At 52.1% G+C, this 70342-nt stretch overlaps 4 protein-coding genes across 4 annotated transcripts; 2 read left to right on the plus strand and 2 right to left on the minus strand.

Moving 5' to 3' along the window:
- Positions 1-25355: 25355 nt before the first annotated feature.
- LOC134154625 (olfactory receptor 14A16-like) lies at positions 25356-26288 on the plus strand. Its single transcript, XM_062601300.1, has one exon. The coding sequence runs from the start codon at positions 25356-25358 to the stop codon at positions 26286-26288; it is 933 nt and encodes a 310-aa protein (XP_062457284.1).
- Positions 26289-30199: 3911 nt separating this feature from the next.
- LOC134154560 (olfactory receptor 14J1-like) lies at positions 30200-35458 on the plus strand. Its single transcript, XM_062601234.1, has 2 exons — positions 30200-31108; positions 35387-35458. Exons 1-2 carry the CDS (start codon positions 30200-30202, stop codon positions 35456-35458), a joined length of 981 nt encoding a protein of 326 aa, XP_062457218.1.
- A 668-nt stretch (positions 35459-36126) lies between these two features.
- On the minus strand, positions 36127-37062 carry LOC134154561 (olfactory receptor 14A16-like). The gene has a single exon (XM_062601235.1). The coding sequence runs from the start codon at positions 37060-37062 to the stop codon at positions 36127-36129; it is 936 nt and encodes a 311-aa protein (XP_062457219.1).
- A 16659-nt stretch (positions 37063-53721) lies between these two features.
- Positions 53722-54657, minus strand: LOC134154562 (olfactory receptor 14A16-like). The gene has a single exon (XM_062601236.1). The coding sequence runs from the start codon at positions 54655-54657 to the stop codon at positions 53722-53724; it is 936 nt and encodes a 311-aa protein (XP_062457220.1).
- Between the last annotated feature and the right edge of the window lie 15685 nt (positions 54658-70342).

Raw genomic sequence — 70342 nt, forward strand, 5'->3', positions numbered from 1 at the left:
GGAGGACTAGAAGGGAATGGGAGGGCAGGAGAGTTGGGTTTCATGTGGTTTGGGGCCCCTGGTGGGTTGTCTGCCTGCTGACATGCCTGGTCCTGTCCCTGGTATGTCCCTGCTACAGAGGCACATGTTTGATGGCCACCCTCCTTGATGCCTCTGGGGGGGGAGGATGCAGCATTTCACAGCGGCTTCATTGCCTGTGGTGGAAATGAGGGTGTCCCCAGTGCTGTGCTGCTCTGACGGGGAGCAGGTGTCTGGAGAGACCCGGGCTGTGCATGGGGAGCCCTGCCAAGATGGGGAGGAAAGGGTTAGACAGGGGGATTGGTGCTGGGGCAGTGGCAGTGGGCACAGGAGGCAGCGGTAGGCAGTGTTCGAGAGCAGAGCAGCAGGCACAGGCCCTTGATGAGCAGGCACAGCACTGCAGGAAGTGGTCTCAGCACCAAGGCAGGACAGAGGAGGTGCAAAGCAAGGTCAGCAAGTAAGGCCAGAGGAAGGCCAGGAAGAGAGCTGCGTACCAAATGGAGGTGTAGCTGCTGAGTGCTTCCGTCAGTGGGTGTCCTGAGATGTAGACTCCACTGCCCCCGGATGTCCTGCAATAACGTCCTGCTCGATAGCCATCGACAGTCCTGCTGCCCACGCAGGGGTGTGTTTGTGGCCAAGGATGGCCTCCAGGGAGCCTGCAGAGAGCTCTTGGCTGCAGCCATCTGTGAAGCCTGGCAGACTGGCACGGGCCCGGGAGCCTCTGCCTCTTCTGCTGCCTTTGGGCATTGTGACTGCATTGTTGGGTGACAGCATGGTGATATCAGGAACCTGGGGCCACACCGAAGCCTCTCTGGCCAGGGGTCTGCTGGCCCAGCATCAGCAGGAGATACAAGGCCCCTGGGGTGCCAGCCCTCATGCAGCCCCTGTCACCAGGACACCAGGGCAGTGGAGTCTCTCCATGTGTGGCTGTGCATCTCCTGTGGGTGGCCAGCAAAGCCTGCTGGGCTCCTTCCTGTGTGTTCCTGTGCACCAGGGTGGCCCTGTAACCACAGAAAGGGCAGGAGTCCAGCCACATCCTGGCATGGTGAAGTGCCTTCTCCCACAGCTCCACAAGCAGCCACGTAGATGAGCAGAGCTGGATAGTGTACCAGCAAATGGGCAGGTGGAATCTGCTGGCAGAGGTGGGTGTGCTGGAGGTAAAGGGCAAGCTAAGTTCTTCTAGGCACCACAGCATGGCCTCAGGTGCCATGGGTGCGGGTTCCTCTGCCTACCTGCCTGCCTCACAGCAGCAGTGCCAGGGCCCGAGCCAGCACGGTTCTCTGTCTTCAGGACAGAAGAGCAGCAGGTCCAGGAAAGCAGTGCTCCCTCTTCTAAACACGTGTTTCTGATGGGCTCAACCTCTCGAAGATTGCACGGTGGTTACTGTAGCTGTCAGCACAAATACCATGCCCTGAGATTGCTGCTGCCAGGCCTCCCAGCTACTGCTGTATGTGTTATGAATCGCTGGTGCATAGGATTCTCCAAAATATCGGGACCTAAGCCACATCTCTGCAGTAGACTCATGAAGCAAGCACTTTCTGACTGACCAGCTGCCATCAAGTCTGTTGAAGACAGTCAACTCATGGAGCTAGGGAAGAGTCACAGGTGTGCTTAGCTGTCTGGGTGAGGTGGAACTCAAGTCAGTTTTCACATTAAACTCTCTTACATTGATGTAGGTGACCAGAGATTGAGAAGCTTCTGCCCCAGCCAAGCTGGCCAAGCACACATGAAGAGATTTATCTGGTTAATGGATAAAGCCTTTTGTGAACAACATTGTCCTGGCTTCTCTCTTCCCTTGATAGTATCAATGAAAGGAAATGGCAGTGAGCAAGGCTCTGGAGGCACAGAAGATTGAGCCCTTTCTGGAGTTGGAGCCTGCAGGAAAGTTCTGATTTTCCAAGTATCGTGGGCAGTGCTGGGAGTGGTTGGCATAGGAGGTATTTACTGCAGTCAGCCTCTCTACTAAAGCTACCACTCAGCCCCCTCACAGCTCGGCAGGAGGTTCCTGGGGCCTTGCACGTGCACCACTGCCTTCTTGTGTGCATGCCACTGTGTTGCGGAGCTAGTTGCACAACTCTCCAAGAGCTGGCCAAGACCTCTTTTGGGGCATGCCTGGTCTTTTTGGAGGAGACTCATCTGGATATGTGCGGGCCCATTTTCTCATTGTAGCTCTGCTATTGTCCAAGCGCAGCAAGGGCCCGCTTCTCCCTCTGAGACTGGGAGGTGGGAGCCAAAGACAGACACATGACTGGCATGGGAAGGACATCAGCAGCCAGGGCCCCAACCCACAGTACCCACCTGAGGCGAGCGAGGCCAGCCCAGAGACGAAAGTCAGGTTCAAGCATGTATCCAGATCATCTGTCATGGTCATGGTGATGGGACAGGCAGTGAGACACAGAGTACCTTTTTTGGTACCTTACCACCTGGCCTGTAGTGCCTGACCACCTCACCTAGCCCTTGCCCAGCCCAGGCTGTGCCCTACGCAGGCTTCTGCAGACACCATGCTCTGGGATCTGCCGGAGGTATCGTGTAGAAGAGAAGCCATGCAAGGCTGGCCTTTTCCCCTCCACCAGGATATGGAGACATGCGGAAGGATGGAGCTGGCCATGGACCACCCCACAGGTGGGGTGTGCTATCAACCCTGGAAGGGCTAGTCTGGAAGAATGGCCTTGGGGAACTTCCCCACTGTGTGTATATGCAGGGAGAAGATCTGTGGGAGATCTGGCAGTGAGTCCGGGGACTGGCAGAGTGCGTGATCGCAACCCCAGAGTGTGTTCTCTGCACACTGACCAAACTCCTGTCAAGGTCAGACGTGCATATTCCCTCTTGTCAACAATGTTGAGCTGCTTCACAGCCAGTGGCTGCTCAAGCTGAGCACAGCTGAGATAAGGAAACAGTTCTGGTAGATTTAAGGGGTCCCTAGGGCACATGCTATTAGTACATGTCCCTAGGTGATGCTATTGGACCAGCATCTCTGCATCCGACAACCTCCCACCCAGAATCTCCAGCTGTGGAGGATGGATGGAGCAATCATGGGGCATGGCACATTGCTCAGGATGTATTCAGAGCTGTCATTAGACCGAGCCCATTTCCTCTCCTGAGGGAAATGTGGGGCATTCCTTGTTTTGGCCCTTTACATTTACTCTCCTTGGTTTTGAGAATCTCCACTAACCGCCCATTCCAGGCACAGGCTGCCCCTGGAGATGCCTTGTGCTCTCTGGGTGGCTCCATATTCCCTTCCAGAAGGATGTCCATCTGTCACCAGCCCTCCAATATGTGGGACAGTCCCCAGCACACAACTCTTGACCACTCACCCTCTCCAGGCACCCTGGGCACTCACAAGCGACAGCTAAATCCAGCCCTCATTCCCACACACATCACCCAAAAGAGATGATGCCCCTTAGCCCATGGAAAATGTAAGCACAACAACAGGGCCTTTTAGGGTGTAACTCCCTGATCAGATTCTTGGCTCCAGCTTTGGAAAAAGAGCCCAGCAATCAGGCACAGTAGTAAGGAGATCTGCTTTTATTACAGAGATGCTACTAGGGAGGCCAGCTCTGACACAGTGATAGGAAGATTTACAGAAGGCCTCTGGGTGAGAAAGACAAGGTTTCTGCCTCCAGAAATGTGGGAAGAATTCAGACATTTCTGCACAAACATGACTATCAGACAGAACTCCAAAAACACAAGAGCTGTTGGAAGTAAACTGAGAATCAGTTATGAGGAGAGATGGGCAGCTCATTGCTGCTGAACTAGTACCAGCTGAAACAGTTTCCTCAGTGCCTGCTGGAGCTCCTTGTTCCTCATGCTGTAGATGAGAGGATTCAGTGTTGGAGGCACCACTGCGTACAGAACAGCCAGCACCAGATCCAGAACTGGGGAGGAGATGGAGGAGGGCTTCAGGCAGGCAAAGATGACAGTGCTGACAGAGAGACCACAGCAAGGTGTGGGAGGCACATAGAAAAGGTTTTGCGTCAGACCTGCTCAGAGGGGATCCTCAGCACAGCAGTGAAGATCTGTATGTAGGACAGCACAATGAAAACAAAGCACCCAAAGACTAAACAAAGATTAACCACAAGAGCCATAGCTTCCCTAAAGTAGGAGTCTGCGCAGGAGAGCTGGAGGATCTGGGAAATTTCACAGAAGAACTGGTCCAATGTGTTGCCTTGGCAGAGCGGTATTGAGAATGTGTTCCCAGTGTGCAGCACAGCATGGAGAAACCCACTGGCCCAGGAAGCTGCTGCCATTCTGAAACAAGCTCTGCTGTCCATTATTGTGCCATAGTGCAGGGGTTTGCAGATGGCAACGTAGCGGTCATAGGCCATGACAGTGAGGAGAGAATAGTCTGCTGAAAGCAGCAAGACAAGCAGGAAGACCTGGGCAGCACATCCCGAGTAGGAAATGGCCCTGGTGTTCCACAGGGAATTGGCCATGGATTTGGGGACAGTGGTGGAGATGGAGCCAAGGTCGAGGAAGGCGAGGTTGAGGAGGAAGAAGTATATGGGGGTGTGGAGGTTGGGCACACAGGCTACAGCTGTGATGATGAGGCCGTTGCCCAGGAGAGCAGCCAGGTAGATGCCCAGGAAGAGGGAGAAGTGCAAGAGCTGCAGCTCCCGTGTGTCAGCGTTCAGCAGGAGGAGGAAATCACTGAGGGAGCTGCTGTTGGACATTTTATTCCTTCTGATCTTAGGGCACTGTCCAAGAAGAACAGATAGACACAAATTAGGACACACTTCTCTGAGCAAAGCTGTCTCATAACCCCCCCCCCACCCCGATCACACACACACATTAGCACTCCCCATCTCAGCAGCACCATCACTGAGCTCCATGGCTTAAAATCTGGTTGTGCTGGCTGAGTTTGTCATGAGGAGCAATCGACTCTGCCCGTGGGCTCCTGAGGAGTCAGCTGTGACCTACAGCACTGCGTACGTGGGAACAGATGTGACTAAGATTTATATTCCCAGTTCCATTCAGATTTAATCCACTCATAACATTGAAAGGATTTCAGCTTCTTCACTCCCAGTTCCCAATAATGTGGGTTCGTGCATAGTTTTAACACTTTTTTGGGGTTTTCTTCTGCTCACCCTCTCACACCGGAGGAAGCTTCTTGGAGGTAGAAATCCTCAGCATTGCTGCTGCACTCAGCGTGACCAGCTGTCATTCCAGAGAGGCCAAGAGATTCACTCTGGCTCTGGAGAGGAGCGCTGTCCTGTCGATCTGCCTTGTTCCCAGGTGCCGCGTGCTCCCATCTCAGAGGTGGACAGTTGCAAAAAGTTTCTTTTTCATGTTACCAAAAAAGGAATGGCACTGTGGAGAGTGGAGGAACCCACTTCCAAAGTGCCCATCAGCACTCTTTCTGAGGGTATGTGAGGGGGATCTCAGCCCTCCCCTTCTGTCCAGGAACACACTGGGCTCCTTCCAGCTGCGCACATCCAGCCATAAAATAGCATTGCCATGTTCTTAGTATCTAGATGGCTTCTCCCTGGGGCACCTAGGTTATACCCAGCTGCAGTGGGAGAGCTCTGCCCTTCAGGAGCGGCACACGTTGCAGCCCAGCCATACACCCCAGGAAAATGGCTGAATGTCCTAAGGATGTTAAGGGTGCTTTGAAAATTGAGTTGGCTCATTTCTGGCCCCTTCCACTGCACTGTCCACAGCCCCACAGGTTAGAGGGGCACTTGGGTACCTCAGTGTCAAAGACACATCTTCATGACAGGACCCACATGGTTGGTGTCTGAACTGCATCAGAAACCCCTCTGTCCAGAGCACCCAAGGGGAAGGACAAGGGAAGCATGGGCAGGTAGAAAAGAAACATTGAGCAATGTCATGGTGTTTGTGCCAAGGGAAGCAGGGACAGGGAGGAACAGAGACACACTCCAGAGTGTCTCCTCTCCTGGATGTCTGGCTGCTGAGGAAATGACTCCTGTCCTGTACCCCACAGACTTGAGAGAATAGTTCTGTATTGGGCGGGAGAGGAGAGGCGGCATTGGAGTGGACAGTTTCCTCTCACACTTTGACCATGGCTCCGCTGCCTAATGCCGTCCCTGCAGGGAGCTGTGTCTCTGTCCCCACGTCTCTCCCCGCTCAGTGATCACAGACCCCATCCCACCTGCTGAGCATTCAGGTCTGCCCTGCAGAAATCTCCCAGAGGCAGGACACTGTCCAGGGGCACCTCCAGGTCTGTAGGTGCTAAAGTGCAGGTGAGACAAACCAGGCTGAGGCTCGAAAGGTGATGCTGACTCTATCTGTAGGCTGAGGGCGGATGAAGGCATTTGCATTGACTCATGAAGCAGCTTCTCCATGTAAGAAAGTACCTGCCCTGCCAGGGGTCTCTCCTTCCTCCCAGAGCTTCCACCCTGCAGCATTGTCTGCATCTCCCCAGGCAGGCTGAATGCTCTGGGGTTCAGAGACTCTGCTCTGGAGTACAGTCCATACCCACTTGGGTACACAACCCAGGTTGCTTCACACCCCTGCACCATCCCTCCAAGAAAGGAGCAGGATGACATGTCCCTCTGACCATTTTGCACAGAATCCTTGCTCTGAAGTTTCTTACTATTCTCCACAGTCATGGGATGGGATGGGCTTAGAAGACTCCTCCAGGAAACACAGCAGCATTGCCCTGGAGCCAGAGACTTACCATGCAAAAGGCTGTGAAGATTTCTCCCACATGATCTCCTCTGGCCTCTCACTCTACACTGCCTTTCACTCCTGTCTTCTCTCATCTCATCTCCTCCTCAGCAGCAGGCAGTGCCCAGAGTCCTGCTGCTCTTTGCAGAGGAGCTGCCTCGGGACATAGCCATCTCTCAGCAGTGCTGCCAGGTTGCCATGAGCAACCTCTGTCCCCAAAACTGGCCTCAGCTCAGGAGCACAGGACCAGCTGAAGGAGTCAGTTGTTCTGTCCCTTGTGCTCCCTCCTCCTGGGAGATGTTCCCTCAAGTAGGCTAAAATAATCACCTGTTTTCCCTTTCTAAAGAGGGCAGAGAGACTGATTCCAACATTGCCATCTATTTCGTCAGAGGATGGCAGTCTATGATAAGTGGAAATGTCCTCAGCTGGAAGCTCCTAGTCCCATCTCTTAACTAGGCAGGACACCCAGAGAGGACAAGAAGGGAGTTCACTGACATGTGGTTCAGTCAATCTTGGCATCATGTCCTGGTTTAGAAGACCCTGGGTTGCATTTAGATTCAGATCCCCCTATTCCTCCTGTGATATCCGCAAGCACACAGGAGGTAGGATTCCCCCTGTCAAAACTGAAGGGAGCACAGCACAGAGGTCTGCATGCCAGCTCCTCGTCTAAGCTCCCGTTCTAATCACTGGAGATGGAGGCCGGGAGTCAGTTGCTCACACACAAATACTTGGTGACAGTGGAGGAGACAGAGGTCATCCCAGGCATGTACCAGTGTCTGCTTGCTCTGATGGAGTGACTGGGAGCCCTGAATCCTCCTAGAACATCAGGTGGGGGCCAGGTGGTGAATTTTCTTGGTCATCTGCAATGATGCTATGAAGCTGAGACTAATGATAATTCCCGTGTTACAAACAGCAGTTCTAGTTCAGTGCAGACATGTGATTTAATGACACAGAAATAGGCTGGCAGGGCTATTTCAGATGGCAGGGGTGTCCAGCACAACCACCTGTCTCTAGCAGATATACCTGGGACCTAAAGGAAACCCATGCCCCTTTGGAGTGATTGCTGGGCAAGTGCCCCAGGGCATCTCGGGTTTCCTACATGTGCCCAAACAAATGAATTCCAACACTGCCTTTAGGCAAAGCCCCTCCTGTCTCCACCCATGTGCTGTATACATGGGAGGCACATCACACGAGGGCCTCTGCTCTAGGCCCTGTACTCACAAACCCTTCCAGCTCTCTGCCCACTGAACACTTTTTCACCCTGCTATATAAAGTGAGCAGGGATTGGGCTAATGAGGACCTTAGAGTGGTGGTATCACAAGTTGCCCAGGCCCACAGACTTCTTCAGTGACACTTTTCCTACCTGGAGATTGGTTCAAGCATGTCACCGGCCCCAAGGTGTCACAGAGTCAGCTCGGGCAGCCCATCCCACACCTACGATTCCTGCATAGCCCATCTGATTTTCTCCCTGGCCTTGGGCACTGCAGGGTTTGCTCTCTTAATGGGAACCTCCTTTCACCATTACATTGCCACCTGCTATCCATGCCAGTAAGCCACCACTTGCACTCAAAGCCTTTGCATACACAATGTCTTTGGTAATATGTGACAAATCTTTGGTCACCTACTGAGGTGCTGAATCCAGAATGTATGCAAACACACACAGCCTGGGGTGCAGCCAGGAGCAATGCACAAGCTGTCACAAGATCATCACCTGGCTGGAATAACAGAGATGTGGTGGGATCGCTCACATGACTGGAGTCCTTCAATGGCAGGTACAAGTTCTTCAGGAGGGACCACCAGGGAAGATGAGGAGGGGGATGCCCTACGTGTGAAGGGGTAGCTTGGATGTAGGGAGCTCTTCCATGGGATGGACCAAGGGAGGCAATTCTGAAGGGCAGAGGAGCTCAGGAAAACCAGCAGATCATTAGGGAACACATCTGTCAAGAACAGGAATGCTCCTTAAAGAAGAGTTTGTAAAATTGGTGGACATCTCTGGACCCCAGTTTGGCAAAAGAGGGAGCTCACACGTGAGCTCCAGGGATATAGGGCAGCATATGGAAAGGGGAAGAAGGCAGAGGCTGCAAAGGAGGAATTTAGAAACAATGTCCAGCAAAGGACACTTCCTGGGCACTAAGGAAGCCAAAGCTCCTCCGGGATAGAGACATCCGCAGGGGACGTGAAGGACAGGAAGAAGAGCTGCTACTGCTGCAATCATAGCAAAAAAAATATAAAAGGAAATGTTGGCCCATTGCTGAATGGGGCAGAGATTTCCAGTAAAAGCAGATGTAGATTGGTCTAGGGAAGTCAGGTCCTTCCTGGCTTCAGCCTTCACCAACAAGACCTTCTGAGCTGTTGTGCCCAGAGTCAGGACTCCTGAGGAGAAAACCAACCCACAGGGCCTAAGTCTCTAGAACTCAGCATACAGAGATCTGTGGCATTGGATGGTTGGCATGGAGAGAGTCGACTGCGAGGACAGCAAGGCTGCTCTCTATCCTCTTGTAAAGGTCGTGGGGATCAGGGGAGGTCCCAATGAGCAGAGAAAGGAGTGTGTTGTGCCCATCTTCAAAAAAAAGGCCACAAGGACAAACCAGGGAGCTGCTGGCCATTCAACCTCACTCTGAAGAGGGTGTCATAGAGCCAGCCTCTCCAGTCACACTTCTGGGCAGGAGGAGAAGGTGCCTGGGAAGAGTCTGCATGGATTTACTGAATGTAAATCATTCCCGATCAACCTGATTGCCTTCTGTGATAAAAGACTCGTACATGTGGAGAAGAGGAGAGTAGTGGATATCTAGAAGACATTCAGATGGGCAAAAGGCTGTTTGGATTATCGAGCTCCGAGCATTTTCAGGAATGAGTTATGCTTTACCAGGATGACAGTTAAAGGTGGGTTATGCAGGGGTATACCCTGCACCCTGTCCTGTTTGAAAGGCTCATCAGTCAGGCAGAACAACACATGCATCAGGACAGGCAGAGACCTCACTGGCAGAGGACTGATCCTGAGGAGAAGGGCGTGGACATTAAAAAGGATGCCATATGAGCCTATGGTGTATACTCACCACCAATGAGGCCGGATGCACACAGGACTGCGTTAGGAAGAGCATGGCCACCCAGAGAAGGGCAGGTCTTATCCCCCTTGACTCAGCATTGGTGTGGCCATGTCTGGAACAGTGTGTCCCAGTGAGGGCTACCCAGGGCTGGAGGAATGGGGAGCAAATGGAAAGGGTCCAGAAGAGGTCTTTCCAGATAGGATTGGGGTCCTCAAGCACACGGCCTTTATGGAACGTCTGAGGGACCTGGGATGCTTTAGCTTACTGAAATAGAGGCTAAGATCAGTAGAGTACTGCACTGCCCTTAGTATAGCTCGCCTGACTGGAATGTCATCATAGACAGCTATGTGCTTTTTAGGAGAGACAGGCCAGGAAGGCTATGTGGTGGATTTGCTCTTTATGTGAGAGAGCAACTGGAATGTATAGGACTCCGCCTAGTGGTGGAGGAGGAGGCAGTTGAGAACTTTCGGGTGAGGATTAAATAACAGGCTAATGTGGGGGACACTGTTGTGGGTGTCTACTAAAAGCCACTTGATCAGGAAGAGGAAGTCGATGAGGTCCTCCACAGACAGCTGGAAGTAACCTCATGATTGCAGGCCCTGGCACAAACAATCCAGAAGGCTCCTGTACAGCATCGATGATACAGCACCTTGACACAGGTGGTGGAGGAGCCACCAAGGAGGAGAGTCCTGCTGGACCTTGTCCTAACCAGCAAAGAAGTACTGGTTGCAGACATGAAGGCTGGGGGCAGCCTTGGCTGCAGTGACCACGAGATGGTGGAGTTCAGGATCCTGCATGGGGGAAGCAAGGCAATAAGCAGGATTGGAACCTTGGACTTCAGGAGAGCAGAACTGGCCTCTTCAGAGACCTACTTGGAGGAATCCCGTGGGTTAGTGCTCTAGAAGGAAGGGGAGTCCAAGACAGCTGGCTAGTATTCAAGCATCACTCCCTCCTAGCTCAAGAGCGGTGCATCCCAAGGAGAAAGAGGTAGAGGAAAGGAAATGAAAGGCAGGAGACCTGCATGGATGAGCAAGGAGCTCCTGGCAAGCTGGGCATACCAAGCTGGGAGTTGTGGCTGATACACCAGAGGGCTGTGCTGCCATTCAGGGAGATCTGAACAGGCTGGAGAGCTGGTCAGAGAGGAACCTCACGAGGTTCAATATGGACAAGTACAGAGCCCTGCACTTAGGGAGGAATAACCCCACGCACCAGCACAGGCTGGGAGCTAAGCTACTGGAAAGCAGCTCTGCAGAGAAGGACCTGGGAGCTTTAGTGGAAAAAAGGTTGAGCATGAGCCAGCAATGTGCTTTTGTGGCCAAGAAGGCCAGTTGACTCCTGAGGTGTATTAGGAAGAGTGTTGCCAGTAGCTCAGGGTGTTGTCCGAAAATTGGATTCTTTTACCCAGTGTGCAAGCAAGCAATAGACACACTGGGTCGAGATATTTATTTCATTTCTGCACAGAGATGGGTGCTAACTGGCAGATCCACAAAGCTAGCACACCTTCTCCTTTTCTCATTCTTTAATTACACACACTCACTGTATAAATAAATGCATACAAGTATAAATAAATGTATATATAAGGGATCTCATGGCACATAGTGCAGGCATTGGTCTAGCATTGGCCGATCAGTCAAGGCCATGTAAGTAACTATACAACAAAGAAGAGCAGCCACATGACTACCATGGACCTGTCAAGCCCTGAGGCACAACTGACCCCACCAGCACAGCCCGCAGCAACGGCCATAGCACTGCCCTGGGAGAAACTGAGGCAGAAGTGACCTCACAACCACACACATCAACCACATGACCAGCACTGTCCCATCAGGCACTGGGGCACAAGTCACCTCACAAGCAGAAGCAGCAGCCATGTGACCAGCGCTGGCCTATGAGGCCCTCGTGCATGACTGACCTCACAGTCACAGGCACCAGCCCCATGACCAGCACTGGCCGATCAGGCAGTGAGGCACAAGTGAGCTCACAACCACTAAGAGCAGCCATGTGCCCGGCACTGGCCTATCAGACCCTGAGGCTCAAGTGACCTCACAAGCACAGGCAGAAGCCATGTGACAGTGCTGGCATATCAGACACTGATGCACAAGTGATGTCATAATACCCAAACAGCAACGACATGACCACCACTGGCCTATCAGGCACTGAGGCACACATGACCTCTCAACCACAAAGAGCAGCCACAACACCAACACCAGCGTATCAGGCACTGAGGCACAAGAGACCTCCAACCACCAACAGGAAACACATGACCAGCACTGGCCAATCAGGCAATAAGGCACAAGTGACTTCACAACAACTAACAGCAGTCACATGATAGCACTGCCCTATCAGGCAGTGGGGTACAAGGACCTCACAACCACAAGTAGCAGCAATGTCCATAACAGTGGCAACAAGGGCCACAGGCACAAGCGACCTCACAGCCACAGATACCAGCCAGGGGCTTAGCATGGTCCGAGTAAGGACGGAGGCAGAAGTGACCTCACCACCACAAAAAGCAGACAGGTGCCTGGCACTGGCTCATCAGGTGCTGGTGCAGAAGCCACCTCACAACCAGAGACACCATCCAGGGGCCTACCACTGGCCTCTGAGGGCCTCAGGCAGCAGTGACCTCGCAAACACAAACAGCACCTGTAGGCCTGGCATTGCCCTGTCAGGGACTGAGGCAAAAGTGACCTCACAAGCACAAACGCAGCCACGGGCCTAGTGCATGCCTGTAAGTCCCTGGTGCACAAGTGACCTCACAACCACAGCGAGCAGCCAGGGGCCGAGCATTGCCCCGTCGGGGACTGAGGCAGAACCGACCTCAGAAATGCAAACACAACCCATGGGCCTAGCATAATCCTGCAAGTCACCAGTGCACCAGTGACCTCACTACAGTTAACATCAACCACGTGACCAGCACTGTCCTACCTAGCACTGGTGCAGGCCTGACCTCACAAACAACAGCCATATAACCATAGCTGGCCTGTGAGGCACTGAGGCACAAGTGACCTCACATCCACTAACAGTAGCCATGGCCATGACACTGGCCTATCAGAGACTCAGAGAGAACTGACCTCACAAACACAGAAAAGCCACACCAGCAAACAGCATCCATGGGCCTGCTGCTGGCCTATCTGCTCCTCAGGCAGAAGGGACCTCCCAAGTACAAACAGCAGCTGCCTGCCTGGGAGCAGCCTATCAGGCCTTGAGGCACAAGTGGCCTTACAACCACAAACAGCAGCCAGAGGCCCAGCATTGCCCTGTCAGGCACTGGGGCACAAGGGACCTCAGAAGCACAAACAAAAGACATGTGGCTGGCATTGGGCTGTCAGGCACTGGTGCATAAGTGGTCTCAAAATCACAAACATCTACCTCATGCCTACAGCTGGCCTACCAGGCACTGCTGTACAAGTGACCTCGCAAACACAACAGCAGTAACAGTCGTAACCCTGGCAATTAGGGCCTCAGGAAGAAGTAATCTCACAACTACAACCAACAACCACATGACCAGCACTGGCCTATCAAACACTGAGGCACTAGTTAACCTCCTAGTCACAAACAGAAGCCATGGGCCTAGCAGTGTCCTCCAGTGTAAGTGGCCTCACAAGGACAAACAACAGCTGTGGGCCTGGCAGTGGCCTGACAGACACTGAGGCACAAGTGACCTCACAGCCACTAACAGCACCTGTGTACCTAGCACAGGTCTATCAAGCTCTGATGCACAAGTAACCTCACAACCATAAACAGCTGCTTTGGGCCTAGCACTGCCGCGATTGGCACCTACCAGGTTCAGAAGCACAACTCACCTCACAAGGGCGAGTGGCATCGATATGCCTTCTGCTGGCCTTTGTGGTACCGAGTCACAACTGATGTGAGAAGAACACAGCACACACAGGAGAAGCTCACTTTGGCCACTGTCATGGCCCTTGATTTTGTTGTTATCATGCCATACAAACCAGTCCTCCATAAACAGCTTTCATCTCCTGACAAGACTCTCTCCAGGTCATGGCACATCTCTACTCTGTCACCCTGGGGAAGCATCACAAAAGACACTCTAGGCTCACAAGGCATGTGCAAATGATCAGCACAAGAGCAGGCACAGAGCTGGCTCTTTGGCCAACACTCCTGTTTTCAGAGGGAAAGATCCTGTTTTCTTTTGGCAGAGCAGACTGCTGCTTTCCACCTCCATCCCCTCAGGAACCTCCACCTCAGGATGGAGGGATGAGGATTTTGTTTAGGAATAAAAAAGTTATAGAAACAAAGTAGAAACATTGGAGTGTCCTGAAGGCCTCCTGAGCTCAAAGTAACCTCGCTTCCTTTCCTTTAGTAACTTGGACAAGGAACCCCCATGAAGCCGAAAAGGGGGGCAGAGGCTTTGAAATGAGGCCCAAGTAATGAGACAGCCTCAGGCTGGAGGTCTGCTGAAATGCCAGCTGTCTTGGCTGCACAGACTCTGCAGTATGAGATGAGGCTCCACACCTGGGTTCAGAGAGCACTGAGGGCTCAACATTGAGGAGGAATGCAAGGCCCGCCTGGATGCAACCCTGTCTAACAAGCTCTAGGTGACGCTGCTTGAGCGGGGGGGATGGGGGGGTGGACTAGATGATCTCCAGAGGTCCCTTCCAACCTTACCTATTCTATGATTCTATGACCATCACAGGCACAAACAGCAGTCACGTGTCTCCTTGCTGCCTGCCATTTACAGGTGCACAGGTGGCTTTACACTGTGTATCAAAGGACTTCGCTTGCTGCTTGCAGATCCTGTTCTGAGGAAGTAGTGACGTCAGAGTCTTCATCAAAGCCACGTGCCCCCGTTGGCCTATCAGACCGTAAGACAAGTGTGACCACACAAGCAAGAACAGAAGCCACATTCCTACCACTGGCCGCTCACATATGGAACAAGGGTGACCTCACACTCCACATTGAACTCATGGGCTTGCTGCTGAGGCACACCAACGTCAGAAGCACAAACAGCGCTAATCTCCACACCGCTGCTCTATCAGGTGCTCGTGCAGAAGTGAGCTCTGAACCAGAAACAGCAGCAAGGGCTCAGTTTCTTCAGCAACAATGAGCTCAGATTCTGCATTGAAGCCATGTCCTTGCTGCCGCAGCCCATTCTTGGCAAGCCTGGGAAGGAACACACACATCAATATGATCCAAGTTCAATCCAACTTTATTCGTTTGTCTATCTAACTTATATATCTTTTCTAACAAGCTCATGCATCCACACGCCTCGCAAAGCATTTCTATTGGTTGTCTAGTATTGTCCTATGCGCATCTGCTCAGTTTCTAGTTGGCTGTTGTGTTGACTCCCCTTCTGGATGCATATCCTGTGAGTAATTACAGGCGCCTGCTTATCTTATCTTCTTTATCCTCTTGCCTTCAAGGAATTCCTTCTTGGTGACCTTTGAACGGCTTGTTGCTTACTTCAGCTCTTTTTAATCCTGCAAGATAGCCAAGGCCCCGACACCTCCCCCTCTTTTTTCAAAAACAGAGTCAGCTATCCTCTGCATGGACTGCTGCAGACATTGCAATATACAAGGTAGGCGTACAAGTAACATCAGGACTACCAATCCCATAAGCATAAATTGATGAACGAGAGAAGCAAGCCAAGAGCTTAAACCTAGCGATTTTAACCAACTTTCCAAGACCCAACTCTCCTCCTTCAGTTTACTCATCCCATCCTTTAAATCCTTTATTCTGTTATGGATCGATTCCGAATGATCAGAGAAATTCATACAACACATTCCCTCAATCTCTTCACACCCATGCCCATGCACTAATAATAAAAAATCTATAGCTGCTCTATTTTGCAATACTGCATGATTTACGCTGGCTACGTCTTGAGATAATCTAGAATGTCGGAAGTCATGTTAAGTTCATTTTTCGTCCAACAAGCTAACTGCTTCAACGTTTTCATTGCCCGCACGGCTGTAGCCCCGGGGAAAACCATGCTCATTAAAAGAGTTCTCAGGTCACTCCAAAATTTTGGGTCTCCCACCTCACTACAGTCTAATTGGTGCAATTCTCTTTTCTTCTGACCACTCCTTTGGCTATCCGCCCACTGTACCACTGTCGACACGTTTGGGTGAAATAATGTTAATTTCCCCAAATAGCATGGTCCCCCTTTTGGTCCTGCTGGTACTCTATTCCATGCCCTATCTCCACAGATCAAAAAGATCCCAGGCAGCAATCGCCGCGCTGGCTTATCAGTTAGATTGCATTTGGAGTATGTTTGTCCCATTACTTTGTCTGACTTCAGTCCCGACTCGACAGACGCCCACGTTCTACTGGGCATGTCAAGTTCTGTATTTAGGGGCTCAAATTGCACCCATCCGTTTCTCGTGCCATTTGTGGCATTTACGCATCCTAATAAATCTAATTCTTCTGGGGGTGACAGCAATGTGTAGTTTAGTTGTTTTATAATCTCACACTGCCACCCACCATCTCTTTGTGCATCAGTCAAACCTGGAGTTTTCAACGTCTGGTTGACCGTAGTAAAGTTTAGACATGTTTCATTTCCAATAAACCCTTGAAATTCCCCCGGTTGCCACACGGGCACTCCCACTAGACAAGTTCGAAATGGATCTCCTGGTCTCTGTGGGCTCTAGCAAAATGATTTCTGACCTGTTGTATTAGCTACGGTTACCCATATGTTTTCTCTCTCATTAATATTCGTTAATGACCATACATGAATCACGCCAGTTAATCCCAGCCACCAAGCCCACTGCGCCTTCATGTTTCTGTAGGCAACTGGGTTTGCCTCAGCACCCTGTAATGCCTTTGCTGTTTTGGCTTTCTCCTTTGTCAGCCACAGCTGCACCCACTTGGCTGGTATCCACATAGTTCTAGCCCCTGTAACAACACAAGCATATCCCCTTCCCCAGGTTACTAATTCCCTGGGACCTTCCCATTGTTGCGTCTGCGGATTGAAAACATTGAAAACCCCCGCCGGAACCTGTTTTCACGAAAAATCAGCGGTATTTTTGGAAAAATGTGCAAAAATGGGTATTTTGTCATCTGTACGGGGGTTCAGCCAATTTAAGACATAACATGCTTTACAGGTTACATCATAGGGGCTGAGCTCCCCCTCTTTTTTCAAAACAGCCAAAAGGTGTTTTAAGTTCTGATGATGTCGGTCGATTATTGCTTGTCCGCCTGAATTGTACGGAGACGCTTCCTGGCCTTAAGCAAGATAGTTCCTATAGCTTCAAATCTTTGTGTAATGTTGTTTTTCAGATGGCTTGCTAAAAACACCCATTCTAAAATCTGTAAGCAATTCTGATTATTCACCTGCGCTATCACAGCTGCGACCTCTTTATGCTTGTTGTAAACGACTATACTCACTGGCAAATTTTCTTGGTACCGATAAGCCATAGTGCCGGCTATCTTTTCTTCTATCTTTTATATTTATTTTTATATATATATATATATATATATATATAAAATAAATTATAAATATATTTATAATATTATAAATATTTTCATAATAAATTATAAATTATTTATTTTTATATTTATTTATATATTATTATAAATTATAAATATATTTATAATCACAATTATAATATTATAATTATGAATATATTTATAATAAATTGTAAATTATAAATACATATTTATATATATTTATTTTTATTATTGTTATTTATCTATTGGTTCCTATGTTGGTCCATCTGCTCTTTGTGTAACTGGCATGGCCATAGGAGTAAACAGAAACTCTCCTTCCAACTTGGTATTCTCTATAAGGACCCTGTAACGTGTAGCGGGGTTAAAATTCGGGTCATGAGGTGGCACCGCCTCATCTTTGCCTTCCTTCCCCGCAGAGCCGAACATTTCCCTCTCCTTGCCATGCACCACCAATTGCAACCATGACAACACCCCTTTACCATTGAATTATGGGCAGCTGCCTGTATGTCCCTTTGTCCTGATCCCCGGTCGAGGCGCTTCACCTGATCCAACAAGGCAGTCATCCTGTCGGCTTGGCCGCGGAGCTCTTGACGAATCTCTCAGCTGCTCTTGGTCCCCTGGCTCATCATCCAGCAGTGGGACCTTTACTGGATAAGAGTCCATATTGGCCGGGGGAGCGGTAGACGCTGGACGGTCCTCCCCTTCCCAGGGTGGCAAATCGTTGTCTATCTCCCCCCAAGCCTCCTTTTCGGCTACGGACACAGGACAGGCATGCAGGGGACACCCGAGGTCGTCATCGTCAGGTACCTCCTCGTACTGAGGTCCTGAGCCACTCACAGCTGTCCATTCTGAATCTCCTGAGCCCTCCTGCTCCTCGTTAGTACTTCGTACGGCGCTGCGAATACCAGCGGCAACAGCCGCTTCCCCGTGCAACTGTTCCAGTATCTGTCGGACTGGTCAATATATCTTTGCCAACGACCGCGCCTCCTTGGATCCCACTTGCACGCTTTCCCACAGTTCCTTTCCGACTCGTTCCCATGCTTCCCACTTGTATACTTGTGGAGCTTCTACTATAAGCCCCTTTCTTCGACACCACAGTAATAAATCAGTTAAGTTCGACTTCATTATCTGCGTGTCCGTTTTCTGAGCCAATTTCAACAGGCTCCCTATTGCTGCTTGCTCTGTCACTGATGCAGCGAACCCCATCCTGCTTCCCTGACTCACCGGTCAGTTGTGGCCACAATCTGCCTTTCTTCGGGCACCCGGCTACTGTTGCTGGCTATGCAGGATCCTTGCCCGCTTATGGCTCCACTCCTACCCCAGTTGGTCTCTGAGGATCACCTCAGGGTCACCAGATGCCGTAGCCCATTATTGGCAAGACGGGAAGGAACACACACATCAATATGATGCAAGTTCAATCCAACTTTATTCCTTTGTCTATCTAGCTTATATATCTTTTCCAGCAAGCTCACGCATCCACGCGCCTCACAAAGCATTTCTATTGGTTGTCTAGCATTGTCCACACGCATCTGCTCAGTTTCTAATTGGCTGCTGTGCTGACTCCCTTTCTGGATGCACGTCCTGTAAATGATCACAGGCGTCTGCTTATCTTATCTTCTTAATCCTCTTGCCCTAAAGGAATTCCTCCTTGGTGACCTTTGAACGGCTTGTTGCTTACTTCAGTTCTTCATAATCCTGCAAGATAGCCAAGGCCCAACAGTATTCAAATTCCTAAACAAAATCCCCATCCCGAGGTGGAGGTTCCTGAGGGGATGGAGGTGGAAAGCAGCAGCCTGCTCTGCCCAAAGGAAACAGGATCTTTCCCTCTGAAAGTAGCAACATTGTCCAAGGAGCCAGCTCTGTTCCTGCTCTTGTGCTGATCATTTGCACATGCCTTGTGAGCCTAGAGTGCCTTGGCCACCCTTGGGTGTGAGTGCAAGAGCTTCCCTGTGTGGGCTGAGGTGGCAAGAGGAGGCAGCAAGCACAGCAGTGGCTGGGGAGTGTGCAGGTGGTGAGTGTCTTGCACGCAATTCTCCTTGCTGGCACATGGTTGTATCTAGCCGACCAGCCAGCTGTGTGGGGCAGAGACAGTGTGTTTGTAGACTGGCTGGCATAGCAGAGGTCTGGTATGAGGTTGATGGCTGATGCAGTGCTGAGTTGATCTGTCAGTGTCAGACACCCTTTCCAGTGAAGCTGCTCCCTCAGCCAATCTCTCTAGCCAGGCACAAGACATGGAAGTGGCATCCTGCTGTCCTTGTGTAGGTGCTCCAGGGCAAAGGCTCACGGCTCTGACTTGATGGTACTAAAAGAAAGGCCGGACCAATTGTTTCTTTTTGTGGTATGTGCCCTGTGTGAGAGAGTGGAGATGTCCATGACTTGGAGAGAGTCTTGCAGGAGATGAAGGCTGTTTGCAGAAGACTGTTATGTTTGGAGTGCTAACAGCGTAATCAAGGGCCATGAGAGTTGCCCAGGTGAGCTTCTGCTCTGTGAAGGTCTGCACTTCTCAGGTCACTTGTGCCTCAGTCCCAGGAAGACCAGCAGCAGGCACGTAGATGCCCCTTGTGCTTGTGAGGTGAGCTGTGCCTCTGAACCTGTTAGACCAACCTGACTTGGGGAAGGTGGTGAGGTCCCTTGTATCGCAGTGTCTTGTAAACGGGGAGCAGGTCCATTGCTGCTGTTTGTGCTTTTGTGGTCAGTTGTGCATCAGTATGTGATTGGTGATCAGCATGGACGTGGCTGCTCTCTGTGACTGGTTAGGTCAATTGTGCCTGAGTCCCAAACAGGCCAGGAGCAGCTCTATGGCTTCATGGCTGCCTGTGAGGTCACTTCAGCCTCAGAAGGTGACACTCCAGCTCAATGCATATTGCTGATGGTTGTGTTTGTGAAGTTATTGGGCCTCAGTATTGGCTAGGCCACCAGCAGCCACCTTGTTGTTTTTGTTTTGGAGAGGTGACTTTTGCTTCAAGGAACAGCATCAAGCACATTTCTGCTTTCATGCTTGAGAGGTCCCTTGTGCCTCAGTGCCTGATCGGCCAGCAGCAAGCACATGGCTTCAATGCAGAATCTGAGCTCATTGTTACTGAAAAAACTGAGCCCTTGCTGCTGTTTCTGGTTCAGAGCTCACTTCTGCGTGAACACCTGATGGAGCAGTAGTGTGGAGATTAGCACTGTTTGGGTTTCTGACGTTGGTGTGCCTCAGCAGCAAGCCCATGCCTTCAATGTGGAGTGTGAGGTCACCCTTGTTCCAGTATGTGAGAGGCCAATGGTAGGAACGTGGCTTCTGTTTCTGCTTGTGAGGTCACACTTGCCTTACGGTCTGATAGGCCAGCGGGTGGCACATGGCTTTTATGAAGACTGTGAAGTCACTACTTCCTCAGAACAGGATCTGCAAGCAGCAAGCGAAGTCCTTTGATACACAGTGTAAAGCCACCTGTGCACCTGTAAATGGCAGGCAGCAAGGAGACACGTGACTGCTGTTTGTGCCTGTGATGGTCATGCTGTTGCTGTTTCTTATACAAGGTCGCTTGTGCCTCGGTGCCTGATCACCAAGTGCTGGCGACAGGGCTGTTGTTAGTAGTTTTGAGGTCCCTTGTGCCTCAGTGCCTGATGGGGCAGTGCTGGTGACATGGCTGCTGTTACTTGTTGTAAGTTGACTTCTGCCTCTGTACCTATTGGCAGGCAGTGCTAGGCCCAAGGCTGTTGTTAGTGGTTGTGAGGTCCCTTGTGCCTCAGTGCCGGACAGGACAATGCTGGTCATGTGGCTTTTTTGAGCTTGTGGGGTTGGTTCTTCATGAGTCCCTGATAGGCCAGAGTCATGGCCGTGGCTACTGTTATTGGATGTGAGGTCACTTGTGCCTCAGTGCCTCATAGACATAGACCAGCTATGGTTATGTGGCTGTTGTTTGTGAGGTCAGGCCTGCACCAGTGCTGGATAGGACAGTGCTGGTCATGTGGCTGATGTTAACTGTTGTGAGGTCACTGGTGCACCAGTGACTTGCAGGATTATGCATTATGCTATGGTTGTGAGGTGACTTGTACACCACGGACTTACAGGCATGTACTAGGCCCGTGGCTGCATTTGTGCTTGTGAGGTCGCTTCTGCCTCAGTCCCTGACAGGGCAGTGCCAGGCCTACAGGCGCTGTTTGTGTTTGCGAGGTCACTGCTGCCTGAGGCCCTCAGAGGCCAGTGGTAGGCCCCTGGCTGGTGTCTCTGGTTGAGAGGTGGCTTCTGCACCATCGCCTGATGAGCCAGTGCCCGGCACCTGTCTGCTTTTTGTGGTGGTGAGGTCACTTCTGCCTCCGTCCTTCCTCGGACCATGCTAAGCCCCTGGCTGGTATCTGTGGCTGTGAGGTCACTTGTGCCTGCGGCCCTTGTTGCCACTGATATGGACATTGCTGCTGCTTGTGGTTGTGAGGTCCTTGTACCTCACTGCCTGATAGGGCAGTGCTATCATGTGACTGCTGTCAGTTGTTGTGAAGTCACTTGTGCCTCATTGCCTGATTGGCCAGTGCTGGTCATGTGGTTACTGTTTGGGTATTATGACATCACTTGTGCAGCAGTGTCTGATAGGCCAACACTGGTCACATGGCTTCTGCCTGTGCTTGTGAGGTCACTTGAGCCTCAGGACCTCATAGGCCAGTGCTGTGCACATGGCTGCTCTTAGTGGTTGTGAGCTCACTTGTGCCTCATGGCTGATGGGACAGTGCTGGTCATGGGGCTGGTGCCTGTGACTGTGAGGTCACTCATGCATGAGGGCCTCATAGGCCAGCACTGGTCACATGGCTGCTGCTTCTGCTTGTGAGGTGTCTGTGCCCCAGTGCCTGATGGGACAGTGCTGGTCACGTGGTTGATGTGTGTGGTTGTGAGGTCACTTCTGCCTCAGTTTCTCCCAGGGCAGTGCTATGGCCATTGGTGCAGGCTGTGCTGGTGGGGTCAGTTGTGCCTCAGGGCTTGACAGGTCCACGGTAGTCATGTGGCTGCTCTTCTTTCTTGTATGGTCACTTGTGCAACCTTGACTGATTGGCCAGTGCTAGACCAATGGCTGCGCTTTGTGCTATGAGATCAATTGTATAGCAGAGTGAAAAAGTGTTCAGGGGGCAGAGAGCTAGACGGGTTTGTGAGTACAGAGCCTAGAGCGGAGGCCCTGGTGTGATGTGCCGCCCATGTATACAGCACACTTGAATGGAGACAGGAGGGGCTTTCCCTAAAGGCAGTGTTGGAATTCATTTGTTTGGGCACATGTAGGAAACCCGAGATGCCCTGGGGCACTTGCCCAGCAATCACTCCAAAGGAGCATGGGTTTCCTTTAGGTCCCAGGATGGATCTGGTAGAGACAGGTGGTTGTGCTGGACACCCCTGGCATTTGAAACAGCCCTGCCAGCCTATTTCTGTGTCATTAAATCAAGAGTCTGAACTGGACTAGAACTGCTGTTTGTAACACTGGAATTTCATTAGTCTCAGCTTCATAGCATCATTGCAGATGACGAAGGTATTCTGCAACCTGGCGCCCACCTGATGCCCTAGGAGGATTCAGGGCTCCCAGTCACTCCATCAGAGCAAGCAGAAACTGGTCCTGCCTGGGATGACCTCTGTCTCTTCCACAGTCACCAAGTAGTTGTGTGTGAGCAACTGAGTCCCAGCCTCCATCTCCAGTGATTAGAATGGGAGCTTAGACAAGGAGCTCGCATGCAGACCTCTGTGCTGTGCTCCCTTCAGTTTTGGCAGGGGGAATCCTACCTCCTGTGTGCTTATGGAGTTCACAGGGGGAATAGGGCGATCTGAATCTAAATGCAACCCAGGGTCTTCAAAACCAGGACGTGATGCCGAGATTGACAGAACCATGTGTAAATGAACTCCCTTCTTGTCCCTGTCTGGATGTCCTGCCTGGGTAAGAGATGGGACTAGGAGCTTCCAGCTGAGGACATTTCCACTTATCATAGACAGCCATCTTCTGATGAAATAAATGGCAATGTTGGAATCAGTCTCTCTGCACTCTTTGGAAAGGGAAAACAGGTGACTATTTTAGTCTGCTTGAGGGAACATCTCCCAGGAGGAGGGAGCACAAGGGACAGAACAACTGCTTCCTTCAGCTTGTCCTGTGCTCCTGAGCTGAGGCCAGTTTTGGGGACAGAGGTTGCTCATGGCAACCTGGCAGCCCTGCAGAGAGATGGCTGTGTCCCAAGGCACCTCCTCTGCAAAGAGCAGCAGGACTCTGGGCACTGCCTGCTGTTGCTGCGGAGACGAGATGAGAGAAGACAGAAGTGAAATGCAGTGTGGAGTGAGAGTCCAGAGGAGAGCTCCTTGTGGGAGAAATCTTCACAGCCTTTTGCATGGTAAGTCTCTGGCTCCAGGGCAATGCTGCTGTTTCCTGGAGGAGTCTTCTAAGCCCATCCCATCCCGTGAGTGTGGAGGATGGGGAGATGCTTCAGTGCAAAGATTCCCTGCCACATGATCAGAGGGACATGTCATCCTGCTCCTTTCTTGCAGGGATGGCTGTAGGGGTGTGAAGCCTGGTTGTGCACCCAGGTGGGCATGGACTACTCCAGAGCAGAGTCTCTGTGCCCCAGGGTGCTGTGTGCCTGGGGCAGTGACTCTGCTGCCTGTGAGGGTCAGCACTCAGTCTGCCTGGGGAGCTCCACACAATGCTGCAAGGTGAAAGCTCTGAGTTGAAGGAGAGACCCCTGGCAGGGCAGGTACTTTGTCCCATGGAGAGGCTGCTGCATGTGTCAGGGCTGGGGGACATATCCAGAGGTGACCTTTCACCAGGAATGCCAAGGCAGGGGAGAGCTGAAAGAGAAGGTGCTTTCATGAGTTGGTGCTTTCAGTTATTTTCTGTTTGGGTGGGGTGAAATGGGACTGGATGTGTCAGGTTTAAAAGAGTACTGAGGCTCCAGGACAGTGACACTGAGAGAGGGATGCCATTGCCAAACTGTGAGAGGAAACTATCAGCTCCAATGACTCCTCTCCTCTCCCACCCAATACAGCCCTCTTCTCTCAAGGTTGTGGAGTCCAGGGCATGAGTCATTTCCTCAGCAGCCAGACATTGAGGACAGGAAACACTCCTGAGTGTGTCTCTATCCCTCCCTGTCCCTGCCTCCCTTGGCACAAATATCATGACATTGTTCTATTTCCTACCTGCCCATGCTGCCCTTGTCCTTCCCCTTGGGCTCACTAGGCATGGTGGGGGGGGGGAGGGGGAGGCAGGAGGGGGCTGATGCATGGCTGACACCAGCCATGTGGTCCTACCATGCAGACGTGTCTTTGAGAATGAGGTACCCAAGTCTCCCTCTAACCTGTGGGGCTCTGGACAATGCAGTTGCCCAGGAATGAGCCAACTCTCTCTTCCGAACACCCTCAGCATCTGTAGGACATTGAGCCATTTCCCTGGGGTGTCTGGCTGGGCTGCAAACTGCCCTCCAGAAGGGCACAGCTCTCTCTTTGCAGCTGGGTGTAACCCAGGTGCCCCAGGGAGAAGTCACCTAGATACTGAATACATGGAAATGCTGCTGGGAGGCTGGCTGTGGGCAGCTGGAAGGAGCCCAATGTGTTGCTGGCCAGAAGGGGAGGGCTGGGACCCCCCCCACACACATACCCTCCTAAGGAGTGCTGATGGGCACTTTGGAAGTGGATTTCTCTGCTCTCCGCAGTGCCATTTCTTTTTTGGTGACATGAAATAGAAACTTTTTTGCAACTGTGCTTCACCTCGGAGAGGGGAGCACAGCGCATCTGAGAATAAGGCAGGTGGACAGGCCAGTGCTCCTCCCTCTGCACTAACACCAGAGTGAGTGCTTTTTCCCCTCTGGAATCACAGCTGGTCACTCTGAGTGCAGTAGTAATGTTGAGGCTTTCTATCTCCATGAAGCTTCCTCCGGTGTCACAGGGTCAGCAGAAGGAAATCAGAAAAGCCTTAAAACTATTCATGAACCCATATTGTTTAGACCTGGGAGTGAAGATGTTGAAATCCCTTCAAAATTATCATTGAATTAAATCTGACCAGATCTGGGCATATAAATCGTAGTCACATTTGTTCCATGTACACAGTGCTGTAGGTTAGGACTGATTCCTCGAGAACCCACGGGCAGAGGCCACTTCTTTTCACAGCAAAATCAACCGGAGCTGAGTGATGGTGCTGCTGAGATGGGGAAAGGTAATGTGTGTTCGTGTTTGTGAGGTTTTATGAGAAAGCTTTGCTCAGAGAAGTCTGTCCTAAATTCTGTTTGTCTGTTCTTCCTTGGAGTCTCAATGCTCAGAGGAAGCAAATGCACAACAGCAGCTCCCTCAACGAGTTCCTCCTCCTGGCATTTGCGGACACCCAGGAGCTGCAGCTCTTGCACTTCTCGCTCTTCCTGGGTATCTACCTGGCTGCCCTCCTGGGCAACGGCCTCATCATCACAGCCATAGCCTGTGACCACCGTCTCCACACCCCCATGTACTTCTTCCTCCTTAATCTCTCATTCCTCGACCTTGGCTCCATTTCCACCTCTGTCCCTAAATCCATGGCCAATTCCCTGAGGAACACCAGGGCCATTTCCTACTCAGGATGTACTGCACAGGTCTTTCTGGTTGTCTTCTTGCTTTCCGCAGAGTATTCTCTCCTCACTGTCATGGCCTATGATCGCTACGTTGCCATCTGCAAACCCCTGCACTATGGGATCCTCATGAACAGCAGAGCTTGTGTCAGAATGGCAGCAGCTGCCTGGGCCAGTGGGTTTCTCAATGCTCTCCTGCACACTGGAAACACATTTTCCATACCACTCTGCCAAGGCAACAGAGTGGACCAGTTCTTCTGTGAAATCCCCCAGATCCTCAAGCTTTCCTGTGCAGACTCCTACCTCAGGGAAGTTTGGCTTATTGTGGTTACTGCCTGCTTAGTCTTTGGGTGCTTTGTTTTCATTGTGCTATCGTATGTGCAGATCTTCACTGTTGTGCTGAGGATCCCCTCTGAGCAGGGCCAGCGCAAAGCCTTTTCCATGTGCCTCCCGCACCTGGCTGTGGTCTCCCTCTTTGTCAGCACTGTCATCTTTGCCTACCTGAGGCCCTCCTCCATCTCCTCCCCAGTTCTAGATTTGGTGGTGGCTGTTCTGTACTCAGTGGTGCCTCCAACAGTGAACCCTCTCATCTACAGCATGAGGAACAAGGAGCTTCAGGAGGCAGTGAGGAAACTGGTTCAGATGGTACTACTTCAGCAGTAATCATAAAATGGTAAGGTTGGAAGGGACCTCTGGAGAACATCCAGTCTAATCCTCAGCATCGCCCCATACAGGGATTGGACCCACGACCTTGGCATTAGCAGCACCACACTCTAACCAACTGAGCTAAACCTGCCCCCATCTCTCCTCACAACTGATTCTCAGTTTATCTCCAACAGCTCTTGTGCACTGGGAGTTCTGTTTGTGATAGTCATGTTGTGCAGAAATGTCTGAATTCCTCCCACATTTCTGGAGGCACAAACCTCGTCTTTCTCACCCAGAGGCCTTCTGCAAACCTGCCTATCACTATGTCAGAGCTGGCCTCCCTAAGTAGCATCTCTGTAATAAAAGAGGGTCTTCTTAGTACTGTGCTGATTGCTGGGGTCTTTTTTCAAAGCTGGAGCCAAGAATCTGGTCAGGGAATTACACCCAAAAAGGCCCTGTTGTTGTGCTTACATTTTCCTTGGGCTAAGGGGCATCATCTCTTTTGGGTGATGTGTCTGGGAATGAGGGCTGGATTTAGCTGTCGCTTGTGAGTGCCCAGGGTCCCTGGAGAGGGTGAGTGGTCAAGAGGTGTCTGCTGGGGACTGTCCCACATATTGGAGGGCTGGTGACAGATGGCCATCCTTCTGAAGGGAATATGGAGTCACCCAGAGAGCAGAGGACATCTCCAGGGGTACTGTGTGCCTGGAATGGGCAGTGAGAAGAGATTCTCAAAACCAGGCAGAGTAAAGCAAATGTGAAGGGCCAAAGCAAGGAATGCCCCACATGTCCCTGAGGAGAGGGAGCGGGCTGGGTCTAATGACGTCTCTGAACACATCCTGAGCAATGTGCGATGCCCTGTGATTGCTCCATCCATCCTGCACAGCCATGGACCGTGGGTGGGAGATTTTCAGATGCAGTGATTCTTGTCCAATAGCTGCCTCCCTGATCAGCATGGCCAGAGTAGAGTCCCCCTGGGGCCCCCCAGCCCGCTTGCCCTGCAGAGCAGCACTGCCTGACCACCGCCCTATGCAGAGCCTAGGGGAGGGGTGCAAGAATGTTGGCTGTCATTGATGAAGAAGTTGAACTGGATGGGACCCAGTACTGAGCCCTGGGGAACTCCATGAGCCACAGGCCTCCAACTAGACTCTGTGCCACTGATGATAACCCTCTGAGCTCTGCCTTTCAGCCAGTTCTCAATCCAACTCACAGTCCACTCACCCAGTCTGCAATTTGCATATTTGTTGGCTTCAGCACCTCAGCTGTGTCACTAACCAAAGATTTGTCATGAGGAAACATTTTACCAAGGACCTCATTTACGCAAAGGCTTTGGTTTCAAGTGCTGACACACTGGCATGGATAGCAGGTGGCAATGGAATGGTGAAAGGAGGTTCCCACTAAGACAGCAAACCCTGCAGTGCCCAAGGCAACAGAGAAAAAGCTGGGCTGTGCCGGAATGCCAGGAAGGGGACTGACTGCGTGAGCTGGCTCTGTGACACTGTTGGGCATTTGACAGATTTCTTGAACCAATCTCCAGGAAGGACAAGGTGCCACTGAAGAAATCCCTGGGCCTGGGCAGCCTGCGATCCAGCTATCTTGAGATCCTCATTAGTGCAGTCCCTGTTTGTATCATCTAGTGAGGTGAGAAGAGGTTCAGGAGAGGAGAGCAAGAAGTGTTTGAGACATGGTTTCCCTTTAAGTGCCATGCTGTATGTGCTAGAGACAGGTGGCTGTGCTGGACACCCCAGGCATCTGACGGGACCCTGCCAGCCCATTTCTGTGTCATTAAATGAAGTATCTGCCCTGAACTGGCAGTAGCTGTTTGTAACATTGGACTCTGTCTGTGTCTCAGCCTCACAGTGAGTGGAGCTCTAGTTGTAGCAGGCATCTAGTGTCATTTCAGATGGCCAAAGAAATTCCTCACCTGGCCCCATCCGATGCTCCAGGAGAATGTGGGTCTCTTTTAGTTGCTTCACCAAAGCAAGTAGTCATTGGCACATGCCTTGCACCAATTTTTTGTCTTCAACTGTCACCAAGTGTTTGTGTATGAGCAGCTGATTCCCCCCTCCATCTCCACTTCTTGCAAAGGGAGCATAGACAAGGAGCTCTCATGGAGATACCTAGGTGGTGCACACTTCAGCATGGGGAAGGGGAATTCCCCATCATATGTATTTGTGGAGTTCATGGAAGTTTGTTGAATCCCACTGCAGCCCAGGGGCTTCTCAACAGGCATGTGAGGCCCAGATTGACTCATCAGAATCAATACCTGAACCATGGCTAAACAGGCTCCCTTCTTGTTCCCATCTAGGTGTCCTGCCAAGTTAAGAGATAACAGTAGGGGCTTCCACAGTGGAACATTTCCACTTATCATAGATAGTCATGCTCTGAGAAACTAAACTGCAATGTTGTAATCAGTTTCTCTCTGCTCTTTAGAAAAGGACAGTAGGTGATTATTTTAGACTACTTTGGGGAACATTTCCCAGGAGGAGGGAGCACAAGGGACAGAGAAAGTCATGCCTTCAGCTGGGCCCCTACTTTTGAGCAGGGGCTCAGCTCCAGCTTCTGGGACAGAGGGAGCTCATGGCAACCTGGAGGCACTGCTGAGAGACAGCTGTGTGCAGGAGCAGCTCTGCAAAGAGTAGCAGGGCTCTGGGCACTGCCTGCTGCGGCTGACATGAGATGAGAGAAGGCAGAGCGAAGTGAAAGGCAGTGTGGAGTGGGAGGCCAGAGGAGAGCTCACTGTGGGAGAAACCTTCACAGCCTTTGACATGGTAAGTCCCTGGCTGCAGGGCAATGCTGCTGAGGTTCCTAGGAGTGTCTTCTGAACCCAGCCCAGCCCTTGAATCTCTCTCCTGGTTCTTCCAGCGCATAGGTGGAGGGGAAGATGCTTCAGGGCAGGGACTCCCTGCCACAGCCTCAGAGGGACAGGGTGCCCTGCTACCTTCTCCCATGGATGGCTACAGGGGTGTGAAGGCAGTGTGTGCACACATGTCTCCATGGACTGTAATTCAGAGCAGTGTCCCTGCATCTTAGGGTCCTGCATGCCTGGGGTAGCGGCTCTGCCGCCTGCAAGGGTCAGCACTCAGCCTGCCTGGGGAGCTCCCCGCAGTGCTGTGGGGAAAAGCTATGGGTGAGAAGCATGACCTCTGGCAGAGCAGGCTCATTCTCCTGCTGAGAGGGTGCTGCATGGGTCAAGACTGCTCACAGCTCTAGCTCACCATGAGGACATTCTGACAGTGGAGTTTTCAAGAGGACTTGTCTCTGCATGGTGGGAATGGTAATGCAGCAGTCAGGTTTAAACAAGGGGCTAAGCCCCTTCACTGCCACTGAACGATGAATAGGCTTGCACACGCCTTCACCACTCCTCAGCCTACAGGCAGCACTAACATCAACTTGTCAGTCTCGTTGGAGATTTTCTCATCTGCTCTTTAGCCTCTACAAACAGAGAGATGCCCCTGGGGAATTTCCTGTTGCTTGGAGGTTTCTGTAGGGCAGAGCTGAGATCACAGTGGGGGGGATGGGGTCCATCGCTCTTGGATCAGCAGAGTTGGGAAAGGGAGGGGTGTTCGGAGATTTCCGCTTCGCAAGTGGACACCACTGTCAGCACAGGCCAGTTTCCTGTAGGGTAACTTGCAGTCAAGACTGTCCCTTAGCTGAGAGAGCTGCATGCCCAAGGCAGCTGGGAATGGGACTGATGTGGAGATGTGGAGGTCCCTGCTCCTCCTGGCACACTCAGCCAGCACAAACGGGAGCTCCAGACAGGGAGCTGAATGAAGGTCCTGCTGCAAAGGAGTAAAGCAGTGTGTGTGTGTGTGTGTGTTTGTGTTGGTGTGGGTGGCTGTGAGAAAGGCAAAGAGTTTTGATCAGAAAGATCTCCTGACATCTACTGTCTTTTCTTGCTTTTGCAGCCTGCCACATCCAGAGGGAGCAAGATGTCCAACAGTAGCTCCCTCAACGAGTTCCTGCTCCTGGCATTTGCCGATACATGGCAGTTGCAACTCTGGCACTTTGTGCTGTTCCTGGGCATCTACCTGGCTGCTCTCCTGGGCAACCGCCTCATCATCACAGCCATAGCCTGTGAACACCGTCTCCACACCCCCATGTACTTCTTCCTCCTCAATCTCTCCATCCTTGACCTTGGTTTCATCTCCACCACTGTCCCCAAATCCATGGCCAATTCCCTCTGGAACACCAGGGCCATTTCCTATTCAGGATGTGCTGCCCAGATCTTCTTCTTTATCATCTTCATTTCAGCTGAGTATTCTCTCCTCACTGTCATGGCCTATGATCGCTATGTTGCCATCTGCAGACCCCTGCACTACAGGACCCTCATGGACAGCAAAGCTTGTGTCAAAAAGGCAGCAGCTGCCTGGGCCAGTGGCTTTCTCTGTGCAGTGCTGCACACTGGAAACACATTCTCAATACAATTCTGCCAAGGCAATGTCCTAGACCAGTTCTTCTGTGAAATCCCCCAGATCCTCAAGCTCTCCTGTGCAGACTCCTACCTCAGAGAAGTTGGGGCTCTTGTATTTGGTGCCTGTTTTTTCTTTGGGTGTTTAGTTTTCATTGTGCTAACTTACGTGCAGATCTTCATTGCTGTGCTGAGGATCCCCTCCGAGCAGGGCCGGCACAAAGCCTTTTCCATGTGCCTCCCTCACCTGGCCGTGGTCTCTCTCTTTATCTGCACCTCATTTTTCGCCTACCTGAAGCCCCCCCATTTTTCCTCCCCAACTCTGGATCTAGTGGTGGCTGTTCTGTATGCAGTGGTGCCTCCAACATTGAACCCCATCATCTACAGCATGAGGAAGAAGGAGCTCAAGGACACCCTGAGGAAACTGCTTATATAGGTACAATGTCAGCACCAGTAACTATCCCATTTGCGCCACGCCTCCTTCACAGGGCATTTGTCATCAAGGCTCTGTGTTATGCATCTCTTTCTTAATTTTCTCTGATGTATTCTTGTAAAATGAAAAAAAAATACATTGTTTTGGTTTGTGTCACTTCTCAGGAATCTCTCATTTCAATCTGACCCAGGCTTCCCGCTTCATCAGCAGACATGGGGGAACCTCAGAGCCCACTAGCCTGAACCCCCTCAGATGCCCTCTGGGCAACACAGGTAGCTTCCCTTTGCAATGTCTTTTCCAGCACTGATACCAAGGAAGCTCAGAGGAACAGAGTCGGACTCAGATGAGTACAGACCAGGTGACACCATGGTCCCGTGTCCACTAGGAGAGCTTAGCTCCCCTGGCCACAGTCAGGGTATGATCTGCGATCCCTCTTTGGGGAGGGTGGCAGCCAGCTGTCACTGTGGCTGGTCCCTTCCCACTGCAGTGCTCCAACGCTCACAGCAGAGCAGGAGTGGGGAGGAGGAGAGTCTGGAGGCAGCCTGTGGAACAGGCCCTCTGCTCCTCAGCACCATCTCCACACTGCCACAGCAGGCATTTCCTTGCCACAGCCTTCGATTAGGGGGCTGCAGATTTCCTGGAGAATCATTCACCAAGAGCAGCAAGACTTTCCCTTTTCAGAGCTGTTCTCCTAAGTTCCACACTGTCCTGCTGTGTTCTCATGTGTGTGTATGGCCTAAGTACCCTGGTAACGTGGTGCTTCCTTGCGGATTTCTGTGAGTTCAGGCAGGACCAGACACTGGGCACCTTTATGCCAGACCTGGCCTCCAGAATAACATTTCCATAGTGACAGGGGATCTCCTCTGTGACGTGCCTGAGATGTGGCCTTTCTTCAGAAGATGGAGTCAAAATTAACCTCAAGGGATTGCACCCCAAAAGGGAATGCTCTTTTTCTTGTAAGCTCCACGGGATCCAGGGGATGAGCTTAGAGTCTCTGGCTGATCTGCTAGGGACACAGGTCTGGATTCACGGCACATCTGTCAGTGACCAGTGTAGATGGTCTCTGAATTACCTGCCCTCAGTTGTCCTGCAGGTGACAGTGCTGATGACAGATGCCCGTCCTCCTGGAGGGGAATCAGAGCCATGAGGAGAGCTCAGGGGAGCTCCAGGCAGAGTGTGTGCCTCGGGTGGGCAGGGAATGGAGCCTCACAAAGTGAGGGATGGTCCACAGTGGAGTAACCAGAAAGTAAAGCACTAAATCCCGATATTCCTGCGAATACAAGGGCTCTGCAATCCCTGGAGAGGCAGTGGGGACCCGGGAGGCCCAGGGAAAGGGCACTGGAGAGTGATTCCTGCACCCTCAGTGAAACACCACCGGCTGGAGTTAGTGCCCACCTAACACATCTCCTGCCATTGCAGATGGCCTGGGGTCACTCTGAACATGGTCCCTGAGCACAGACACACGCCAGCAGTATCAGCAGTGGTCATTCCTGTCTGATGAGGTCTGCTTCTCACCCTGGCCAGCATGGCCAGGGCAGAGTCAGGAGTCACCATGTGACCCCTTGGCTCCACAGCCGCTCACTCTGCAGAGAAGCCCTGCCACCCCGGGGTCCTGCGGGGAGCACAGGGCAGGGGTTCAGGAACAGTCGGCCTGGCCAGCATGGACACACTGACCTGGGGAAGGGCTTTCTGGAGAGCAGGGATGTCCCAGCAGAAAAGGCAGGCAGCACTCAGAGACAGAAAATGAGAAGGAGAATGAGGTTTCTCTGTACTCCAGCTTGGGACAGATGGCTCTGCCCCTGGGGTAGCAGGAGCCGCAGGGCCAGGGCTCCTGTGCTGTGCTGGGCAGAGAGGTGAGCATGGAGGGGCTGCAGGCAAATGGGGAAGGGGGTCTTCTGGGCACAAGAACAGGAGAGGCAGAGAGTGACTGGACTCACTGTGGGGCCTCCTCCCCTTTGCTGGGAAGCTTGGGCCATGAACCATGTGGACATGAATGGTGTGGACGTGGCTGTGCCTGGCCCTGCACCTCTCGAATGCTGACCTGACCCTGTTCTCGTCCTGCTGACCCAGCACCCCATCTCTACTATGCATTTGTCTCCTCACTATAGCCAGGAAAGCCTTGGCAAGGGAAGCTGGGACATGAGCAGATCCTAGAGAAGGTTGTAAGTGCAAAAGGTGACTCTATATCCATAACAGCCCACCTGATATCCATAACAGCCACTCTAGCCTGACAGCCAATTTCAGCGTGTAAGGAGAGCTTCAGATCTGGGACTCCTACACAGGTCACACTGCATGTAGAAGTTTAGCTGCATGACAAAGCAAGGGCAGCTGCTTGGGCCTGATTTTGTGATACATAGTTGGGCAGGCAGGTTCTTCTGTGCCACAGCTCGACTACTTAAGCATCATTTGTGATAGGGTTCCTGCTACAAAGAGGATGTGGTTGGGAGCAGCAAGAATGGGGCTGCTCTGTATAGGAAGGGAAGCAGAGCCAGGAGCAGAGGGCACCAGCAAGGCAGGCAGGGCAGGGACCCACCCATGGGAGGTGCTATCCCGCAGTGCCTGGACAAGAGGAGCAGAGCAGGCTGGGAGATGATAACTGGGGCCAGGCACAGTCCAATAACAGCAAGACAGGACTGGAGGACTCCAGTTGGCCCTACTTTGTGTGGGAGGCTGGACAGGAGACCTCCAGAGGCCCCCTCCCACTGAAACTCCTCTGTGACTCCATGAACTCTTGCTCTTCAGCCTCTGCTTCAGAAGCACTGCAAGCTCACTGTGCATGGGAAGCCCATGAACGTCCCTGTGCTCCTACCCTCAAACAGGCATCCACTCCAGACCTGAAGCCTGGCCAGTGCCTTGGCCGTGCAGCCGAGGGCAGGGCTCTTCACCCCAATTTCCCTTCTTCTCACCCTGCTCCTGGCACTGGTGCTGCTGTGCCCATGTTAAAACCTCCTGGCACCAGGCTGCCCTGGGGCCCAAGATGGCCCCAGCTCCCTCCAGGGCTGCACTGGAGCCTTTCAGGAGTGAGCTGAAGTGGTGCTGGCACTGCCAGGGTGGATGAAGAGAGGGCAGCTCCCCTCTGCCAAGCTGGGGCAGGGTCTGGGTCTGGGCACAGTGTTTCCCTGGGGACCTCCCAGAGAAGTTGCTCAGGGAGATCCTCCACCTCTGCCTGGCAGCAGCACCAGTGCTCAGGGTGCCAGGCAGGACATGCACAGATGGGAGAAGGAGGAGGAGCTCCACAGGGGGAACACCCTTCATGGCCTGGTGCCTTCCCCCAGAAACCTGCATTTGTCCTGCAAGCACATGGCATTTTTCCTCTCCTGGGCCCTTTCCAGCCCAACTCAGCCCCTCTCTGGCTCTCCTCACATCTCCTGCTCTCTCCACTGCCCACCCAGCAGAGCAGCCCCAGATAGGATGGCCCTACAGCAGTGCCTGCTGTAGGAGGCTGCAGAGCCCTGGACACTCACCCCACAGCTCCAGCCCCTCTGAAGGACACAGCAGCTCCAGTGGGGCAGAGAGGGGTGTGAGCCTCTCCATCAGCACCTGGGCTGGGGGTCAGCAGTGGCACAACAAATGGAGACTGATGGCTTCATGTCTCCACTGCACCTATGAGCAGGAGGTCCTTAACTCTGGCTGCCTGCAGCCCCTTTGGGCAGCCCCTCTCCCCAGGACAGCACAAGAGTCCTGGCCCCAAAGCTCCTCAGGCAGTTCCAGTGACAGAGCAGCTTGCCCTGAACTGAGAGACATAGCAATGGGTTTTCATTTATTCCCCACTACAAGCACACAATTGGTCCTTTGCTCTTCTCTGCAGACATCCTTGCTCCCCAGAGAGCCTTTCCCAAGGTCAGTGTGTCTGTGCTGGCCTGGCCGGCCATTCCTGCACTGCTCCCCTAGGTTCCCCACAGAGCTGCAGGATCGCAGTGCTGCTCCGCAGGGTGAGTGGGCTATGGGGCCACTGGGTGACTCAGCACTGGCCATGATGGTCAGAGCAGAGCCAGCTGGACCAGCATCGTTGCACCCGACAACCTCTCCCCCTGCCCAGGATTTATGACAGTGGAGGATGGATGGAGCAATGACAGGGCATTTCTCAGAATCACACAGAGTGGCTGAGGTTGGAAGGGACCTCTGGAGATCACCTAGTCCACCCCCACCCTGCTCAAGCAGGGTCACCTAGAGCATGTTATACTGGATTGCATTCAGGCAGGTCTTGAATATCTCCAGAGAAGGAGATTCCACAATCTCTCTGGAAAACCTCTTCTAGTGCTCTATCACTCTCACAGCAAAGAAGATCTTCCTTATGTTCAGGTGGAGAATTTCACATTGCTCAGGATGTGTTCAGAGGTGTCATGAGACCCAGCCCACTCCCCCTCCTGTGAATGAAGAGCCCTGATTTGGTGCATTCCTTGGTTTGTCCCTTTCCTTTTGATTTTGAGGGTCTCCACTCCGGAGAGTGCCAGTCCAGGCACACGCTGCCCCTGGAGTTCCCCTCTGTTCGCCAGGTGACTCCATATTCCCTTCCAGAAGAATGACCATCTGTCACCAGCCCTCTAATATGTGGTACAGTCCACAATAGAGACCTCTTTGACCACTCACCCTCTCCAGGGACACTGGGCACCCACAAGTGACGGCTAAATCCATCCCCATTCCCTCACGTATCACTCAAAAGAGTTGATGCCCCTTTGTCCATGGGAATCCCAGGCACAACAACAGGGCCTTTATGGGTGCAATTCCCTGAGCACATTCTTCACTCCTGCTTGGGAAGAAGAGCCCAGCCTTCAGGCACAGTACTAAGGAGATCTCCTTTTATTACAGAGATGTTACTTGGGAGGCCAGCTCTGACACAGTGGAAAGTCAATTTTAAGGAGGCCTCTGGATCACAGAGATGGGATTTGTGCTCCTGCAGGAGCAGAATGAATTCAAAAATTTGTGCACAAATAGGACTATTACAGAGAGAATTCCTGTGGCACAAGTGTTCTGTGAGATAAACTGGGAATCGCTTGTGAGGAGACATGGGCAGCCTATGGCTGCTGTACTTGTACCAGCTGGAACAGTTTCCTCACTGACTCCTGAAGCTCCTTGTTCCTCATGCTGTAGATGAGAGGATTCAGTGTTGGAGGCACCATCGAATACAGAACACTCACCACTAGATCCAGAGTTGGGGAGGAAAAATTGGGGGGCTTCAGGTAGGCAAACGTGAGAGTCACAACAAACAGGGAGACCACGGCAAGGTGAGGGAGGCACATGGAAAAGGCTTTGTGCCGGCCATGCTCAGCGGGGATCCTCAGTACAGCAGTGAAGATCTGCACGTAGGACAGCACAATGAAAATGAAACACCAAAAGACTAAAAAGACACTAACCACAATAAGCCCAACTTCCCTGAGGTAGGACTCTGTGCAGGAGAGCTTGAAGATCTGGGGGATTTCACAGAAGAACTGGTCCACTCTGTTGCCTTGGCAGAGTGGTATTGAAAATGTGTTCCCAGTATGCAGCACAGCATTGATAAAACCACTGGCCCAGGCAGCTGCTGCCATTTTGACACAAGCTCTGCTGTCCATGATTGTGCCATAGTGCAGGGGTTTGCAGATGGCAACATAGCGGTCATAGGCCATGACAGTGAGAAGATAATACTCTGCTGAAAACAAGAAGATAACCAGGAAGACCTGGGCAACACATCCTGAGTAGGAAATGGACCTGGTGTTCCAGAGGGAGTTGGCCATGGATTTGGGGACAGTGGTGGAGATGGAGCCAAGGTCGAGGATGGAGAGGTTGAGAAGGAAGAAATACATGGGGGTGTGGAGACAGTGGTCACATGCTACGGCTGTGATGATGAGGCTGTTGCCCAGGAGAGCAGCCAGGTAGATGCCCAGGAAGAGCGAGAAGTGCAAGAGCTGCTGCTCCCGGGTTCCCGCAAGTGGCAGGAGAAGGAACTCAATGAGGGAGCTGCTGTTGGACATTTGCTGCTTTGGGGCACAGGGCAACTGTCCAAGGGGGGAAAGACAGTGACCACTTCTTTTCTCTGAGAAAAACTTTCAAATTTTCTTAGAAATACTACCCACTTAGCCACCCACCCCACAGTACAGACAAATTTCTTTTCTCCTTCTCAGGAAGACCTTCGTTCAGCTCCTCAGCTTCAGCTCCATCTAAGTGTTCTGGAAGGAGCGGAGGCCTGTCCTACTTTACAGCAGGTGGTATGTGGGACTGGTTTGTGATAGCTCTGATTTTCACAATTGATGTGCCCACCTTTAAAGGAAAAGATCTGTTAATATCCTTACATACAGTTCTACAGAATTTGTGCTGCATACAGAGTGGCATTTTTTTACAGTTATTTGTTTGTAGATTTTTAGATTCTTCCATCACATCTGGTGAGTGGTCTTTTAAGGACAGATGATTTCATTTCTGCAAGGATGAAAAAAAAAAAGAGAGAGGAGAAAGTGGATTGTAGTAAATGCTGGGTCAGGAGTGCTGTTGAGTCCTCCTGCCTTGCTCCCAGCTGCCCTGTGCTTGCACTTGCATTACCCAAAGGATGATTTCACCCACAAGTTACTCTAAAAAAAGACACTGAACTCTGATGAGATCAGGGGAGGATGGTTTCAAAGCACAGATCTAACTCTGCTCTCTTTCGCAGCCTGAGGTGGAGATGTGATGGAGAGAACAGAACATTGCTCCTGACATACATGATTCGACCAAGGACTCTGTGAGCTGACGGCCAACAGTGGAGGAAACTCTCAACACTTCCATTCTAGCCGAGGAAACGCTGGGTTCACTTCAGCTGCACACATACGAAGGTGCTCAGGAGCATTTTCTGGTGTTAGTACCTCCTGAACTACTTGAAAGGGACCTCCAGCATTGCTAAGATCCAATGGGAGAGCTGTGTCCTTCTGGAGGGCAGCTTTCAAACCCAGCAGGACACCATAAGGACTCACTCACATGTCCTGAAAAGGAGATCTCCGAAAGGGAGACTCCATTCATTCCCCAGACCCTCAAATCACATTTCCCAGCACCCTGGGATGAGAACAGGCCGTGGGCACCTCAGCCCTCTGCAGACACCTCCATGGGAGGACCTCAGGGTGAGTGTCTGAATTTGCAGCTGAACCTCCAGCTGACAGCAAGTACAAGAGCAGAAAGGGAGAGCGAGGACCACGGAAGAGTTGCCTGAGTCCAGCCTGCCGCAGTGTTTCTGTGGGCACTTTCCTCACATTCCCTGAGCATCTCTCAGCCGCCTGGAGCTGTCCCCAATGGGTGCTCTTTCTCTGTCCCCACGTCTGTCCCCTGTCAGTGCTCCCTGACCCCATGCCACCCACGGGGCATTTGGCTCTGCCCTACAGACTCCTTCTGGCCAAAGGGCCCAGCCCAGGGGCATCTGTGTGTGCAAGACCTAGGGAGCGGGCGAGACTAAGCATGATGAGACTGGTGAGGGCTGCAAAGGAGATATTGCTGCTGCTGGCAGGTGAAAAGGTGACTAAAGGAGCTTGCTGGGGTCCTTGTAGACCTATTGGTCCCTCACAGGAACACTGCAGAACTCTCTTCCAGTCACCTAAGCCTAAACCGTTCCTTTCAGTTTTTGCTCTGCCAAAGATATAAAACAAAATCAGAGCCTCAGGAGAGTGCCTTCCCTTTCAGGTAAGCCTGCCATGCATGTTAGAAACCAGGAGAGTGATCCGTAAAAAGCCTTCCAGGCACAGGATGGGCTGGGTTCAGAAGATGCTCCCAGGAACCTCATCAGAACTGCCTTTCAGCCAGAGACTTACCGTGTCAAAGGCTGTGAAGATTTCTCCCACAGTGAGCTCTCCTCTGGCCTCCCACTCCACACCGCCTTTCACTTCTCATCTCATGTCCACATTCAGTGCCTAGAGCCTAGAGCCCTGCTGCTCTTGGTAGAGGAGCTGCTCCTGGACACTGTTGTCTCTCAGTAATGCTTCCAGGTTGCCATGGCCTCCCTCTGTCCCAGGAGCCCGGCCCCGCTCAGGAGCAGGGGGCAGCTGAAGACATGAATTTCTCTGTGCCTTGTGCTCCATTCTCTTGGGAAATCGTCCCTGAAGTAGACTGAAATAATCACCGATGGTCCCTCTCTAAGCCCTGAAGGAAGAATGATTCCAGCATCACAATTTATTTCATCAGAGAATGGTTATCTGCAAGAGATGGAAATCTCCCACTCGGGAAGCCCCTGTTCCGTCTCTTAACTAGGCAGGACACCTGGAAAGGGGCAGGAAGGGAGCTCGTTTAGCCATGGTTCAGGTATTGGTTCTGATGAGTCTTTCAGGGCATCGCATGTCTGTTTAGAAGCCCCTGAGCTGCAGTGGGACTCAGATCCCTCCCATGACCTCCACAGGCACAGAGAAGGTGGGATTCCCCTTGCCCGAGCAGAAGTGTGCACAACAGAGATGTTTGCCTGTGAACTCCTTGTCTGAACTGCCGTTACAATCACTGGAGATGGCGGGTGGGAGTCAGTCCCTCATCCACAAACCTCTGGTGTTAATTAAAGGGACAGAGTTAAAGAGACGGATAAGAGTTAAGGAGACAGTTCAAGTATCTGTTTGCTCTGATGGAGCAACTATGAGAATCACATCCTTCTGGAGCATGAGGTGGGGGCCGGGTGGGGAATTTCCTTGGCCATGACACTAGATGTCTAACACTGCTGGAGCCCCACTCACTACGAAGCTGAGACACAAGCCAATCCCTACAGTGCAAAATCCTGATGTGATTCAGTGCAGACTCTTGATTTAATGACGTAAAATAGGCTGGCAGGTCCATACCTGGGTATGGCCTGGGTTGTCCAGCACCACTGTGTATTTCTCGCAGATACAGCGTGGCACCTACAGCAAAATCATGCCCCTTTGGCACGTGTGCTGGGCAAGTGCCCCAGGGCATCTTGGGTTTCCTACCTGTGCCCAAACAAATGAATCCTACCTCTGCCCTTAGGCACAGTCATTATCGTCCACATCCAAGCGTGCTGTGTAAATGGGAGGCACATCACACCGGGGTCTCCACTCCAGTCTCGGCACTCTCACACCCTTCTAGCTCTCCTGCTCCTGAACCTCTTCTCACCTGCCCAGATGATATGAACAGGGACTGGGCTAATGGTCTCCCCAAAGTGGCTGGATCACGGGCTTTTCAGGGCCTGGGAATTTCTCAGTAGCACCCTGTCCTTCCTGGAGATCAGTTCACCTCTGACACAGGCCCCACGATGCTGCAGAGTCAGCTCAGGCAGCAAACCCATTCCTGCACAGCCCAGCTGTATTTCTCCCTGGCACTGCAGGGTTTGCTCTCTTAGTGGGAACATCCTTTCACCATAACATTGCCACCTGCTTTGTATGCCAGCATGTCCCTGCTCTGAAGTGGGACCATCACGCACACTGTGTCCTTGGCCCTTGATAACAGGTTTCACCATCACAGATCTGACTGAAACATTGCTAGAATAAATAAGATGTGGTGAGATCACTTGCATGACTGAAAGGAACCAATTGTAGGGTAGAAGGTCTTCAGGAGAGAACAAGGGAGAAGATGAGGAAGGGGGATGTCCTTTGTGTGAAGGGGCAGCTCAGATGTGTGAAGCTCTTCCATGGGAGAGGCAAGTGTTTGGGTAAGCACCAGAGTCAGGGTGACATTGTGATGGGAACTAGACCACCTAATCAGGGTGACAAAGTCAATGTAATGTGAGCAATTCTGTGGATCACAGGCCCAAGTGATCTTGTGGGGCAGGGAGGGGGATGGACTTCAGTCTCGCAGATATTCTCTGGAAAGGTGAACAACAGGCTGGAAACAGGCCAGGAGGTTTCTGGAGGGCACCAGGGACAGCTTCTTTGCACAGTTGCACAATGAGACAGTCCTCATACTTCCCTCTGTCTGCAATTTCAACAGGGAGGAACTGATCAAGGATGGGACAGTCAGTGTTGTGCTTTCCTACTGTGACAACGAAAAAGCAGAGTTCTAGATCCTGAGCAGAATGGGGAAGGATAGTAGCGGAGCTCAGACCCCGGACTTCAGAGAAGCAGACTTGGGCCTGCTCAGGGGACTGGTGAGGGCCCAGGAGCTCCGGAAAGCCAGCAGGTCTGTAAGGACAGCACCTGCCAAGCACAAGAATGGGCCATAGTGATACTCAGTAAAACTAGCAGAAATCTTGGGAGACTGCCTTGGCTATGCTGGGAAATCAGGATTGACCTCCCAGGAAAAAGGCTGTATGTAAGAATTGGAAGGAGGGAGAGGCTAAAAAAAAGTAGAAATCAGAAAAATTGTCCAGCAAAACAGGGATGGTCTTAGGGAAGCCAAAGCTCTGCTAGGATTGGACTTGCAGGGTACGTCACTGGCATCAAGAAGAGCTGTTACCTCTTCAGTTACAGTAAAAGAGGAAAAAGGAAAATGTGGGCTCAACTGCTGGTTCGGGCAAAGAATCTAGTAACAGAAGATGCAGGAGGGTCTGAGGAGTTCTGTGACTTCTTGGCCCCACTCCACCAACAAAATCTCCTGGGCTGTTTTGCCTGGAGCCAGGTCTTCAGAGGAAAAAAAGAGCCACAGGTGGAAGAGGGTTCAGTGAGGTATTATTGGCAAGAACTCAACCCCCACAAGTCTCTGTAGCTGGTTGGGCTTCATCAGAGGATACTCAGAGAGCTGGCCAATATCGTAACAAGGCCAGTCGCTATCATCCCTGCAAGGCTGTGGAGATCAAGCGAGGTCCCAACAACTAGAAAGAGGAATCTGTGCCCATCTTCCAAAAAGGCCACGAGGACAACTTGGGGAGCTGCAAGCTCTTCAGTCTCATTTTGGTGAGGAACGTTTCATGGAGTGAGTCCTCTTGTTGTCCAAAATCTGGGTTCTGTTACCTGGTGTGCAAGTAACCAATAGACACACAGGGTCGAGATATTTATTTGCTTAATTTCTGCACAGAGATGGGTGCTAGGTGTTAGATCCACAAAGCTAGCAAACCTTCTCCCCCTCTCATTCTTCATTTATACACACTTTTCAGGGAGCACTTTATACAAATCTTTCTGTTGGTTACAGTTTCATTACCTCAGGTAATTGCTCTGCGCTTGCACTTTCACATTCCTGCTAATTAGCATAGGAAGCGAAGAAGAGGCGGTAACATCATTATCATGTCATTTCCATCTCATTTTTCATTTAAGGGTGCGAAGTTTAATATGTTAATAAGCCTTAATGAACCTAAGGTCACTCCTGGGTTATTCTGCTCTTTTTGTCTTACCTACCCCTCGCAATCTTCAAAGCGCTGTGGTTTCATCAAGGTTATTTAGCCAGAATTAACTGCTCCTTACTCCAGTGATGGATCTGTCCTTGGGACCACCACTGCAGGAGTAAAGCAGTCATTTGCAGTCACTGAAACTCCTTTCTTCAGTGTTCAAGGCAGATAGCCTGCTGTTGGGGGTATTTGGCCACCCCTTCACCCCATGACTTTGACTATCATAACAACGGAGCAGAACTGAATCCTGCAGCAGCTAAAAGTTAAGGACTGAGAGTATGTGAGGAGAATGGTAACTGGCCTAGTGACCCCACCTCCATGTTTGCCTGAAGGATATAAATAAATTGGTTGTTGTTTTATTAATCTCTTACTTTGCTGTAAAGGTCGTGGGGAAGGATGATTGGATCCATCCTTTCCATGTCAGGAAATTACCACCTTCCCAGAACAGTGAGACCTTTACCCAGGAAGATAAAGCCATGCTAGATCATAAAAAATGAAGGAATTTCTGGTACCTGTTGCACTTGTTTCCTTTCCAAGGCCTTGTGGACATGTGAGTCTCTGGTTGCTTGGCTGAGCCAACCATCTCAGAGCATAAACCGAGGACATTTTCCTCACTGGTGTCTTCATCATCCTTACAGGAGTGCCCTCCTCCTGAATGCTGCTCCAAGGGGGGAAGGATTAAGATACCACCGACACGGGTGGCTCTGGGTGACATGTAATAATTGTGGTTCTTGTGACCCTCGTTGGTGTGACCCATGTTACCGAGGCCAGGGGATGAATAACTCTCAAGGCTGGAGTTGGGGAAAGGTAAGTAGGCCAGGGGCAGCAGAACAAATTAACTGGTGTTGTTCCTGCCCATCGCATCAGCCCCAGGCTATAGAGGCTGGAATAGGTGCAATAACATTATCAACTAACTAATGACTCTATTCAAATTATCAAAATGATTAGGCTGCTAATAAGTTTACTTAGTGTTCGGGTGGCCCATTCCAAATATCCATAATGCAGCCTGAGATTATGTCTAAATAATGTCTCCTGTGCAGCCTTACTGCCCTGGAACCCACATGCACGTTCCCCGTTTAGTCAAGCTGGGTCCCAGAGATGTCCACTAATTTTATAATTGTTTGTATGGAACATTCTTGTGCTTGACAGGTGCAGTCCTTACTGAGCTACTGGCTTTCCTGAGCTCCTCAGTCCTTCAGAGCTGCCTCCCGTTATCCATCCCATGGAAGAGCTCCATACAACCAAGCCACCCATCCACATACAGGGGATCCTCCTCCTCATCTTCTCTGGCAGTCTCTACTGAAGAACTTGCACCCTGCCATTGAAGGACTCCAGTCATGCGAGTGATCCCACCAGTTACTCCAACCCTGTGGCAGTCCTGTGACAGCTCATTCATCTCCATTGGCTCCTGCCTGCACCTCAGGCTGCATACATTTGCATATTAGTTGGCTTCACCACCTCAGCTGTGGCACTGATGGAAGATTTGTCACAAGAAAACATGTTACCAAGGATCTTTAGTATGCAAAGGCTTTGATTGCAAGTGGTGACATGCTAGCATGGATAGCAGGTGGCAGTGTAATGATGAAAGGGGTTCCCACTAACAGAACAAATCCTACAGTGCCCAAGGCGAAGAAACAGAGCTGGGTTGTGCAGGAATGTCAGGCGAGGGGTTGACTGCCCAAGCTAACTCTGCAGCACCATTGCACCTGTGACAGATTTCTTGAACTAATCTCCAGGAAGGACATGTTGCCATTGAAGATGTCCCAGGGCCTTGACAGCCTATGATCCAGCCACCCTGATGTCATCATTAGTCCAGTCCTAATTCATATCATCTGGTGGGGTCAGAAGAGGTTCAGGTGAGGAGAGCAAGAAGGATTTGAGAGTGCAGAGATCAGCACAGAGACCTTGCTGTGATGTGCCTCCCATTTGTGCAGTACACATGGATGTAGACAAGATGGGCTTTGCCTAAAGACAGTGGTGGGATTCATTTGTCTGGGCAAATGTAGGAAGCCAAACATGCTCTGGGGCACATGCCCAGCACGGACTCCAAAGGGATGTGGTTTTCCCTAAGGTCTCATGCGGTATCTGCTACAGACATACGGTTGTCCTGGACACTTGAGCATCTGACATGGCCCTGCCACCCTATTTTATGTCAATAAATCAAGTGTCTCCACTGAATCACATTGGCTTTTTGTAACACTGGAATCTGCCTGTGTCTCGGCTTCATAGTGAGCGGAGCTCTAGTCATAGTAGGCATCTAGTGTCATTTCAGATGGTCAAGGAAATTCACCACCTGGCCCTATGCTGATGGTCCAGAAGGATGCGGGTGTCCTGGTTGCTCCATCAGAGCAAGGAGACAAAGGCACATACCTAAGACCAACTCTGTCTCTTCAAATGTCACCAGCTGTTTGCATATGAGCAACTGACTTCCACCCTCCATCTCCAGGGATTGTAATGGGAGCTTAGACAAGGAGCTTGCTTGCAGACCTCTAGGTTATGCTCACTTCAGCTTAGGCAAGGGGCATCCCACCTCCTATGTGCTTGTGACATTCACAGGAAGGAGCTGAATCCCACTGCTTCCCAGTGGCTTCTGAACAGGCATGAGATGCCCAGATTGATTCATCTGAAGGAAAGCTGAACCATGGGAAAATGAGCTCCCTTCCTGCCTCCTTCTCGGTGTCCTGCCTAGTTAAGATACGGGAGTATGGATTTCCAGGGTAGGACATTTCTGTGTCTCCTAGATGACCATCCTCTGATGAAACAAGTGACAACACTGTAACTGGTCTCTCTGAACTCTTTAGAGAGAGACCAAAGGTGATTATTGTGTTTTACTTTCGTGAACAATTCCCAGGAGGAGGGAGCACAGGGGACAGAGAAAGTCATGCCTTCAGCTGGGCCACTGTTGACTGGACAGAGCAGGCTGCTGGGGTGGAGGGAGCTCATGGCAACCAGACAGCAGTGCTGAGAGACAGCTGTGTGCAGGAGCAGCAGCTCCTCTGCTAAGAGCAGCAGGGCTCCAAGCACTGCCTGCAATTGCTGACCTGAGAGGAGACAAGGCTGACAGTGAGATGTGAAAGGCAATGTGGAGCAGGAGGCCATGGGAGAGCTCATTGCTGGAGAAATTTTCACAGGTCTTGACATGGTAAGTCTGGCTGAGGGGCAGTGCTACTGAGGTTCCTGGGGGGGTCTTCTAAACCCATTCCATCCCAAGACTGAAAGCTTCTTCTAAGGATTATTCTCCCGGCTTCTCTAGCGCTGGGGAGGAGGAGATGCTTTAGAGCAGGGATTCCTTGCCACACTGTCAGAGGGACAGGGCAGGCTGCTACTTTCTCCCAGGAATGGTGTAGGACTGTAAAGCTGGGACATGCACCACAATCTGCCCTGGGCTGTGATTCAGAGCAGTGTCTCTGCACCACAGAGGAAGGTGAAAAAAAGGCTCCATGAAAGGGAATGAGTTTCCTTCCAGGACTTTCAGTTTCCTCCGTTTGGAAGGGAGAAAAAGGAAAGAGTTTTCTGGCTTGGCAAGGGACTGGGACTCACTAACCTTCACTCTCAGAGATCAGAAGGTGTGTGAGAAAGGTCAGCAAAGCCCTTGGGCAGCCTCACCTCCCAGCACAGTTGCACCAGCAGCAACTTAATGGACTTACCAGGGTTTATGTGACTTGCTCCTTGGGACCTGCATGCAGAGATGCCCCTGGACAGCGCCCTAATCTGGAAGGTTTCTGTAGGGCAGAAATACGCGTGCAGAGGATGGGACAGGGTCTGTGAGCACTGACAAGGAAAAAGCATTAGGACAGAGAAAGCTCCCAGCAGGGACAGCTCCAGGCAGCAGAGATGGGGAGGGAATGAGAAGGAACTGCAAATAGAATCATCATGGGGAGATGGGTTTGGGCAAGTCTTGATCAGTCCCTCCAATGCAGACACCTTCCACTCGGCAAGTGCCCTGAGTCTGCCCTCCTATCCAGCAGAGTCTCTTCCTTGACATCCCTGGAGTCCAGGCCATGAGCTGCCTCCTCTGCAGCCAGAGCTGTGGCATAGGAGAGGGGCCTGTCTCTTGCCATGGGCCTGTTTTGTGGTGCCTGATAAAGGGGCCAGGAGTGAATGCTCTGCGATGTCACCATCTGTTAGGTGACATGCCCAGCTAGGTAAGGTCCGAAGTGCCCCCCTCTCTCTCTCCTTGCCTGCCTTGGCATCAGGATTGTGATGTTGCTCCTTGTTTCCACTCCTGTCCATGATGCTCCTGCTCTTCCCTCAGGCTCCTTGGGGTTCAGCATTTTCAGCTGCAGTGCAGACACTGAGGCTGCAAGTTGTGGAACAGAGGGGTCTGCATGGGAATGAGGTTTCCCCAGCCCCTTCTAAACTGTGCGGCTAAAGGAACTGCAGTGTATGGGGTTGGGAAATGAGCTGACTCTCCCTTAAGCAGAGCCCACCTTGAGTCCTAAAAGTCCTTTGACTCCTTCCTTGTGGTGTCCTGTCAGGCCATGAGCTGCCCTCCAGAAAGGCAGGGTTGTCTGGTAGCACCTCTGTGATATCTGAGAGACAAATGAAGAAGGTGCAGAGATGCTGATAGTATGGATAGGGTGGTGGGAGGCTGCCTAGGGGCACCTGAAAAGAGCCCTTTGTGTCCTTGGCTAGAAGGGGAGTGTGGAGAGCTCCCTCAGGTGCCTACAGAAAGGCTGAGAAGTTTGGAGACCTGCACTTTGAAAGTTGACTCCTTCGGGGATGATTTCCTCTCAGGACTCACATTAGAAATGCCAAGGATTTCTGTCTTTGTGGAACATTTCCCAAAGGTGATATCTAGAAGAAAATAAAATCCCTATGAAATCCCTAAAATTCTGTTCCTCAAACCTCATTCTTTAGAATTGGGACTGAAGATGCTGAAAAGATCTTCTGCACATGGTGAGTGCATTTCACCTGACAGAAACTGTGAATGTCAGGATTAGTCACTCCCATTTCCCTGTTCCCACTGCTGTACAGCAGGAATGACTCCTCTGAAGCCCATGGGCAGAAGCCAATGCTCCTCAGAGCTAATTCAGCCAGTGCAAAGTGCAGCTCAAGCAAGGGAGCTGCACAAAGACCCTCTCAATAAAGATAGAGACAATGTGGGGGTTTCTATGAAAACAGGAACGTCTGGGACTTTTTTTTTTTTTTTTTTTTTTTTTTTTTTGTCTGAAATGTCTCTCCTAACTTCTCCATGCCTTTTCTTCTTTCAACAGTCCCTCATGTCTGGAGAGAGCAAAATGCCCAACAACAGCTCCTTCACCAAGTTCCTCCTCCTGCCATTTGCCAACACACCACAGCTGCCGCTCTTGCACTTTTCACTCTTCTTGGGCATCTACCTGGCTGCCCTCCTGGGCAACGGCCTCATCATCACAGCCATAGCCTGTAATCCCAACCTCCACACCCCCATGTACTTCTTCCTCCTCAACCTCTCTGTTCTGGATATTAGCTCCATCTCCACCACTGTCCCCAAATGCATGAACAATTCGCTGTGGAGCACCAGGTCCATTTCTTACTCAGGATGTGCTGCTCAAGTCTTTCTGTTTGTCTTCTTATTTGCAGCAGAGCACTCTCTCCTCACAGTCATGGCCTATGACTGCTACGTTGCCATCTGCAAACCCCTGCACTATGGCACAATCATGGGCAGGAGAGCTTGTGTCAGAATGGCAGCAGCTGCCTGGGCCAGTGGTTTCTCTATGCTCTCCTGCACACTGCTAATACATTTTCAATACCACTCTGTCAAGGCATGACAGTAGACCAGTTCTTCTGTGAGATTTCCCAGATCCTCAAGCTCTCCTGTGCAGACTCCTACCTCAGGGAAGTTGGGCTTACTGTGGTTAGTCTTTGTTTAGTCTTTGGGTGCTTTGTTTTCATTGTGCTGTCCTACGTGCAGATCTTCTCTGCTGTGCTGAGGATCCCCTCTGAGCAGGGCCAGCACAAAGCCTTCTCCATTTGCCTCCTACACCTAGCTGTGATCTCCCTGTTTGTCAGCACCTCCTTTTTTGCCTACCTGAAGCCCTCCTCTGTCTCCTCCCCAGCTCTGAATCTGGTGGTGGCTGTTCAGTATGCAGTAGTGCCTCCAACACTGAACCCCCTCATCTACAGCTTGAGGAACAAGGAACTCCAGGATACCCTGAGGAGAATGATTTCATGGACATTTTTCAGCAGCAGTAAAATTGCCTTTGCTCTCCACAAATGACTCTTCCTATGTTCCATACCAGGACTGAACTTTGTTTTTTTTTTTACTTTATTATTGCTATTGTTACTATTAGTAGTGGTATTTATTATCACGTTGTTGTATAAGTGCTTGGATTCATTCTGCCTCTACTGAGACTGCTCTATCACACCTGGTGAAGTGTAAAATTGTTTCTGACACTGGGTCAGAGCTGACCCTATCACAGTATCTCTGTAATAAAGCAGATTCTACCCAGTGCAGACCCTGAAGTTAGAGATTCCTACAAAGATGGTGTCAAGAATAGACCCAAGGAATTACGCAACAAAAGGGCCTATAGTGCAGAGTCCTCTTTGAGTTCAGGAGCTGTGCCTGGAGAGGGGACTGTGAGGTGACTTGCAGCTGAGCAGCTGATGGGGCACCAGCAGGTCCATGGCTGGGCTATGTGCTTTGGAGCTCACTTCTGCCAGAGCAGCTGAGAGGTCAGCATTTGTTCCGTGGCTGGGGGAGTTATCGTGAGGTGCTAGCTGTCTCAGAGGCTTATTGACCAGTGATAGAAACATGTCTGTGGTGGTGACTGGGAGGTCATCTCCTTCTGGGTCCCTGAGAGCCCAGCAACTGGCAGATAGGCATGGATGTCGATTAGGAGGTCTCTTTTATTAGAGGACCTGATAGGCCAGCAGTAGCAAATGGTTGGGGAAGTTATCTTGAGAAAACTGATGACTTGGAAGCCCCTAGGCCAGCAGCAGGGACCTGCTGGGGGTATACGCTTGTGAGGGCATGTGAGCAAAAGAGAGAGACGAGAGCTGGCATGGTGAGCCCTTGGGAGAGCACTTCCTCTCTGCTTCCTGGAGGTGACAAGGGAGCAGGTACATGGCTGTGGCTGGTTGTTCACAGGCAGTGCCTGTTGCAAGGCCTTGAAGGACACGAAGGGAATGGGAGGGCAGGAGAGTTGGGCTTTGTGTGTTTTGGGGACCTTGGTGGGTCAGCTGCCTGCTGCAATTTGTAGTCCTGTCCCTGATATGTCCCTGCTGCAGAGGTGCATGTTAACTGGCCAGCCTTTGGGGAGGCATCAGGGTGGTGGATGCAGCATTTAACAGTGGCCACGTTCCCTGTAGTGGGGACGAGTGTGACCCCAGTGGAGCAGTGCTTTGCATGCAGCGCTCTACTAAGATGGGGAGGAAAGGACTAGACCTAGGGATTTGTGCTGGGGCAGTGGCAGTCGGCACGGAAGGCACCATTAGGCAGTCTTTGAGAGCAGAGCAGCAGGCATAGTTTGAGAGCTGAGGCAGGAAGTAGCCTCAGCACCAAAGCAGAGCAGAGAAGGTACAAAACAAGGTCAGGAAGCAAAGCCAGAGGAAGGCCAGGAAGAGGTCTGAGTACCAAATGGAGGCACAGCTTCTGAGTGCTTCCATCATTGTCTGTGACAAGGTGTAGGCACTGGTGCCTTCAGATGTCCTGCAATAATGCCCCCCGCTCTGCTCAGTAGCCATCAATAGCCTTGCTGCCCACACAGGGCAGCATTTGTACCCAAGGTCACCCTCCAGAGAGCCTGCAGAGAGCCCTTGGCTGCAGCCAGCTGTGTGCCAGCTGCAAAGCCTGGCAGACTGGCTGGGGCCTGGGAGAGTCCACCTCTTCTACTGCCCCAGGGCATTGCGGCTGCTTTGTGAGATGACACCACAGTGACCTCGAGCCACACCACAGGCTCCCCTGCCAGGTTCACTGGCCCAGCATCAGCATGCAGCACGAGGTCCCCAGGGTGCCATTCCTCATGCCGCCTGTCTCCAGGAAGCCAGGGCAGCTGGGCCTCTCTTTGTGAAGCCGCACATCTCCTGTGTGCGGCCAGGAAAGCCTGATGGGTTCCTTCCTCTGTGTTGCTGTGCACTAGGGTGTCCCTGTCACCGCAGAAAAAGCAGGAGTCCAGTCACATCCTGGTATGGTGAACTGGCTTCTCCCACAGCCAAGAAAGCAGCCAGGTAGATGCGACAAGCAGGGCAGTATGCCAGTAGCTGGGCAGCAGGGACCTCCAGGCAGAAGTGGCAGTGTTGGAGGTGAGGGGCAAGCTGAGCTGTTCTGGGCACCAGATCATGGCCCCAGGGGTCATGGGTGCCAGACCATCTGCCTGCCCCACAACAGCAGTGCCAGGGCCCTAGCCATACTTTTTCAAGCCCAGAACAGCAGCAGGTCCAGGAAAGCAGTGCTCTCTCCCCTGAACACGTGTTCACGATGGACACCACCTCTTGAAGGTTGCACAGTGGTTACTATGACTGTCAACATGAATACCATGCACTGAGAGTGCTGCTGCCAGGCCTCCCAGCTGTTGATGTAGGCAGTTTGAATCACTGGTGCATAGAATTCTCCAAAGGTCGGGACTTAAGCCACATTTCTGCAATAGACTCATGCAGCAAGCACTTTCTGGCTGAGCAGCTGCCATCAAGTCTGTTGAAGACAGTCAGCTCATGGTGCTAGGGGAGAGTCACAGATGTGCTTAGCTGCCTGTTTGAGGAAGAACTCAAGTCATCATTCACATTACACTCTGCAATACCCATGCAGGTGACCAGAGATTCAGAAGGTGTTGTCCCAACCAACCTGGTGAAGCACATGTGAGGAGGTTCATCTGGTTAATTGATAAAGCCTTTGAAATGTAGAAAAGTTCTGATTTTCCAAGCATCCTGAGCAGTGCTGGGAGTGGTTGGCAGAGGCACCATTTAGTGCATTCAGCCCCTCTACTAAACCTGGCACTCAGCCTCCTCACAGGCTGGCAGGAGTTTTCTGGGGCCTTGCACATGCACCGCTGTCTTCTTGTGTGCATACCACCTGGTTCAGCAGCTAGTTGCTACCTGGACAAGACATCTTCTTGGGCTTGCCTGGTCTCTATTCCAGGGACTCAACTGGATATGTGCAGGCCCAGAGATGGGAGCCAAGAACACATGCAGATCATCCAGTGTGTTCATGGCAGTGAGACCCAGAGTACGTTTTATAGTACCTCACCACCTGGCCTGTAGTGCCTGACCACCTCACCTAGCCCCTGCCCAGCCCAGACTGTGCCCCGCATGAGTTTTAGCAGATAGCATGCTGTGGGATCTTCTGGGGTCTCGTGCAGAAGACAGACCATGCAAGGCTGGCCTTTTCCCCTCCATCGGGATATGGAGACATGCAAAAGGATGGAGCTGGCCATGGACCACCTCATGGCTGGGATACGCTGCCAGTGCTGGAAGGGCTGGTCTGGGGTGATGACCGTGGGGCTGCTTCCACACTTTGGGAGATCTGGCGAGGAGTCAGTCTGGCAGAGTGCGTGATCGCAGCCACAAAGTGCGTTCCCTGCACACTGACCAAACTCCTGCCAGGGTCAGGTGTGGATATTCCCTTTGGTCAACAATGTCTGGCTGCTTCTCAGCCAGCAGCTGCTCAAGCTTAGCCCAGCTGAGATAGTTCTAGTAGATTTAATGGCCCCTTAGGACAAAAGTCAAGTCCCACCTGGGCATCAACCTATGCCTCCGGCAGGCTTCCATCAGTGACCCCCAATGCCAAGCAGTTTCTGAGGATCCCCAAGGAGTCTGGAGTTTAAATCTTCTATTAAATCTATCATGATTAACTCCTCATGAACCTTGAGTGTTTCTCTATGCTGATATTTGACACTCCTTTCCCACCTTGCAGTCACAGCATGCAGCACAGAGAAGAACCTGAGCTCTTCTCCTCTGCACTCGCCATGTCTTGGTGCCTTTCCCAGGAGACCTGCATTTGCCCTGCAAGCACGTAGCTCTGCTCCCACACTGCCATTCTCACACAGTAGCTGCCTGCTGGCATTTTTCTCTCCTGGGCCCTGACCAGCCCAGCCCAGCCCCTTCGTGGCTCTCCGCAGCCCCCCTGCCTCTCCCCAGTCCAACCAGCAGAGTAGCCCAGGCTGGGAGTGGCCCCAAAGCAGTGCTCACTACAGGGGGCTGTGGAGCTCTGGGCACTCACTGCCCCTCTGGGAGTGGGGTGGGGGGACAGAGAGGGGTGTCAGCTCCACATCAGCTGCTGGTTAGGCCAGCAATGGCACAAGGAAATGGAGGCCAGTCACTCCCTGTCTCCACTGCTCCCATGACCAGGAGATCCTTAACCCTGGCGGTCTCCAGCCCCTCTGGCCAGTCCCTCTCCCCAGGACAGCACGAGAGTCCTGACCCCAGCGTGCCTCAAGCAGCTCCAAGTGACAGAGCAGCCTGCCTCAAGCCGACAAACATAGAAACAGGTCTTCATTTATTCCTCCCCACAAGCACACCCTTGTTCCTTTGGTCTTCTCTGGAGGTGTCTCTGCTTCCCAGAGTGCCTTTCCCCAGGTGAGTGTGTCTGAGCCAGCCAGGCTATCCATTCCTGTATCAATTCCCTGGGCTCCACACAGCTCCCTGGTCTGGCAAACAGGCTGTGGTCTCCCTGGGTGACTCTGCACTGGAGATGCTGGTCAGGGCAGAGCCAGCTGGACCAGCAACACTGCACCTGACAACCTCCTGCCCTCACCAGAGTCTGTGGCTGCAGAGCAAGGATGGAGCAATCACAGGGCATTTCACATTGCTCAGCATGTGTTCAGAGGTGTCACTAGACCCAGCCCACTCCCTCTCCTCACACCAAAGAGCTCTGATTCGGTGCAATCCTTGGTTTGGCCCTTTACCTGTGAGTGACTCTACTTGGCTTTAGGAGTCCTCACTCACTGCACATCCCAGGCACAAGCTGCCCCTGCAGATGCCCTGTGCTCTCTGGGTGGCTCCATATTCCCTTCCAGAAGGATGGACATCTCTCACCAGCCCTCTAATATGTGTGACAGACCCCAGCAGACACCCGTTGACCACTCACCCTGTACAGGGACTCTGGGCACTCAAAAGTGAAGGCTAAATCCTCTCCACATTCCCTCACACTTCACCCAAAACAGCTGAAACACCTTAGCCCACGGAAATCCCAGGCATGGCAAGAGGGCCTTTTTGGTGCAATTCCCTGAGGACATTCTTGGCATCAGCTGTGGAAGAAGAGCCCAGCCTTCAGGCACAGCAGTAAGGAGATCCCCTTTTATTACAGAGATGCTACTTGGGAGGCCAGGTCTGGCACAGTGACAGGAAGATTTACAGAAGGCCTTTGGGTCACACAGTGTGGATTTCTGCCTCTGGAAAAATGGGAGGAATTCAACCATTTGTACACCTACATGATTATCAGGTAGAACTCCCACAGCACAAGAGTTGCCTGAGACAGACTGTAAGTGGCTTGTGAGGAGAGATGGGCAGCTCATTGCTGCTGAACTAGTAGCAGTGGAAACAGTTTCCTCACTGCCTCCTGGAGTTCCTTGTTCCTCATGCTGTAGATGAGGGGGTTCATGGTTTGAGGTACCACAGAGTACAGAACAGTCACCACCACATCCAGAGCTGGGGAGGAGATAGAAGGTGGCTTCAGGTAGGCAAACAAGCCAGTGCTGACCAACAGGGAGACCACTGCCAGGTGAGGGAGGCACATGGAAAAGGCTTTGTGCCGGCCCTGCTCAGCGGGGATCCTCAGTACAGCAGTGAAGATCTGCACGTAGGACAGCACAATGAAAACGAAACACCCAAACGTTAAACAGGCACCAATTCCTGTAATCCCAACTTCCCTGAGGTAGAAGTCAGAGCAGGAGAGCTTGAGGATCTGGGGGATTTCACAGAAGAACTGGTCCACTGTGTTGCCTTGGCAGAGTGGAATGGAAAATGTACTAGCAGTGTGCAGAACTCCACAGAGAAAGCCGCTGCCCCAGGCAGCTGCTGCCATTCTGACACAAGCTCTCCTGCCCATGATTGTGCCATAGTGCAGGGGTCTGCAGATGGCAACATAGCGGTCATAGGCCATGACAGTGAGGAGAGAATACTCTGCTGAAAACAAGAAGACAACCAGGAAGACCTGGGCAGTGCATCCTGAGTAGGATATGGCCCTAGTGTTCCAGAGGGAATTGACCATGGATTTGGGGACAGTGGTGGAGATAGAGCTGAGGTCAAGGATGGAGAGGTTGAGGAGGAAGAAGTACATGGGGGTGTGGAGGCGGTGGTCACAGGCTATGGCTGTGATGATGAGGCCGTTGCCCAGGAGAGCAGCCAGGTAGATGCCCAGGAAAAGCAGGAAGTGCAAGAGCTGCAACTCTCGTGTCACTGCAAATGTGAGGAGGAGGAAGCCATTCAGGGAGCTCCCGTTGGACATTTGCTCGGCCTTGGTTCAGGGCACTGTCCAAGGAGGAAAAGGCACAGACAAGTTAGAACAGGCTTCTCTGAGTAAAGCCCACTGCACTCCTCATAGCACTCCCCCCGCATTGCTTCTCTCCTTTACCTTGTTCAGCTTCTTTTCTAACCTGTGCTTTGTGTGTAGTGCCAGGACCTCTGCCCACGGGCCCCAGAGGAGTCAGCCTGGCTCTGTGGGGGGACACAAATGGAGGTGTCAGACTGCCCTGTATGTTTGCTGGGGATACCTGGGGATGGGCACCATGAGCTGAGTGAAGGGAAATCCATTCTGGTGACCGGGGAGGAACATTCTCTTTTCAGCACTGAGAGAGATGAATACAGCACTCAGGGCAGCTGTGTCTGAAAGCCAAGTTTGTTGTGAGGGATTCATGTTCCCCAAACTTGCCCTCTTGAACAAGGGTGTCTGTATCTGGATCAGTTGCACCAGCTCCCATTCCAGCAAGGAAAAGACACAGTGCAGAAAAGGCAGGGGCTGACCCAACCCTTCCTAGACATCTCTGTCCCACTGAGACGGAATCTGCCCTCACACCAGTTTACCATCTTCACAGCAGTTTACCATCTTCATTCTTTCTCCGGACACTGTATTTGAGTGGGAAGTCGCTGCCTCCTTAACCCCAGAGAGCAGGAGAGCAAGAACTAAACTAACACAGAGAGGTGAAGAAACAAGGAGCAACAAGGTGATGCTCCTACCAGAGGGAAAGCAAGGAGCGAGACACAGATAAGCACTCATGAAAGCTCACGAAAGTCTTCACCCTCCTGAGCACACCACTTCCCAGATGGCAACATCGCAGGACAGTCGCTCTCGGCCCCTTTGACACATAGTGGAAATGGGCACGTTGCAGGAGACATGCCCCTACCCTCTGCTGGAGTTGTGGCTGCTGAGGAGGGGGCTCATGCCCTGGACCCCCCGACCTTGAGGGTAGGGGCTCTGTAGGTGGTAGAGCAGACACAGGGGGCTTAATTAGAGGAAGCTATCTGCAATGAAGGGGAAGACAGGGAGATCTCCAAATTGTCCCCCCAACACACACACACGCACACACATTTATGCTTCCAGTTTTCTCCCATTCGCTGATCATATCTTAACCACTCAGAGCTTTTCCTCCTGGGAGCTGTCTCTCTCTCCCATGTCTTTTCCCTGCCAGCACTCTGCAAACAGTAGGTAAATGAAAGCACAGACTCAGCAGAGACCTTGTCTTTAAGGTAACCCTTGTCCCTGCCTTGACTGTCCTCTAGAAAAGGCCTGTTGGACATATTGTGGGGGTGAGCTGGAGCTGAGAGCACTCCTGACCCACGCAGCACCCTCTCAGCTGGAGAAGGAACATGCACTGCTGAGGGTCACTCCTCTCACCTGGAGCTTCTTCCCACAGCACTGTGGGGAGCCCCCTGGGCAGGCTGAGTACTGACCCTCGCAGGTGGCACAGTCTCTGCCCTGGACACACAAGACTCTGGGGTGCAGGGTCACTGTTCTGAGTCACAAACCTGGGCAGATCTGGCTGCACTCCCTGGCTTCACAGCCCTGCACCGTCCCATCTTGCCCCATCCCTCTGGCTGTACACCAATGAATGCCTGCTCTAAAGCACCACCTACTCCACACAAGAGAAGCTGGGAGAGCTGCCCTGAGAGACCCTTTCAGCTGTGGAAGGTTCCAGCTGCAGAAGAACCTGCCAGGAACCACAGCAGCAATGTGGCCCTGCAGCCAGAGACTTACTGTGTGAACGGCTGTGAAGATCTCTCCCTGTAGTGACCTCTCAGCTGTCCTCCCCTTCCCAATCATCTTTAGCTTCTGAGTCACTCATCTCATCCTGGTGCCTGCAAGCAGTGCCTTGAATCTTGCTGCTCCTTTAAAAGGAGCTGCTCCTGGACACAGGTGTCTCTCTGCAGTGTCTGCCAGGTTGCCATGGGCTCCTGCAGTCCCAGGAGTAAGGCCCAGCTCAGGAGCAAAGATCCAGCTGAAGACATGACTTTCTTTGTCCCCTGCACACCCTCACGATGTTCCCAGGGCTCCAGGGCTGACAGTTCCTGAAAGGTCGCAAGGTCACCCCGGAGAAATGTCCACTGAAGTAGACTAAAGGCTTTTCCAGTGGTCCCTGTCTAAACAGCAGGGAGAGATGTAGTCCAGCACTGCAGTTGGTCTCATCAGAGGATGGTTATCTATGAGACGCGCAAATGTCCCACTCTGGAAAGTCTGGCTCCCATCTCACAAGAAGACAGGACACCTACACAGGGACAAGGAGGGAGTTCATTTACTTGTGATTCAGGGACTGATTTGGAGGAGTTAGTCTAACCTACCTATGCCATTGAGAAGCACCTGGGTTGGAGTGGGATTCAGTTCCCTTCTGTGCACTCCCCAAACTCGTAGGACATGGGATTTGCCTTGCCCAAGTATGGGGTGCACAAAATGCCTGTCTGCATGGGAGCTCCTTGTCTAAGGTGCCATTGTAGTCAGGGGAGAGGGAGTACAGGAGTCAGCTGTGCACCAAGAAGCACCTTCTCACACTTGAGATGCCAGAGGTGGTCCAAGGCATGTGTCACTGTGCCTGCTCTGATGGAGCTACTATGAGACCCACATCCTTCTAGAGCATCAGCTGGCGACCAAGTGGAGATTCTCCTTGGCCATCTGAAAGGACACCTGCTGCCTACTACTGCAAGAGCTCTGCTCACTCTGAAGCCCAGACACATGCAGATCCCAACACTGCAAAGACCTTATGTAATTCTGTGCATGCACTTGATTCAATGCAATGGCAAGAGGCCTGCAGAGCCATGTCAGGTGTAGGGCATGCAGCACAACCACCATGTTTCTAGCAGGCACAGCACAGGACCTACAGGAAAATCATGCCCTTTTGGAGGGGCTGCTGGGCAAACACCCCGTGGCACCTTGGATTTCCTACTTCTTCCCAGATTCCCACCACTGCCTTCAGGAAAAGTCCATCCCGCCTACATCCCAGCATGCTGCAATGATGGAAGGCACATCATGCCGAGGTCTCCACACATATGCCTATATTCTCCTTTCTGCAAACCTTTTCTGATTCCCACTGATATGAACAGGGACTGTGCTAAGGATGCAACCACACCACGGCTTGATTGCTGGCTGTGCAGGCCCAGGGACTTTCCCAATGGCGCCTTGTCCTTCCTGGACATCCAGTCATTCCATCACAGGCCCTAAGGCCTGTTGGCCTGTTCCTGAAGTCATGGTGGGCATCAAATACCTCTCCTGCCACAGCTGCACAGCTCAACTCTGTTTCTGCCTGGCCTTGGGTACTGCAGGGTTTACTCTCTTAGTGGGCGCCTCATCATTACATCACTATCTGCTATCTCTGTCAGCAGGTGTCTGCTTTGAAGTGGGACCTTTGCATTTGGTGTCCTTGGCTCACAGAGACAAGCCTGTGCTCAGCCCTGGTGCCACAGCTGAGGCTCTGCAGCCCCAATATACACAAATGCACAAAGCCTGGGGCAGAAACAGCAGGAGCTAGAGATGCCCAGGCTATCACATTTTGAAGCACCATGATTCTCATGGGGAGACTTTAAGCTCCCTGATTATCAATGGGAGGACAATGCAGCAGGGGTCAAACAATCCAGGAGGATTCTGGAGGGTATGTGGGACAATTTCCTAGCACAACTAAGCCAGATATATCAACAAGGCTGATGCTTTCCCAGACTTGACACCTGCAAACAAGGAAGAACTGATCAGAGATGACCTACGCAGTGTCAGCCTTGCCTGCAGTGGCCCTGAAGTAGTGAAGTTCCAGATCCAGAGGGGAATGAGGAGAAAGAGTGGCAGAGTCCAGACTCTGGAAGTTAGAAGAACGGACTTGATCTACTACAGGGACTAGTGGGAGGATCCCATTGGAGGCAGCTTGGAAAGGCAGAGGAGCTCAGGAAAGCTGGCAGGTCTGAAAGAACAGCATCCTCCAAGCTCGAGAATGGCCATGCTGATATCAAGAGAGCAAGCAGACATCTCAGAAGACAGGCAGCTGAACAGAGAACTCATAGCTAAAAATGATAGAAAAATGTGGCACCCAGGAATGGGAAGCAGGGAGAGGCTGCGAAGGAGCAATTTAGAAATACTATCTAGGGAAGTCAGGAAGCAGCTAGAAAAGCTAATGCTGCTCTAGGCAGACACTTGCAAGGGATGTCAAGGGCACAAAGATGAGCTCCTATTGCTTGAGCAAAAGAGAAAGAATAACATGGGAAATGTTGGCGCATGGCTGAATGGGTCAGGGAATCTGGTAACAGCAGACACAGACAGGTCTGGGGAACTCTATACCTTTGCTTCAGTCTCCACCAACAAGGTCTGCCAGGCCACAGTGCCTGGAGTCAGGACTCCTGAGGAGAAAAACAACCAGCAGTGCCAAAGGCTTGAGTCAGAAATTACTTGAAAGACCAATAATGTATGGTATTGGATGGGCTGCATCTGAGGATGCTGAGAGCTGGCACTATCTTGCAAGGCCTCTCTTTATCTTCTTTAGGGTGTTATGGAGATAGGGGAGGTGCCAATGACTTCAGAAAGGCAAGTGTCATATTTAAAAAAGGCCGTAAGGATACCTGGGGAACTACAGACTGTTCAGCTTCGCTTTGATGAAGAGAATGTCCTGGAACAATGTCATGTTCTCTCTGACCACATTTCTGGGTAAACGAAGGAGAAAGGGGGGAAAGGGAACAGTCTGCATGGAGTTCCCGAGCATAAATCATGCTTCACCAGCCTGATGGCCTTCTATGTTAACAGAATTGTATTTGCGCATGAACAGAGAACACTGAATGCCAGTTTCCTTGAATTTAGGAAGGCTTTTGATGTTTTATCTCCTAGTATACTACCGTACAAGTTAGGACTTCATGATGTGAATGGGTGGATAAACAAATGGTCAAAGAACTGGTTGCATGACTGGTCTCAGAGGGCAGTGGTGAAGGGGTAGTATTTCCTTCCGGGAGAGACCTGTCCTGTTTAAAACCTTTATGAATGGACGGGAAGGAGCAACTTTCATCACATTCATAGGTGACTCCAAACTGGGTGAGGGGCACCAGTCTTATGCTGGAGGCCTGCCACTGAGAGGGCCCAGGACAGGCAGGAGGAATGGGCTGTCAGGAATCTCATGAAACCCAGCAGGAGAAATGCCAGGTCCTTGTACCTGGGCCACACCAACACCCTGCAGAGATACAGGCTGGAGACTGAGTAGACATGGAGCAGATCTTTGAAAAAGGACACGAGAATTCTGGCAGAGAGAAGGCAAAATATGAATCAGTCATGTGGCCAGGCAGGAAAGAAGACCAACAGTATCCTGGGCTGTACAAACAGGAGTGCCTCCAGCAGGTCAAGGGAGGTGATTATCCCTTTCTGCTCGGTACTTGTTATACAATTTGTACAATACTGTGCCCAGTTTTTGGCCCCCAATAGGAGGTCCTTGTATGAGGATGACATCAAGAAGATGCAGCCATGCTTTTCATTATGGTGACAACCTGAAGGTTGAGAGACAACAGCCATATGTTGAAGCCAAAGAGGAATAGACTAGAGGGATGGAAAAGTTTTTCCCCTGACAGGATGGTCAAGCATTGGCATGTGTGGCCGAGAGGAGTTCTGCTGTCTCCATCTCTGCAGGCTTTCAAGACTGGATCAAGTGCTCGGCAACCTCCTCTGAACCCATAGCTGAGGTGCTCACCTGAGGTGAGCACAATGTTGGGTTAGAGGTTTCCTGAGGTCCTGTGCAGCTTCAAAGAATCCCTTGGATCCACCAAGGGTCTTCTTTAGTCAGTGTTAAGGAGAGCACTCAGCTCTCCTTGACCATAGAAGTAACTCAGAGAGAAGCAGGCTCAGATCAACTAGCTTTGTGGTCCTGCTCCAGTCGGGGATGTTCTGACACAAGGCTACTTGGCAAGTATTCAGGCCTCCCTGAACTGCCCTGATCACTCCTTTCCTTCACTTTTTTTCCCTGTTTTTCTCTCCTACCATCCTCATACTTTCCCATACAAACACCTCTTTTAGCCCTTCTTTCCCTTTAGGCCCTGACTGTGCTTGCTTAGTACCTTCATTTCCCATTTCTGAGATTATTGCTCTTGTAATTCCTACTTTGGTAAGGAGGTCCCTTAAACTAGTACCTCCTTTTATCACTTCTACCATCCTGCAATTCCTTGCGCTCTTGGGTTGTTAGAGGCACCCCATCTCATGCACTTTGCGTGAGCACATACACACTAAGAGCTGACACAAAGGAGCTTCAGGCAGAGGGATGCGAGAAACTTGGGGATTCTGCCAACAGAAACCTTATGAAGTTCTGTAAGGAGAAGAGCAAGTCGTGCACCTGGGGAAGAGGAATCCCATGCATCAGAACACCTTGGGACCTTGTTGTCCCAAAATCTGGGTTCTGTTACCCGGTGTGCAAGCAACCAGTAGACACACAGGGTCGAGATACTTGTTTCTTTCATTTCTGCACAGAGATGGGTGCTCGGTGGTAAATCCTCAAAGCTAGCACACCTTCTCCCCCTCTCATTCTTCATTTATACACACGTTTCAGGGAGTACTTTATACAAATCTTTCTATTGGTTACAATTTCACTACCTCAGGTAATCATCCAGCGCTTGTGCTTTCACATTCTTGTTAATTAGCATAGGAAGCGAAGAAGAGGCGGTAACATCATTATCATGTCATTTCCATCTCATTCTTCATTTAGGGGTGTGAAATTTAATATGTTAATAAGCCTTAATGAACCTAAGGTCACTTCTGGGTTATTCTGCTGTTTTTGTCTTACCTACCCCTCGCAATCTTCAAAGCGCTGTGGTTTCATCAAGGTTATTTAGCCAGAGCTGGTTATCCTTTGCAGTACTGTTTTCTCTCCCCCTTGTCCTTGAGTCTTGTTAACTATTTGAAAGGTTTTTTTTCTCACAGTATTTCTCTACCACCACCTGCTGTTACTGCAAATTCACTCCAAGGTCAACAGCACAGACACAAAGGACTTTGGCCCCTTCTCTGCTGGAGCCCCCCTGCCCCCTCTCACAACTGGTTGATTTTGCCTGTCTTCACAGCATTTCCTGATTCTCTCTGCAGTCAACTCTGAGGATTTCTTCTGCTACTCAAGACCTGTGGCTACAGTTTGGAAGCTGATGAGTCAGCAGGTGTCACAGCTTGCAGGCAAGAGTGGGCCTCCTGGATAGCACAGCCCCGATCCCAGCAGCACGTGCTGGTGCCTCCCACCAGTGGGCAACCTCTGGGGCACCTACGGCTTGAGGCACCACACTGCAGGGCTGTGACGGAATGGAGTGATGAGAGATGAGATGGCACTGCAGAAACTCTCACTGCTGGTAGAACAGTGGGGAACTGAGTGATCGAAAGGAAACCAAGGCAGTTGTAGGCAATTCTGGATCCTGACTGGATCAACAGATGATTGGGCTTGCAATTGGTTTAAGCTGTGACTTCTGGGGAGAACAACAGTGCGAACTATGAAAGATTAATGCCACCCCCCAAGGTGTGGACCCTGCTCTGGGCAGTGGGACTTCCCCCAAGATTCTACCCAGTGAGAAGTGGATGCCCGCACTGCGATTCCCCCGTGACCGATGGGGCATCTTAATTCAGCCGGCTGGGAACAGGAAATTTGTCCTTTGGCTTCTAATGGGTCTGCAGTCATGTATGTGGGATGCCTCACTTCTATTTCTTTATTAATCATGGACGACTGCGGCAGCAAGGTACTCCCCAATTAAGGGAGGGCCCTGTGGCAGCTTACACGGAGTTTATACAGGATGCCTTTATCCAGAGAATGTTACTTTTTTAAAAAAAATAACAATCCCTACCATTTCATTAGTCAGGGACACGAGTACATAATACTTTTACCAACTTCCCTACTTTGGTGGCTGTAAACTATGTCTTTATTTTAAAATGTTCTCTCTGCCAAGGACGTAACACCTGTGTCTTCTTAAGAAACACCTGCTGCAGGACATGAGTTCCACCAAGGACATGCATTTTGCTCTACTAACTCATCACAAAGGTATAACCCTAGACATCCCCTTGTGCATAAAGCCTGCAGAGAGAACAGAAGTTGCATTGTGCCTACAGCCCCAATCCCATGGGGCTGCAGCAAGGAGAAACTCCAACAGGAGAACCAAACTGGCAATGAGCTGGGCAGAGATGGCCTGAAATGGCCCGATGCATTACCTCTACCCAGGAGAACGAATACTACTTGGGAACTACTATAGAACTATAGGAATTAACTAACCCCCAGAGCTTCACCTTCTCTGGAGCGCTTTGTGCCTTATTTATCATATTCCTCACTTGATGGAAGCCTAAATGCTAAGCTCTTCAGAATGCTCAGACTGTTTTGTTTTTTGATTTTTTGTTTTGAGGATTGACCTTAGTAATTGTGTAGGTGTTGGTTCAGTTTGACTCAGGTTGTGCAAACATTGTTGTGGGAAAGGAGAGAACGAGGCAGAATACAAGCAGGGGGCCGAAGAATGATGCTGAGTATATTAAAGGAAGAAGGAAAGGAAGAAGTGCTTGGACTAGCAGTGTCAGAATTTAATTCCTGGAGAAGAATCCTCCCTTTGCAGTGCTGGCAGCTTCAGCAGGTACCTGGAGCTACAGACCTCTGGCTTTGCTTGGTTCAGGTGTGGAAAATGTGGGGCTGTCTTCAGCCACAAATCTCCCAGGCGGCCTTTTCCAGTGAACCAGCACTCCTAAAGGAGGGGGGGAAAAAGGCACAGTGAGAGCTGAGAAGAGCACGTGACCTCCAGAGCCATGACTTCTGCCTGGGAAGGCAACTAAGGCCTCTCTCAGCAGCTTGTTCCATCCATCAGCCAATGAGCCATGCTGCCAAAACCTCTCAGTGAGCAGAAGGAGAGGCAAGGCCAATTCAGACTCAGCACACGTTGACCCTGGCCTCCCAGAGCTGCCTTAAGGAGCAGGGAAAGATTCCACTTCACCACCACTCTGCCAAGTAGAGATGCTGCAAAGGAGCAGCTGCAGGGCATACTGCTTCCTCACGTACCAGTCCAGCCCCACCTGGCAGAGAGGGATCACAGCTGTCTCTACCTTCCTCTTGAGCAGGGCTAAGAGCACCTACCAGCTCACACAGGACTTTGAGCACATGCCCCTGAAGCTCTCGGGGGGCTCTCTCTGGGGGTACCTGCCACAGTACAGTGCGGCCCACCTTCTGCTACAGCAGGCTCAACTTCTGCCCAGGAAGCAACTCAAAGGCACAGGTGAGCAACTTACAGTGCTCATCTCCAGCCAAGTCTTCTCCAGCAGGTTGCCATGGTCTTCACAGGCTTGGAGGCCCTGGTTGAGGCACAGCAGGCTCTGCTCTTCATTCCCCAGCATCAGGAAAATGTAGGCTTTCAGGTGGTAGACTCTGGGGTAGAAGACGGGGCTTGTGGAGCACCGAGAGAAAACCTCTTCGGCAAGCTTTCGAGAAAACAGCAGAGAGGTACATCAGGACAAGTCAGAGAGCCCAGCGATGGCTTGGCACAGAGAAGGGCGCCAAATCCCCAAAGAGAAAAACCAGCCACAAAGAAAGGAGGAGTGCACAGCTAGCAAGGCTGAGGTACCACACAAATCTCTCCTGAGCCCTAACACCTCCTATGGAGCAGGCATTTCAGCAGGATGCACTAGCTCATGGCTGAGCAAGGCTCTTCTCCTCTCCTGTTTGGGCCAAACAGTCCCACAAGGGAGTTCTCACATGCCCAGGAAGACTGCCTTCACCTGACTGCCTTCTCGGCCCCCTCTTGCTGACACCTCTGTTACAGGAGTCTTTAGCCACGTTGCTCCCTAAGCCGCTACCCTCTGGCACTACCCTGACTCCATCCTGTCGTGGCTGCTTCTACCTGCACAGGTCAACCCACTGCTGCTAGCAACACAGCTTTCCCCAGAGGGCCCTTGCAGCATGCCCCTCCCCTTCCTCCGCATCCCTCACCCTTAGAGCCCTGCGGCAGCTCTCACGGGCCCTCCACGAGCCGCGCTCCATGTCCTTTTTCAGCACCAGGCTATGGCACTCCAGGAGCCGGCTGCACGCTTGGCTGGCCACAAGGCAGGCGCCAGTGCTCTTCAGCAGCCTCTTGGCCTTTTCAAAGGGCTTCTGGAAGTTGTCCCACTGCCCAAGCCTTGCAAACCTACATTGTCCAGAGGAAAAAAAGAAACACAGACAAACACACACTCAGGCACATTTTGTAGAGATGAGCAAGTAACCAAGAGGTCTCCTAGGCTATAGGCTCCAGCCCCAACCTGGCTTCCAGAGGCAATGCATCCTCTAGGACAAGGAAGCTACTGGGGGCGCACTGGTGGGGTGGGGGCTGAACCACAGCATGTTGTAGCTGCTCCTGATAAGCATCCCTGAGAGCACTGCATTGTAATCAGGCAGCAGTAGCTCAATTCCTTCTCTCCCGTGTGAACTTGGTGTTCTCGTCTCCCTGCTACATCACAGCTGAGCAGGAATCTACTGCTGTCCCTCCCAACAGGGTCCTCTCCGCTCCCCTTCCCTCCAGTTTGCTTGACCTGTTTATAAACATGTGCACATGCGGGTCTGTTTGTGAGCCAGCAGCACTCAGCACTCCCCCACAGTGATGAGCGAGACCACAGGGAAACTGCAAGGACTGGAACCCAGTCCCTTGCAGGCACCCAGGAGACACAAGCTGTGCTAGGCAGCAGACTGGGACAATGGCTGCCTTCTCCCACAAACACAGCATTGCTCCAAGCCCTCGTGCCCTCCCCGAGCCAAGCTCTTGCACTTAGGCAGCATTCGGCCTGCATCGCTTTTCTGCGCTGAGAGAGAGCCACACCAGTCCCCCCCAACATTCAAGGGGAAAAGGAAGGCTGTGGCTGAATGCCGCCAAGGCATCCTTCCCTGGCAGGCCTCCACAGCAGCACAACCTGGGGCTCCTTGCCACCTTGCTCATCCTGCGTGGCCCCCCGGCCCCTTTCACCACCGTGCTCCAGAAGCAGCCGCCTTGGTGGACATGGGATGAGGGCATGTGATGAACGCAGAGCTCCCCCTTTCCCGGCCACAGCCACTGCCTGGGCCTCTCCCCACTCAAAGCAAGTCTCCAACTTACCAAAGAGCCAGGGACGAATACAGTCCAAGCAGGATGCTGCTCTGCGCCTGGAGAAGGCAGTTGGCTTCGTTCTGCTCCACGAACCTCCTGCACTCTTCAAAGGACTTATACTGCCACCCTGCAATACAAATGTCTCTCAGAGAAGCAGCGAAGCAGCACCTCCCTCCCTGGCCTCACCGTGCCTCAGGCATTCAGAGCAGCAGAAAGCTCCAGCGCAGCTGGCAAAGTTCTTGGCAGGCAAAGCACTCACAGAGCAACAAACTTCACAGGAAGCATGCAAGGGCTGCACTTCTACCCTAGCTCCTCAGGGCTGTTCAAGTGCACGGAACTGCCCTTGAACGCAAGGGCAGAGAACATCAGGAAGGAAGCAAGAGAACTCCCAACTCCCCTGACACCACGTCTTGCCCTTGAGAAATCTGCAGCTTTCTAGCACTGCACAAAGGCACGCTGCCACTGAGCAGCAAGGACAGCGACCCCAGAGCACAGGCTCTTAGGAGCCTCCTGCTCTGGCACATGCCAGCACTGCTAGCCCTGCTTCCTGGGGAGCCAGAGCAGAGCGAGGCGGAGAAGAGCTTTCAGAAGGGGCAATCTCAAAACACAGCTAGGAAAGAGCATAACTAAAAGCACTGTCAAATTACTCTTGGCTCCCATGTTAGAAACGCAAAAGGGAAAAAAAATAACGAGGATGCAGGCAAAGAGAGAAATGCGCACAGCAGAAAGCTCTGTGGAGGAAATATAAGGATTGCTGGAGGCTCTGGGGTCATTGTTCTACCAGGAGAAAAACTGCTTTGGCCAGCACAACTGTTTCCGTGTTTCCAGAGGACAGGGAAACCTGACAGAACTCTTGTATTGTCCACTCCAATCTCTAGAAGTCTTGTACTGACGGTGCACTTCTGCTTGTGCTGGGAGGGCTCTGCCTGTTTATACCTTGCACAAAGACCCCAGCTCTGGCCCACAGGTCCAGGGGGGCAGCCTTGCCTGCCCAGCAAACAGGCTCTCGGGGGCCCTCCTCACTGAGCACTTACCAGCATCAAACAAGAGGTCTAAGCAGCAGCAGAAGAAGCATGCCTGCCCAACGATCTCATCTGCTCCAGACACCTGCTCCTCTAGCCTGCGCAGCACTGCCTCACATTCCGGGTACCTGGGGAGGAACACAACGAGCCTCCAGGGAGCCTCTCCACGGGCTGGGAGCCCAGGCAGCACCTCCAGACACTTCCCACTCCCCTTCCCAGCACCTCTCTCTCCCTCGTTTTCCCTTCTTTGCTCTTCCTCCCAACTCCGTCCCACTTTCTCCAGCAGGCCTGTTCTCACCCAAAGGTCCCTGACCCCTGACACTGCGCAACCCCGACTCTCTCCAGCACCGGGATTACCTCATCTGCAGAAAGAGTGCCGTGAAGAGGGTCCTGAGAACCATGTAGCCCAGGTCAGGCTTCTGCAGCTCCATGCAGAGCCTCTCAGCACGATAGCCTGGGAAGAGGACAAGCAGACTTGCACCGGCTCTCTCGGCAGAGATGCCTTCTTGCAGGCGGCGGGGGCAGTACCTACCTACGTCGACGGACAGAGGCAGATTTCCCAGGCTGAGGGTCAGATGGGACAGGGCCTGGGCAAAGCTGGCCGTGTTTAATACCCCTCCTCCAAAGAGCTGCACCTCAGCGCTAAGCTGCATGGCCGCCCGCCCGTATTGCAGCCACTCTTCCCGGCAGCCCAGGTTCTGGCAGCACAGCGCATATTCCAGGTAGGACAAGAGGACCTAGAAGGGTCCAAACACGACAATGCACACGACTCTGTCTCTCCAGGGCAATTCCCTGGCCTGGAGGGGACAGGCCACAACCCAGCTGCCAGCTTCTCTCTTCTCTTCCACTCTCACAGCGCGCACCCATACGACCAACTCTTCTTCCTCCTGCCACTGCTAACTGCAGCCGTGCCAAGACAGGGGCCCCCGGCCTTGCACACCAGCATTATCAAGAGCCACGAGGAAACTACAGAACACACAGTGGTGCTGCCTTAAAGCCAGAACCACCTCCATGCTCACAATTAGGACACAAATCCAACGCGAGGGACTACCCAAAGCAGCAGCAACCCACACCCTCTGGAAGTTCATCCAGAAAAGGGCAGGCACACGCACATCTTTGGGCTCTTCTTGCCGGGGGCAGGCCCTGCTGGTACTCTTGCCAGGCCAGGGAAAAGGAGCCGTGCCAGGGACGGGTCTGCTGCTGCAGAGAGAAGGCACTCACGTGACTCGCGTCCTCGGACTCCTCGGCCGTGTTCACCTTCATGAGTGCTGCCAGGCGGGAGAGCCTCCGACTGCCGGCGGCGCTCTCCAGGCTGAAGAGCTGCCGCAGTAAGGACAGGCAGTGGCTTTGCCGGAAGAGCCAGGGGAGCCTCTGCCTCCTGCCACACAAGGGAAACTGCTGGGCCACAGCCACGAGGCGCACTGTGCCGAGTCCCACGGGGCGGGGGAAGCAGGGGGATGGAGGAGACGGCTGCACCTCCTTGCAGAAGGGCAGCTGACGCAGGCACGGCCGCAGCGATACAAGCGGCAGAACCAAGGAGCACCACCCAGGAAACGTGACTGCTAAAGATGGTGTCTTGGCACTACAGCCTAGGCAGGCCAAGCAAAGCTGGCCACCGGGAGGAAAAGGGGCCTTGCACGGGAGGCCTGCGCCTGGCTGCAGCCTCTGAGCTTCCTCCCTCTCACAGCTCATCTCCGCTTACGCCGACAGGCCCACCTCCTGCTCCTGCCAGCACACTCCCTTCCCCTCCCCACACTCTGCTCCCCACTGACACCTCCCTGCTCTCACCAACACCATCTCCCATGCCAACACCCCAGTAGCTGCCCAATACAACCCACAGCTGCTCCACCCATTAGCCTCCAGCTCCCTCAGCAGCTTTCCCTCTGCCTAGAAGAGCCTTTGCTTTCCCTTCTGCTTCTTACCCTGCCTCCTGAGGAACGGAGGAGTCTCTGTTCTTCTTGCGAGAGGCATGCTCTGACTTTTCCAGCACAAGCTGCAAGGTGGCGCCAGTGCAGGTCGTGGGGAATTTCCTCTTCAGCAGGCTCAATGCCTTCCTGATCATTGTCTTCGCCAGCTCCGTTTGTCCCATATGGTAGCAGACCTGCACAGCAAAAGGGCTTTCAAGGCAGTCCCGTTTAGCACAAAAGCTCATCCCCAGTGCATCAAGCAGCCCCAGGCACAGCTGGGAATCCTGAGCCTCCCAGCTACTGGGAACGCTAAGAACAAGGATACTGGGAAGGCTCCCAAAGGGCTCCGATTCAGCACATAACCAATTGCATGTCTCTGGTGGAATCAAGGCCAGGACCTCAGCTGGTTTTGGCCAGGGGGCAAAGGGGTCCCAGGAAAGCAGGCTGAGAGCAGTCGCAGTGAGGTGGGCCAGGGAGAGCCTGCCCCACCCCACCCTACCCCACAGGAAAGCATTCAACTCCACCCACCGGGGGAGCCCACCAAAACCACCCTGTCACCTTACCTCTCCTTTGAGGCTCAGCAAAGTGGCTTCTTCAAAGCAAGCAAGCGCGTTTCCCTTCTTAGCCACCAAGGTCCTCAGCACTTCTGCTTTCTTCAGGTTCCGGAAGGCCTTTGAACAAGCACACAGAGAGCAGCTGAGCATCGCTGCCAAGCCTGTCCCCACCCCAGCCTCTCACCTTTCAATGTAGGGGGAAGTACAGTGTTCTGCAGGGTCACATCCCGTCTCATGGTGCACACCCTGCGGTCCTTCCCCGCGCTGGAGCTCCGTGCTGCTGCGGTGGTTGAAGCCTCCGTCACAGAAGCTGAGCGGTGCAAGGGAGCAGGAGAAAGAGATTAGCAAAGGGAGACAATTCATGTCATGACTTCCTGCTTGCAAAGACTACAAAATCCACCTCAGCGGGAACAAGGCCTGCCTCAGGTGGCCTGATGCACTTGGCCTGCACCAAACATGCTCGCTAAGACGAGCAAAGCACTTCCCTTGCATACCTTTGTTTCATAGCCCTTCCCTAACATTAGCTGTTGCCAGGCAGTTTCCCCAAACACTCCCAAGTCAAAGGCTCCAGACCTCCTGACTGGGGAGGCAACGCCTCAAGGCAGAAGGCAGCAGTGTTGCTGTCATCCCAGAGGCAGGCACCTTGCCAGTGCAAATGCAAAATCGGGGGTCACTCAGGGCTGCTGCCAGAGCCATGGCAAGCTGGTCGGCATTCATCCCTAGGTCGTGTTACCACTGCCGCCTTCACTTAGTAGCACCTTTGGGGTCTCTCACACTTTGGCATTCAAGTTCCCAAGGCCTGTGCCTCGCCTCTGCTGGGTTTGATGTCAGACTTCTTGGCAAGTGACCTTCTTTGCCTTTTGCCCAGGGAAATACACGCACATTCCAACGCCTATTAACTAACACGCCTACATCGGCCAGAGAGCAGAGTTCTCCAGGGCATCCCAAGAATTTGGGCGGCGACTCAAAGGGCCAAAGAAGGGATTTTCCACAGGTCAGACAGCAGCACCTCCGACGTCCCCATGAAAATCCACCCACGTGGGGCATGCTAGAGGCAGACATTGTGGACTCCAGGCATCCATTTGCCTTCCCTTGCCCTCAAGTGTTTTCGCTAACACACTCAACTCTTCAGGCCCTCTGTCTGGTCCTCTGAA

This window comes from Rhea pennata, unplaced genomic scaffold, assembly GCF_028389875.1.
Source record: "Rhea pennata isolate bPtePen1 unplaced genomic scaffold, bPtePen1.pri scaffold_32, whole genome shotgun sequence".
NCBI classification, from domain to species: domain Eukaryota; kingdom Metazoa; phylum Chordata; class Aves; order Rheiformes; family Rheidae; genus Rhea; species Rhea pennata.

Coding starts and splice junctions, on each gene's coding strand:
- LOC134154560 (XM_062601234.1), top strand. CDS start 30,200: ATGTCCAACAGTAGCTCCCTCAACGAGTTCCTGCTCCTGGCATTTGCC. Junction 31,109..35,386: donor ACACCCTGAGGAAACTGCTT/ATATAGGTACAA, acceptor TATCACTCTCAC/AGCAAAGAAGATCTTCCTTA.
- LOC134154561 (XM_062601235.1), bottom strand. CDS start 37,062: ATGTCCAACAGCAGCTCCCTCATTGAGTTCCTTCTCCTGCCACTTGCG.
- LOC134154562 (XM_062601236.1), bottom strand. CDS start 54,657: ATGTCCAACGGGAGCTCCCTGAATGGCTTCCTCCTCCTCACATTTGCA.
- LOC134154625 (XM_062601300.1), top strand. CDS start 25,356: ATGCACAACAGCAGCTCCCTCAACGAGTTCCTCCTCCTGGCATTTGCG.